Source organism: Mixophyes fleayi, chromosome 6 (assembly GCF_038048845.1).
Source record: "Mixophyes fleayi isolate aMixFle1 chromosome 6, aMixFle1.hap1, whole genome shotgun sequence".
Lineage (NCBI taxonomy): Eukaryota > Metazoa > Chordata > Amphibia > Anura > Limnodynastidae > Mixophyes > Mixophyes fleayi.
Window position 1 is genome coordinate 221,669,711 of NC_134407.1, and position 72,089 is coordinate 221,741,799.

Here is a 72,089-nt window from a genome sequence, read left to right on the forward strand (position 1 = left end):
AGCATGGCACAGGGGGTTAAAGAAAGGAGGGACAAGCAGCATGGCACGGGGTTAAAGAAAAGAGGGACAATCAGCATGGCACATGGGGTTAAAGAAAAGAGGGACAATCAGCATGGCACAGGGGGTTAAAGAAAAGAGGGACAAGCAGCATGGCACAGGGGGTTAAAGAAAGGAGGGACAAGCAGCATGGCACAGGGGGTTAAAGAAAAGAGGGACAAGCAGCATGGCACAAGGGGTTAAAGAAAAGAGGGACAAGCAGCATGGCACAAGGGGTTAAAGAAAAGAGGGACAAGCAGCATGGCACAGGGGGTTAAAGAAAGGAGGGACAAGCAGCATTGCACAGGGGGTTCAAGAAAAGAGGGACAAGCAGCATGGCACAGGGGGTTCAAGAAAAGAGGATAAAGCAGCATGGCACAGGGGGTTAAAGAAAGGAGGGACAAGCAGCATGGCACAGGGGGTTAAAGAAAAGAGGGACAAAGACAGCATGGCACAGGGGGATGAAGAAAAGAGGGACAAAGACAGCATGGCACAGGGGGATGATGAAAGGAGGGGGCAAAGGCAACATGGCACAGGGGGATAAAGAAAGGGGCAAAGGCAGCATGGAGGGCGCAGTGTGATCATAAGGGGGCATAGCATGGTGATGATAAAGGGGCACAGTAATGTGTGTGTGATGGCACAGGGAGCTTTTGGCAATGTAGTGTGTGTGAGGTAGATGGTGGCTAAATAATGGCTGCTATTTTGTTTGCGGAGTAATGGGAATACTATTTTAATGTTGGGACTGGAGGAAGGCCTAATTATTAATCATGGATGCTATTGATTTAACGGTGGGGCTGGCTGTAATTTTCTAAATGTAGCCATTTTTTTTCCAAATAGGTCCTCCAACATTCCAGGATCCAGACAAGCTGCAACTAAAGAAACCAGCAGCCACATTTGGTAAAAGTGAGAAGAACAGGTAGGACAGAGCAGCATAGTGTGTGAAAGTAGTAGGGACAATGCCAATGTTTGGTGAGTGTTTGGTGAGCCCAGTGGGCGCAGACCAAGACTGAACTCTTTCTGTACACACTGCATTCTTCCTATACTACACAAGGGTGCTAGATGTCCTGAAAGTCAGGAGTGCTTGGACAAATGTCACGCTCTGGGGAATTCAGGACCTAGTGATTTTGTTGTGCTAGCCACGCCCCAATGGTGTATTGCCATGCCCCCAATTGTGTGACCACACCCCTGAAAAATTTTGGGGCCCCATCAATTTGTTGTACCGGGGCCCTGAATTCCTCTTGGCAGCCCTGTGTGTATATATATATATATATATGTGTGCGTGTGTGTGTATGTATATATATATATATATATATATATGTGTGTGTGTGTGTATGTGTGTCTATATATATATACATATATATATCTACATATATATGTGTATGTATGTGTATATATATATATATATATATATATATATATATATATATATATATATGTGTGTATGTATGTGTGTATATATATATATATATATATATATGTGTGTGTATATATATATATATATATATATATATATATATGTGTGTGTGTGTGTATGTATGTATATATATATATATATATATATGCTTTAAAACCATAAAATTCCATCCACTTACATTTTTGGTACCGCCACTACTAAATTTCCACTTCAACCGCTATGTGTGTGTGTATAAATTTATATTTAATTATTTCTTATTTTATCAAGGTAATATCATGATAATATAAATAGTAATGGGACCAACAAATAAACATTCATGTTATGCAATACAATAGAGCCCCCAGTTCATATTATGCCACAGTAATACTCCCAATTAATTTTATTCCACACATAAATCACCACAATCCATGTTATGCCACATAGTTGTGCCCCCAATTTAAAGTATGCCACATAGTAGCAATAATCACCATTCTGCTTTCAAGATCCAGCATGTTGCCTATTGCCTGCTATGATCCTGTGACCCACAGATAAGCACTAAACTCTACATACCCCTTCATGATGCTCCCCCAGCTGGATGTGCCTGCAAGGAGCTCTAGGAACACGCTTCTAAAACCACCAAAATCCACAAATATCCTGGTTAATCTTTCTACCAACACACCACTAAACTGATGATGAACACCCAGAGCTCTGAAAGGAGTCCTTTCTCCATTCTTAACTGAGCTCCAACCTTCCTTAGGCCTTCCATCACCTCAGTACCCATCGTCTGACCTGCCTCTACTAACCAATCTACCCCGCTGCCCAAGTGGTTTACAGCCCGGCCAAAACACGTGCTTCCTACAATCCTCAGGTCTTCTGTCACCTCCACGCTTCAATCTAGTACTTGCAACCTAGCCACTCTTGAAACTGGGGCTGCTTAACTTGGCCACCCATTCCCTTCCCACTACTCTCCACCAGCGCCTCGACCCTACGGAAAGGCAGAGGCACCTCCACCTAGCGACTCCATTCAACTCTTCAGTCCAGCCTCCAAACGCCCAGAGATCTCAGGACTCGCTGCCAGCTTGTGACCGACTGCTACTGAGGAACAAAGCCCTGCTTCCATGTTTCATCGTCACTTCCACTATAACTACATAGGGGACCCCTCCATCCCCTCAAAAACCAACAGCACCTATGCAATAGATGGGAAACACAATTACTGTTGGCTCTAACTACAACCTCATAGGTCTGGACCTGAGAAGCCCCTCTAGTTCCTGCTACTGTCCTCTTCTGCAGCGCCGAACTGAGACTCGGCCGGTGGCCCTCTCTATCACTATGTACCCAAGACTGTCCATAGAGACAGTGGTGCTGTTTCTTGGTGCTCGGAAGTCCAAATACACCTCCCATTAAGGCCTTTAATTCTACCTTATCAATGGCCTAGGACACGACCTGTGGACTACTACCTCTCCTAGCCTGCTCGATGCTGGAGTCACACTCTCTACAGGGCCTGACCCCAATGCCTGTACTGGGGTCTTCAGTGCTCCTGAAGTACTGACTAAACACACAGCCTGGCCCTTGTCCAAAACACTGACACTTGGGAGATATTTCATGTTTGATTGTTCCTTGGGCAGTTAACCACATAATATATACAAATGTTATAACTTTAGCTAACTGCTCCACCACTAGGTCCCTCAGCTTTACTCACTACCCCCATCACCTGGTCCATACCCCAAACCAAACTGTCCCACTTAATCCTACTATCTCTCTCCCCCTCCCCCCTAGAATGTAAGCTCTTGTGGGCAGGGTCCCCTCTACCATAAGTCTGGTGTTGTCCATGTCATGTCCGATGCGATTTGGTATGTTAATTACATCCATGCACTGTTATTCTGGTCAATTTAACCTATGTACATGCTATGATGCATGTTGGTTCATGTATGTCAGTACTATGGAATGTATGGGGCCATACAAATAAACAATGACTATGATGAAGTGCGTATAACAGGACTGCACACTGTGTACAGAACACCAGACCGTATAATAGGCCCACAGACTGCTCTTCTGCTCAACGGGAGGTTTCTGCCCTCCCTGAGCTCACCATGTATTATAGGACCCCAGAGCGTGTGCAGGACAGGAACCTTGGGAATGTATATCCCAGTGTGTGTATATATGACAGGACCCCAGTGTGTGTATATATGACAGGACCCCAGTGTATATATGACAGGACCCCAGTGTGTATATGACAGGACCCAAGTGTGTGTATATATAACAGGACCCCAGTGTGTGTATATATGACAGGACCCCAGTGTGTGTATATATGACAGGACCCCAGTGTATATATGACAGGACCCCAGTGTGTATATGACAGGACCCAAGTGTGTGTATATATAACAGGACCCCAGTGTGTGTATATATGACAGGACCCCAGTGTGTGTATATATGACAGGACCCCAATGTGTATATATGACAGGACACCAGTGTATATATGACAGGACACCAGTGTGTGTATATATGACAGGACCCCAGTGTGTGTATATATGACAGGACCCCAGTGTATATATGACAGGACCCCAGTGTGTATATATGACAGGACTCCAGTGTGTGTATATATGACAGGACCCCAGTGTGTATATATGACAGGACCCCAGTGTGTGTATATATGACAGGACTCCAGTGTGTGTATATATGACAGGACCCCAGTGTGTGTATATATGACAGGACCCCAGTGTGTGTATATATGACAGGACCCCAGTGTGTGTATATATAACAGGACCCCAGTGTGTGCATATATAACAGGACACAGTGTATATATAACAGGACACAGTATATAACAGGACACAGTATATATATAACAGGACACAGTATAATATATATATATATATATATATATATATATATATATATATATATATATATATATATATACATATATATATATATACTGTGTCCTGTTATATATATATATATATATATGTATATATATATATATATATATATATATATATAACAGGGCACAGTATATATATATAACAGGACACAGTATATATATATATAAGGACACAGTATATATATATAACAGGACACAGTATATATATAACAGTGACACAGTATATATATATATATAAGGACACAGTATATATATATAACAGGACACAGTATATATATAACAGGACACAGTATATATATATATATATAAGGACACAGTATATATATATAACAGGACACAGTATATATATATAACAGGACACAGTATATATATATAACAGGACATTACCAGGACCCGGGGTCTAGGACAGAACGTTCTATTAGTACATAGACCATGTCACGTGATCTACTCTCAGGGGGCGGGGTCACTTACACAGCGGCTGTCACTGCTCTCATCGGACCACAACTCCCAGCAGGCCCCGCGGCCCCGGTGGACCGCAGAACCCGGAAGCGGCTTGGAACACAGAACCCGGAAGCGGCTTGGAACGCAGAACCCGGAAGTTAACTATCTGCCTCTGATGACTTCCGTTCCCGGTGTGTTCCGGAGGCAGCAGCGGCTCCAGGTCAGTGGCGGCTTCTTCATCCCCAGTGACAGCCTGGTGTCACATGAGCAGCAGGGGAGTCACATGATCTTATTACCCCCCAATCCCAGGGCCCCCTGTCCCTGTATTATGTGTGTACCAGTGTGGGGGGGCTATATACCTGTGTACCCCTGACTTCCTGTATTATGTGTGTACCAGTGTGGGGGCTATATACCTGTGTACCCCTGACTTCCTGTATTATGTGTGTACCAGTGTGGGGGGCTATATACCTGTGTACCCCTGACTTCCTGTATTATGTGTGTACCAGTGTGGGGGGCTATATACCTGTGTACCCCTGACTTCCTGTATTATGTGTGTACCAGTGTGGGGGGGCTATATACCTGTGTACCCTGACTTCCTGTATTATGTGTGTACCAGTGTGGGGGCTATATACCTGTGTACCCCTGACTTCCTGTACTATGTGTGTACCAGTGTGGGGGGCTATATACCTGTGTACCCCTGACTTCCTGTATTATGTGTGTACCAGTGTGGGGGCTATATACCTGTGTACCCCTGACTTCCTGTACTATGTGTGTACCAGTGTGGGGGCTATATACCTGTGTACCCCTGACTTCCTGTATTATGTGTGTACCAGTGTGGGGGGCTATATACCTGTGTACCCCTGACTTCCTGTATTATGTGTGTACCAGTGTGGGGGCTATATACCTGTGTACCCCTGACCTTCCTGTATTATGTGTGTACCAGTGTGGGGGGCTATGTACCTGTGTACCCCTGACTTCCTGTACTATGTGTGTACCAGTGTGGGGGGCTATATACCTGTGTACCCCTGACTTCCTGTATTATGTGTCTACCAGTGTGGGGGGCTATATACCTGTGTACCCCTGACTTCCTGTATTATGTGTGTACCAGTGTGGGGGGCTATATACCTGTGTACCCCTGACTTCCTGTATTATGTGTGTACCAGTGTGGGGGGCTATGTACCTGTGTACCCCTGACTTCCTGTACTATGTGTGTACCAGTGTGGGGGGCTATATACCTGTGTACCCCTGACTTCCTGTATTATGTGTCTACCAGTGTGGGGGGCTATATACCTGTGTACCCCTGACTTCCTGTATTATGTGTGTACCAGTGTGGGGGCTATATACCTGTGTACCCCTGACTTCCTGTATTATGTGTGTACCAGTGTGGGGGCTATATAACTGTGTACCCCTGACTTCCTGTATTATGTGTACCAGTGTGGGGGCTATATACCTGTGTACCCCTGACTTCCTGTATTATGTGTGTACCAGTGTGGGGGCTATATACCTGTGTACCCCTGACTTCCTGTATTATGTGTGTACCAGTGTGGGGGCTATATACCTGTGTACCCCTGACTTCCTGTATTATGTGTGTACCAGTGTGGGGGCTATATACCTGTGTACCCCTAACTTCCTGTATTATGTGTACCAGTGTGGGGGCTATATACCTGTGTACCCCTGACTTCCTGTATTATGTGTGTACCAGTGTGGGGGGCTATATACCTGTGTACCCCTGACTTCCTGTATTATGTGTGTACCAGTGTGGGGGCTATATACCTGTGTACCCCTGACTTCCTGTATTATGTGTGTACCAGTGTGGGGGCTATATACCTGTGTACCCCTGACTTCCTGTATTATGTGTGTACCAGTGTGGGGGGCTATATACCTGTGTACCCCTGACTTCCTGTATTATGTGTGTACCAGTGTGGGGGGCTATATACCTGTGTACCCCTGACTTCCTGTATTATGTGTGTACCAGTGTGGGGGCTATATACCTGTGTACCCCTGACTTCCTGTATTATGTGTGTACCAGTGTGGGGGCTATATACCTGTGTACCCCTGACTTCCTGTATTATGTGTGTACCAGTGTGGGGGCTATATACCTGTGTACCCCTGACTTCCTGTATTATGTGTGTACCAGTGTGGGGGCTATATACCTGTGTACCCCTGACTTCCTGTATTATGTGTCTACCAGTGTGGGGGGCTATATACCTGTGTACCCCTGACTTCCTGTATTATGTGTGTACCAGTGTGGGGGCTATATAACTGTGTACCCCTGACTTCCTGTATTATGTGTGTACCAGTGTGGGGGCTATATACCTGTGTACCCCTGACTTCCTGTATTATGTGTGTACCAGTGTGGGGGCTATATACCTGTGTACCCCTGACTTCCTGTATTATGTGTGTACCAGTGTGGGGGCTATATACCTGTGTACCCCTGACTTCCTGTATTATGTGTGTACCAGTGTGGGGGCTATATACCTGTGTACCCCTGTCTTCCTGTATTATGTGTGTACCAGTGTGGGGGCTATATACCTGTGTACCCCTGACTTCCTGTATTATGTGTGTACCAGTGTGGGGAGCTGTGAGGATACCACCCTTAGCTGGGATGGCAGTTATCCTCTGTGGGATTCAACTCACTTGGATAGACCAGAATATATCCAAAATAAGACTTTATTGCTACAGCACAACACCACAAGACATTCACAAGTTACAGGGTAAATGGCAGCATGTATCCTCCAGCAGCCTGTTGCAGTCAGTACTCCAAAGTTATAATCTCAATCTCTTTCAGAGTCTTTTGCTCCTGCAATATTACCACTATCTATTAGCTAGACAGTTACGGTGATGTCTTGCACACCAGAATCCTCCAAGCTAGAATAAATCTATTGGCATTCTGATCTCTTTATATTCTTGGGTGTATACAAAGGGAGTAGGATCAAATCCTTAATCCTCCCTCTTTCAGCAGGGGTCTATCAGTGGACACTTTAATTGTTAGACATACTGTCTCTGTTACCTTGATTATACAATGGAATGGTTTGACTGAATTAGCTATTTGGCTGGATACACTAAACAAAGGGTTACAATATAACATCAAGAAATGACACTTCATGCTTGTGCGAAACAATAAGACATTTGACACATTGTATATCCAGCATTACACAGTTTGAGTCTGTGATACATTTTGATACAATAACATTTATATTGATACATATTAATACATTTCCCAATGCTATTTCAGCCAGTATATTACTGTGAAGGCATATTGCATATCGTCTAGACGTTCTAACCTCATTACCTCTCAGATTACCAGCTAATTATCGTGGGCTGCAAGCTAGCTATGTCAAGTCACAAAGACATTGTTCTGATTACAAACCAGATCTAAGCAGCACCTCATAACAATGGACATTTGAGACAAATGGTAATTACGTTAGCTCACACAAGCAAAATGACTTCTGCTGTCCTGTTATTTGCAGACCATATAGCAATATTCTTGCTATTTCTAATACATACAATATTGCAGGTAATAGCAAGGGCAAAATGTACCTAATAACATGAAATAGTAATACACATAATACACCAATGCTCTGGTGTATATACATAGACTGGGCCAGCAATTAAAAAGTACATTAAACTGTGAGGAACGGGTGATGAATTAAAAGTCCTCAGTCCAGTAGCACCCAGTTTCCTCACATTCCTCCCCCACTTTTTAAACTTGAGCCCCAGTCTCTTCTGCTGCAGATTTTTATACTGTAGGTGATTCAGCAGTGAGTTTTTGAAAAGGTGGCAACCTAAGATAGCACCACATTGAAAGTCACTGAGTTTTTCAGTAAGACCGTTTTACTGCTAATGTGTGATTATGGAGATTGTATGGCTGTAGGCTTGAAATGAAACGTAAGGTGTGGTGAAGCCTTGCAAAAACTACAATAAAGCCTTGCCTTGTATATTATATATGTACGTATATAAAAAGAGATATAAGCCTAATGCAATGGACATTGTGAAACACAAGCTATAGAATCACAGGTGGGTTCTTAGAATGAGCGAGTCATCTATGCTCCTTATAGGAGTCTTCATGGGAAGAAAGGGTTGGTGGTAGCCAAGGACTGAGTTTAAATCTACTACCACTAAGTCCATACAGCTTCCATGAGTTATATGTTAAAAAAAAATCTTCTTCTCTATGGACTTTGGCTGTGACTTTCTCTGTTTCACAACCACAGGGGTTAAGAAGAAATTCTATGATGACGGTACAGTTAAGGATTATAGGAGCTTCCTTCAACTGGTTCACCATTAGGACCAGACACTACTTCTTTTATTTTGTCCACAGCTCATTCTACAATAACTCTATTTGCCAAATTACTTTAGAGTCTTTACAGTTACAGTCCAATTTACAAATATATCCTTCCCAGTCCCATTATTATCTGTTTCGGATGCTCCAAATCCATTCCTGAAAAAGATTTGCACCAAAGCTAAGAACTTAGGTCACTAGTAAGTTGGGTTCTCTAAGCAAAGATGCAATGAGGAGAATCTCCTTGAAGCTTCCACCGTTGCAGTCCTTCAATCCTCTTTAAAAAGTGGGAGGCACATATAGAAACCGTTATAATTCCTACACCGTTCACCTGATTTGGATGTAAATTCTGAAAAATAAAGCTGAAAGTCTGCAGTTAAAGCACATCTTGTTTATTTAATTTCAAATCCATTGTGGTGGTGTATAGAGCCCAAAATATGAGAATTGTGTCGATGTCCCAATATTTATGGACTTGACTGTATATTGATTGAGGCTTGTTATGAGATAAGCCATTACCTGCTAAGTTCAGAACTACCTCCAGCTGGAATATATTAATAGATAATAACTTTTTATTATACACTATCATGTGCCTTGAACAAGAAGAATATTTCCCCTTCCCCCTGAACTCCGGAGAAGGAATGATCTTCATGTGCTCACCAGCAATTTGTAGCCCAGTCATATTCTGTCCAGATTAATAAGCTATGGCAGACAACACCCCTGGTATGATTGACTATTCTTGGTCAGACACCCATCAAGATTGGTGCTGATTTAAAGTACTTAATTGAATTTATGGTAGAGGTAGGGCAGGCTGTAGATTTATATAAAGAGCACATGTTTCGGTGCTCTGTCACTCGCATCTGGACACTGCTGATTAGGGGACATGGCTCCTGTTGGACTGGTCTAGGATCGTGCCTGCTGCTCCGCTTGTGAAAGTCTTTGTGGATCTTGTTGCTTTGTAACCCTGAAAAGCAGGAAGACATTGGTCTTGGTCCCTGCCCAGGCGTCAGAGGAGGGAACAATGCGGCCCAGGGACCTGGACAGTGCGCCAAGGGAAACACTGGTTATAACCACCTTAGGGTCCCTTTGGGTAGGGTTGCTCAGTAGGTTCTCTGTGCAGTGGACCCCTTGGTATTTGTTACCAGCATTTATTGTTCTTGTTTATGTATATGTAATATATAATGTGCATTTGTATCTTTCCAGCTTCATACTACAATTGAATCTGGAAAAATCCTTTAATAACCCTGTAAACCCTCTATTAAACCATTGAAATCTGTTTTTCTTTACCGTCAGTAAAGTGTATGATCTGTGAGCACACACTTGACTGATACTCCCTTTATTTGAACGCAGTACAACTATTGAGTTACTTACAAAATTAGAATTATTTTTTTTATTAACCTACAATTAAAGTTGTTTTAAAATTGTACTTCTGAAATCCAAATGATGTTGTCTATCATGTCTATGGGAAGCAATAATCGTCAGTCTTCTTTTTTTTTTTTTTTTGGAAAGATGAGGTTGGAATTTGGTTCCATTAATGTGATGTAAATCATATGTACAGATGAACAAAGATTGAGGGACAAAAGGAATAGGTCTCTCTAAAGTAATGTCTTATGGGACCATTTGAGTCTTGGACAGGTAAGTTACAAAAGGTTATATGAGAGGAGGAGGTCATTGTTGTGTAAGTCACTCTTATCACATGAGTCTAAATTCCTTGTGTGACTTTGATAAGTGAATCTCACTATTTCAATGTGTAGAAGATTTCCAGGTTTTTCTAATCTTTAAAGAATCTGTAAATTAAACTGTAAGAGGGCGGGTGTTTCAATTCAGTCAGCTGAACACTTGAAGTCAAGCTGAAGATGGGACCTATCTCACTATGGGGTATCAGTGTTTCCCCAACAGGGCTTTGTATTGAAATCTTGTAGGACAGTGGGAGGAGAGGCTGGGGTAGGAAATTAATGAAAGGTGATTGGAATAAATTATCACTTTTAATTTAATGGTCCTTTAAAAATTCCTATCAGGTTAATTGATTGTAGTCATAGCAAAGTATGATAATAGATTGCAGTTGAAAAGGAGATTCTCTAAACGGCTGGATGCTGTAGACTTGTTTTATCTATTAATAGTAGGTGTTTTAGTATTTCTACCCACTGAGATGTTTCTTTTGTTTTTACATATTTACTAGTTTATCTGTTGTTTATGATGTTGCAGTTGTGAAGACAGCCGGTGAGTGTGTGACTCTGTGTCTGGAAGATTGAGCTGGATCCCCATCGCGGTGCCTCCACCTGACTCATTGATACAGGAGAGAGGCCATAACCAGAAGATTCTGGAGCTGCTCACCAACAAGATCATTCAGCTGCTGACTCATGGGTGCGATTGATGATGGAGAATCACCAGCCCCTCACATTACTGGGTAACAGGAGGTGTAATCACTGTCCTGTTTGAGTAAATAGCATGTGATCACCACATATGTAATTGTCACACATACACAACAAGATTTAGCTGTGCAGAATCGTGTGTGGTCACGCAAGTACAGAGAAATAACAATCGTTTAAATCACACAGAATGAACTTCAGTGTAACAAAGTGTGTGTGAGAATCTGCTCTATTAGTACCAGATACCTGTTGGTTGTGTAACTGAATATATACGAGAATAACTACAAAGTGGGTAGATCGGATAATATCAATAAATTGATTGTACAAGGTTACAGTTAGCGCGCTGATGAACGGGCACCCAGAAAAGCCTGAACAGCGGCAACATTAATCTGCTGGAGCAATAAAATAACACAGTGATTACAGAGAGAATTTGCTGTGCTCATAATTATTTAAGTGAACGAGGACAGAGAATGATACAAAGTGACAGCTTGTTCAGATTCTGTAGACATGTAAAATATTTTAGCTAGCCAAAGTAAATAACATATCTACATAGATATATTTGGATGGGAATATAATAAAATAGGACCGACTAATAAAGATTTTTAACAGTTTATTGCACATGATAAACATTATTTGATCACATTTTGTAACTGTTTTTAAAATATTGCACATCATATTTGAGAACAGTAGGAAGTATGAATACATTTTGATAATAAGTATAATTAATTAGTATAATTTTTTAGGATAGACTTTAGAGTGTCCCATATTCTGAATACTTTTCCTTTTTTTTGTTTGCATCTACCTTCTTAAGCCTTTCAAGGGGTGTAGACAGACAAAGTGGTAAGAGGACCCTGCCTCTAAGCTCACAGTCTATAGGGAAGTAGCAATGTATATATATTCCCCTACAGAATCCTCTTTAAGCTCCTCACTCTTACATACAAGGCCCTCGCCAACTCCACTGCACCCTACATCTCCACCCTCCTCTCTATTCATGCTCCATCCCGTCCCCTCCGATCTGCCAATGACCGTCGCCTCTCTTCCCCCCTTATCACCTCCTCCCATGCGCGTATCCAAGACTTCACCCGCGCTGCCCCCCTCCACTGGAACAAGCTCCCTCTCTCCATCAGAACTTGCCCTAATCTGTCCAGTTTAAAACGGGCTTTAAAAACTCACCTTTTTCTTAAAGCCTTTCAGTCTCCCACTTAACTTCCTACCTTTTCTTCTGCCTCTTCCCCCTCACTCCCCTTCCCTCATAGTTATCCTCCGTTCCTCCTTCACCTCCCTCCCTCCCCGTGTCTCTCTGTCTGTCTACCCCACCCCTTAGATTGTACGCTCCTTTGAGCAGGGTCATCTCTCCTCCTGTCTCCACCACTCTGCTCTCCAGCTATCAGCTCTCCTCCTCGAGGACCCTCTTTCCCCCCCCCCCCCCATCTCGCTCCCTCTGGGAGTTTCCCTGTCACCCGTGCCCTCCCTTCTGGGCTCCGTCGTATGCGGACTCTCCCCTCCCCCTACCCTAGCGTTGAGCTCATTGAGTTACTGTGATTATTGTTTACTGTACTGTGCTGTCTCACCTTGTATTGTAATTTTGTTTGTCCCTGTACGGCGCCACGGACACCTAGTGGCGCCCTATAAAAATTAATAATAATAATATATATAAGTAGTGTAACTTATACTTTCCATTTTTGAGCTCACCTCAACCTCAGACATCAGAAACCCATTTTTCAAGGCTGCAGGTGTCTCCGCTCATCCATTGACCTAGATTATCCTCGATGACCAGTTCTTTGCCCAAGTAACAATCAAGTTCTTCTGTACCTGCTACCGCTCTGTGTACTCTGGAGACCAGTTACCCTTGCCAAAGTGTATCTTATCTCTTGCATATCAGTACTGCATGCCCAGACTACATCTTATTGTTTACTCTGCTGTTATATCTGCCGTTAGTGAGATGCCTACTGGTGCTAGCTGGGTCTGTGACCTGTGAATACTGGTGGGTCTATGGGACTCTCCAATAGTGTACAACCAATATAGTCCGCGTCATACACTAACAGCAACCTGGGTTCACATTGGTTTAACTATTGCACTAATACAAAAGAAGAAATGTGGTATTGACAATAAAGTTTTACAGTAACAGTCTAACCATGTTGCATTTCTTTCCAACAGACTTACCTGAAGAAGGTACAACGTTATACTCAACTCTTCACATTAAAGAAGAATCAGTTTCATGTGACGGAGGAAACCTCACAGACATTGACATTTATACACCCACAGATCATACACAATATACATCTACTCATATTAAGGAGGAATCAGTGTCATGTGAAGAAGAAGAAGAAGATCTTACAGATACTGACAGTTGCACACCCACAGATATTACACAATTAGAATATATCTGTGTTAAAATTAAGGATGAATCTAACTCAAGTGGAGACGGAAATCTTTCAGAATCTGAGCTGTATACACATAACACATCAGCTAATACTGATCCGTTCTACACAGGGGACCCTAACACACAAACAGCAACAGACCCCACAGATATGTTGTATAACTGTACTGAGTGCCATACATGGTTTAACAGTAACTTGGATCTTATTGAACACCAGATGCTACACACTGAAAGAAGTCTAAGTTGCCATGAATGTGGAAAGCATTTCTCTTATAAATCTCAGCTGGTTTTACATGAGCGAAGTCACACAGGAGAAAAGCCATTTTCTTGTCCTGAATGTGGGAAATGTTTTGCTAGCAAGTCAAATCTTGGTGACCATCAAAAAATTCATGAAGGAGGCAGACATTTTCCTTGCACTCAATGCGGGAAGGCCTTCACTACTAGAGTCAATCTTGTCACACATGTAAGAATCCACACCGGAGAGAAACCGTTTTCTTGCACTGAATGTGGTAGATGTTTTACTAGTAAATCAAATTTTAACACTCATCAGAAATATCACACTGGAGAGAAGCCATTTTGTTGTACTGAATGTGGAAAATGTTTTGTCGTCAAGTCAAAGCTTGATAGACATCAAAGGAACCACACAGGAGAGAAACCGTATTTGTGCACTGAATGTGGTAAATGTTTCTCCAGTCTGTCAAATCTTAACACCCACCTCAAGTATCACACAGAAGATAAACCATTTTGCTGTTCTGAATGTGGCAAGTGTTTCTTTATGAAATCACGGCTTCTTAGACACCAGAAATGTCACACAGGAGAGAAGCCGTTTTCATGTGCTGAATGTGGGAAACGTTTTACTACTAATTCAGACCTTGTTAGACACCAGACAGTTCACACAGGAAAAAAGTTGCCTTGTTCTGAATGCGGAAAATGCTTTACCAACAACTCAGGCCTCGTTAGGCATCAGAGAGTCCATACAGGAGAGAAACCATTTTCATGCTCAGAATGTGACAAAACCTTTATTAGTAAGACCACCCTGGTTCAACACCAGAGAATTCACACTGGAGTGAAACCATATTCTTGTTCTGTTTGCCAAGCCAGTTTTAAAACTCCTACTAACCTGGTTCTACATCAAAGGATTCACACTGGAGAAAAGCCATTTCTGTGTTCGGAATGTGGTAAATGTTTTCTGAGTAAATCTTATTTAGTTAAACATCAGAGAATTCACACAGGAGAGAAACCATTTCCCTGCACTATCTGTGGAAGATGTTTTAGACAGAAAAGCACCTTGTATAAACATGTACAAACTCATAGGTAGAACCCTTAATTGTAATGAGGCGAAGACTTTATTTTTATCCATTCTTCCATACAGGTTACAGGTGGATGTGCAGGATATGGTGTAGCCAAACATTTGAATGTTAATGGCAACACAGTGTTTAGGGGATGTTGGCCAATGTGTAACCTATGTTAGCATCAGAATATTAACAGTAGCACAGAGAAAAACGATGTAGTTCTTCTGGTACATTGCCAACTCTCCCTGAATGTCAGGGAGACTCCCTGAAATAGGGGTGATCTCTCTCACTCCCTGAAGAGTCTGGCATTCTCCCAGATGCTGAGCCAGTACAAGACGTGGTTGGCTACGCCATCTGTGGCATGATGACACAGATCAGAAATTGTGTCCTATGTCCATGTATTGATGCCTATGGAGGGGGCCATTTTCATGGAGACCAAGATTAAATCAAAGACTGACAGGTTAGACACCATGACTTCAGTAATGGAGACAGAAATGTAAAAGACCCTTCACTCTCTAGAGATTCATTAGCTGCTTTTCTTTACCGCATAGTTGCCTACTCTCCTGGAGACCCGGGAGACTCGCGCATTTCTGGGAGACCCCCCTGGGCTCCCGGGAGTGCAGAGCAACCTCCCGGTTCTCGCCCCCGCAATAGATAAAGGGGGGGGCTTAATGACACAAATATTGTCATCTTAGCCCCGCCCCCAGCTGTAATTGCCCAAAATTGTGACAATCGTTTAGGGGCGGGGCCAAAATGTGATTCCTCAAGCCCTGCCCCCACACACCCACCTCCCCCGGGACTTCCCTGAAGCCTACGAGGAAAAGTTGGCAAGTATAGTATGTTGGTGCAAGAATACTGTGAGTCGGTGTGTTAAATGAGTTTCCTACATCCAATTTGTAGTTGAGATCCTCCAAGGACAAAGAACACCTAGAATGCTTGCTCATCCTTATATACACTAGAGCAGGGGTCAGGGAACTTTTTTACCTTTTACCCCCAAATATATTTAGATACGCTGACGTTACCCCCTTGATTTGAAAGGAAGAAAATCACATATCAATTTTTGGAATTCAAAATGTTATTGAATCTATTCAAAATTTCTTTGAAAGCTTCAACTTCAAAACTTCAGGTTTTGGAGAAATGATGTTGCTTCATTTTTGATACGAGAGCATTAATATTGGGACATTTTGATGTCAGAGCAATTTGCATACAGTCTTCAGCGTCCAATCGATTTCTCTGCTTTGTTTTTATGTTCGTTAGAGTGGAAAATCCTTGTTCGCAAAGGTAGGTTGTTATAAAAGGCAGCAACTTTTTGACTGCCTCCTCATGTACAATGAATGCCTTTGCAGCTGTTGACATCCAAAAATATGACAGATCTGCTTTGTTTTCAAATGCAATACGTGCTTCATTATTGCATCGAAGCTCAAGAAGTGCCTCTGCCAACCCTTGAGGCTCTTCTGGTACAACAGCAATGTCACATTTAAAGGGGTCTTCAATCCAACTGACAGCATGTGAATCGGCAGCATTACCCCCAGGAATTTCTTTTTCACCCCATTTGGGGTAATTTACCCCTGTTCCCTGACCACTGCACTAGAGGAAAGCACCATCCTTTTCTTAACTCATCTTAAGTGTTCTAATTCAGAGTATATAATTTCATATAACAATACTGTTTCATTCTAGTTTGCAAGCATACTCGAATACACAGATCATTCACTTGATAACCCCGGTTTCTAAGACCCAATGTGCACAGAGGGCCCAAATGACTCTATCCCGCTTTTATTTGTGGGTTTTGACAAATGGGGAGAAGAGGGCCCAAAACAGTATCTTACCTTGGGCCACAAAGGGTCTTAATCAGGCTATGCTGTGATATGCAGCACCACAACACAGGAAATAAATGTGTTAAGAAACCTCTGGTTTGTTTTGTGAATTTAATAACGCGATCAACACAATTCTCTTTTTATTGGACAGGTAACAAATATCTTGAAATAGGTGTAAATGTATTGTATATTATACCATATTTTCTGTGTAACTCTCAATGTACAATTAAATGTGCATGCACTTTACGGAAAGAACAATATGATTGTCCATATGAAAAGTGTGATTGTTAGTGTATTATTTTCACAATTGCACTTTGTATGGTGCGACTCTGGTTCCACTTAGTACCTTTTGTAGACAGCAAAAAATTAATGTTTTGTTCTTCACTGTGTGTACTCTAATCAGGGTACAATTAATCAAGGAGGGTTGTAGCTAATAGCCATCCAGTATTTATTAGAAAAGTCCACTGGTGGTAGATTTATTCTTTGGGTCAGTAACTATCTCCGCACAATACACAAGTAAAGCTAATACCCTCAATGATATTAAAGACACAAAGAGAGGCATTTATAAAAACGTGTGCAGAGGACAATGGCAACCAATCAGATGCTTTCATTTTCCAATCTGCCCAATAAAAACGATAGAATGGTATTGGTTGATATAGATAATGCTACCTTTTGTCTCTGACTGCTTCCTGTTAGTCAGGGTAGCAGAGGGAGAATATTTAATTCCCATAAAGGACATCTGTATTGCAAGAAGCTCCCGATTTATGGTTGGAACATTCATAACAAAGAACTTCCTCTGCTAAACCAGAGTCTCAGCTCAACTACTTAAAGGCTAACTCCACCCAAATTTAGTAGTGTTGTTTTGAGTGGATTAAGAGTTAATAACTGAATGAATACTGACCAGCTCTGCTCAGGCTGCTGGATCCGCTGGGGTCTTCAGTAGCTCCATGCCACACTTCACTACTAGTCTTAGCCCATTTTGACACAAGCTGAGGGATTGTTGATGTCGCCTTTGAACTTCCTATCCACCTGGGGGGATAGAAGCATCAAAGGGAGGAGCATCGACAACTGCTTGTCTAGTTTCAAACAGGCCACATCAAGTGTGGTGTGGGACCATTGGAGTCAGAGAGGACCCCAGTGGATACAGAGAACAGAACACAGTCAGTAAGCACTAAGGGCTAGATTTACTAAGCTGCGGGTTTGAAAAAGTGGGGATGTTGCCTATGGCAACCAATCAGATTCTAGCTGTCATTTTGTAGAAGGTACTAAATAAATGAAAGCTAGAATCTGATTGGTTGCTATAGGCAACATCCCCAATTTTTTAAACCCGCAGCTTAGTAAATCTAGCCCTAAGTCTTTGTACTCCACACAAATGTACATTTTTAGAAATAGGGGTTGTCACCTTTACACACTAGAAGCATCTGTTTTGTGAGCTGTACAAGTATGCACCCTAACAGTCTTCTAGGAACTGGTGATGTCACTGGGGCATTCATTGAGGAAATATTCCCAAGACCCAACTTATATTAATGTGTTACTAGTTCCTAAAAAATTGATATGTTATATTCTCATGAATATTAGTTCAGACTACAAAATTGCTGCTTCCACTGTGTAGGTGAGAAGTCCACTTTTTCACCTTAAAGCAAAACTATTGTGGAAAATTGAAAAACTAGCATTAGCTGTAATACAGCAAAAATATCCACTGTTCAGTTTGGTCATAGATTTGTGTCACGTTATGAGATCAGAGCACCATTGTGAAACCAGTAAAGTTCAGCAGTAGGTTGGGGTTGGATAGTTAAAGCTGACTAGAAGACATTACCATCCAATTACATACCAACCCGTCACATGAGCTGTGACATCACCATCCAGTCACTGCACATTAGGACATGGCACCAGATATGGCTCTATATATATTACATGGCACCAAATATGGTTCTGTATATATTACATGGCACCAGATATGGCTCTGTATATATTACATGGCACCAGATATGGCTCTGTATTTATTACATGGCAGCAAATATGGTTCTATATATATATTAGATGGCATCAGATATGGCTCTGTATTTATTACATGGCACCAGATATGGCTCTATATATTACATGGCACCAGATATGGCTCTATATATATTACATGGCACCAAATATGGTTCTGTATATATTACATGGCACCAGATATGGCTCTATATATATATTACATGGCACCAGATATCATTCTATATATATTACATGGCAGCAGATATGGTTCTGTATATTACATGGCACCAGATATGGCTCTGTATATTATTACATGGCACCAGATATGGCTCTATATATTATTACATGGCACCAGATATGGCTCTGTATAATACATGGCACCAGATATGGCCCTATATATATTACATGGCACTAGATATTGCTCTGTATATTATTGCATGGCACCAGATATGGCTCTGTATATTACATGGCACCAGATATGGCTCTGTATATTATTAAATGGCACTAGATATGGCTCTATATATTATTACATGGCACCAGATATGGCTCTGTATAATACATGGCACCAGATATGGCCCTATATATATTACATGCCACTAGATATGGCTCTGTATATTATTACATGGCACCAGATGTGGCTCTGTATTTATTACATGGCACCAGATATGGTTCTATATATATTAGATGGCATCAGATATGGCTCTGTATTTATTACATGGCACCAGATATGGTTCTATATATATATTAGATGGCATCAGATATGGCTCTGTATTTATTACATGGCACCAGATATGGCTCTATATATTACATGGCACCAGATATGGCTCTATATATATTACATGGCAGCAGATATGGTTCTGTATATTACATGGCACCAGATATGGCTCTGTATATTATTACATGGCACCAGATATGGCTCTATATATTATTACATGGCACCAGATATGGCTCTGTATAATACATGGCACCAGATATGGCCCTATATATATTACATGGCACTAGATATTGCTCTGTATATTATTGCATGGCACCAGATATGGCTCTGTATATTACATGGCACCAGATATGGCTCTGTATATTATTAAATGGCACTAGATATGGCTCTATATATTATTACATGGCACCAGATATGGCTCTGTATAATACATGGCACCAGATATGGCCCTATATATATTACATGCCACTAGATATGGCTCTGTATATTATTACATGGCACCAGATGTGGCTCTATATATATTACATGGCTCCAGATATGGCTTTATATATTACATGACACCAGATCATCTACCCTTCCTTTTACCGCAGTGGTCACTGGAATCTGATGTCTACTCTATGGAATACATGACAGCTATTGTAAATAAATCCGCAAAACCGTTCTACAGGAATTGTGAACCCCGGGGGCGATCCACAAAAATATCCACTTACCTTTGGCCCCTTTATTTCACTTTATAAATTCCTCTTCTCTTTCACCACTTGCTGGACTCATTTTTTAGTCCCTGGACTTCCCACCGCCCTCCCCCTCCCCAATTTTCCTTTTTTCCCCTATAAAAACCCTTGTTAACAATTCCATAGTTGATCTATTTTTTTCTGGAGAATTTTGGGGTTTTTCCCCTTGTGTTCACTTCTGCTATTTGCACAAGTTTATATTTGATTGATTCTGGGGATTTTTTGGTATTGTAATTGTTTTTTGATTGTTCGACCTTGAATAAAATAAACATTTCAAAATAATAGGAATAATTTCACTCTGCGCCGTCAGTTGATTTTGTTTCAGCCCACTATTTTTTTCATATGTTGCTTGGGTACATCCCATTCTTTATGGCTGCCATGAAATTGATAAATAAGTGAATTATTACCCGTTGTGAGGATACCACCCTTAGCTGGGATGGCAGTTACCCTCTGTGGATTCACCTCACTTGGGTAGACCAGAATATATCCAAAATAAGACTATTACGACAGCACAACACCACAAGACGTTCACGAGATACAGGGTAAATGGTAGCATGTATCCTCCAGCAGCCTCTTGCAATCAGCACTCCAAAGTAATAATCTCTGTCTCTTTCTGAGTCTTATCCTCCCGCAATATTACCACTACCGATTAGCAAAACAGTTATGGTGTCGCCCAGCCTGGGATACTGGCTCACACCAACCCTGTCCTGGTAGGGTTTCCTCCAGCGGCACCATGATGCCTGGCCCAGAGTCCTTTTCGCTGATGTCTTGTTCACCAGGATCCTCCAAACTACAATAGCTCCCTTGACATTCTGCTTTCCCTATATTCCTCCCTGTATACACAGGAAGTAGGGTCAAATGTCTCAAACCTCCCCCTTACAGCAGGGGCACTTTAGCTGCTAGACATACTGTCCCTGTTACCTTGATTATACAATAGAATTGCTTAACTCAATTAGCTGTTTTGGCTGGATACACTAAACATGGGGTTACAATATTACAGCAGGGAATGACACTGCACTCTTACATGAAACAATAAGACTTTTGACACATTGTATCAGCAGTGTTACGCCATCTGAATCTGTGATACATTTTGATACAGTAACATTGATATCGATACATTTCCCAAAGCTATTTCAGGCAGTATATTACTGTGAAGGCACATTGCATATCATTTAGAAGGTCTAACCTCATTACCTCTCAGATTGACGTAGCTAATTAACATGGGCTGCCAGCTTGTTAACTCAGACATTGTATTGTATAGTGCCTGTAACTACTTCTTCTTATGGATTATATTTGTACGTGTTGTTTTAGCCTAGTACAAATTACAATAATATAAGTGTGTGTAGTAGCAGAGATACTTCAACATGATTTGATCAGTGGCATGCACACAGATGGGTAGGAGCAGATACAGATCCTACATACACAGATACCAAAGCAATAGTTACAGCCTATGCAGCTCTGTCTGGTCACTGACTGCTGGTGGGATGGAGGATAAACTGACATGGACAAATTAAACTAAATATTTGAAATGATAGCACAGCATTAACAACAGAAAATGGCTCTGGTTAGTTATAAACATAAATGTAGTATATTTTGGTTTTTGGTTCAGTTCATCTTCCCGCCACGTCAGGCATTTATAGATACACAGAGGGCTCAGTATCTATAACTACATTCTTTATTTATACCCATCCATAAGGGGAAGAGTTCGGTCTGGAATATTCTGACTTACTGAGTATGGGCAGGAGTCTTATCGCTGAGAGGATATTAAATCTCACCCTGGAGATCATCTACCTGCTGACTGGGGAAGTGAGGAATTCTGGGAATGTCACAATGACATCATTTTTATGTCTACTCATAAAACAGTACTAGAGATGTGGGGGATTATTAGTATTATTATATTTTATGTATAATGCACCACAGGGCTTTCACCGCGCTGTACAAAAGGTGGTTAGAACCTAAAACAAAATGACAACGGGACATACAGATAAGAACAATGGGTAAAGATAAGCAGAATAATAAATGAATGCATGGAATTAACAGGACAAATCACATGGCACACAGAATTGATTGATCGTAAGTCAAAAGAGGGACAGAGAGGACCATGGAGAGTAAAGACATGAGTTAGAGGCCCCTGCCCGTAAGAGCTTACATTCTAAAGGGAGGGGACGAGAGACAATTGGGAAAAATAGGGGTCTGCCAGATACTGAAGCCATGATGGTACAGGGGCAAGTTGGTACAGAGTTGGGCAACGACCAGGATTCTGGGAATATCAGTCTTCTCTAGTAATAACAATACAGCCTGGTATGTTGAAGTCATTGCAGAATATCTCAGCACACATGTTGCAGTACATTGGCTACACTCATTGTCTACAAGGGAGATCGGTTGTGCATCATCCAAATTAATAGGGAAGTAGGAGGACAAAACGGGGGATGCCAATATTGATGAAAATATTTCTGGCTAGGGTGTGGAAGATGCAGTATAGCGACAAAGAGAAGGAGCCGCCTGCAAAACAAAGGCAAGCAGTTTGCAGAATATCCCAGGTACCAAGGTAGGACCAGTTAGAAAAGGCTGAGTAAAGAGACATGGAAGAACTTTAGGAGCCGCTGGGAGCAGAGTCCACCAATGAAGGAAAGCTACGCCATGAAGATTCAACTTCCAGGAATCAGTGGATTTGTCCACCATAGATCACCTTCCGCTGTGACAGATACATTATGTCCCCAGGGGCTGATGCAGAGTTGGACATATGCCAGTGCATGCCTAGAAACTGGGCACACACATATTTACCTATGCAAACTTATACAATTCTGGTACTTTCACCCAACTACGCCTAGAGAGGTGGGACGGGGGGAGGGAAGTGGCCGAGTACAGTAAAGGCTTATTGCGTAAATGCGGGTCATGCAGAAACACGTATGCTAGGAGACGTATCTTTTGCAAATACTCGGTGAGGTGCTTGCCTCTTAAGATGTGTACGGTGGAAATACACTATTTTCCCTCTATGCTCTTTATTAATGTATTCCCATTTTGCAGCCAACTCTGCAACAGCCCCTTAAACTACTGCACACAAAGGACCTGATCCATTGAGGACAGTAAGGGAAAGAAAGGAGTAAGTTTTCTCCTGGACAAACCATGTTACAATGCAAGGAGTACAAATTAGTTTATTATTTTGCACATAAGGAAAATCCTGGCTGCTTTACTTTCCTTAACCAATCAAGCCCAGAGACTTTGTTTTACCAGCCCGAAGTAGGATCACTGCCACACATGCTTCAGTGCGATGTCTCATTTGATGGAGATAGTAGAGCTTTCATACTGTAGTGGACCTTTCTCACTTATCTAGCGGAGTCTTATATCCTGGTTGTGAAAATAAAAAGCTTTGTAATGAAGGTTCACATTAAGGCAGTGGGTGGAGCAGACCTAGGTGAAAGAAAATGAATAAACCAGCCCTTCAACCCACTGTGTTAGGGCCCGCAACACCATCACCTCCCCAATACAGCCCTGCCTCCAGACACCTCCCCAATACAACCCTGCCACCCGACACCTCCCCAATACAAGCCTGGCTCCCGTCACCTCCCCAATACAACCCTGCCTCCATACACCAACCAATACAACCCTGCCACCCGACACCTCCCCAATACAAGCCTGGCTCCCGTCACCTCCCCAATACAACCCTGCCTCCATACACCAACCAATACAACCCTGCCACCCGACACCTCCCCAATACAAGCCTGGCTCCCGTCACCTCCCCAATACAACCCTGCCTCCATACACCAACCAATACAGCCCTGCCACCCGACACCTCCCCAATACAAGCCTGCCTCCAGACACCTCCCCAATACAACCCTGCCTCCATACACCAACCAATACAACCCTGCCACCCGACACCTCCCCAATACAAGCCTGGCTCCAGTCACCTCCCCCAATACAACCCTGCCTCCAGACACCTCCCCAATACAACCCTGCCTCCAGACACCTCCCCAATACAACCCTGCCTCCATACACCTCCCAATACAACCCTGCCACCCGACACCTCCCCAATATAACCTTGCCTCCCGTCACCTCCCCAATACAAGCCTGGCTCCCGTCACCTCCCCAATACAACCCTGCCTCCAGACACCTCCCCAATACAACCCTGCCTCCATACACCAACCAATACAGCCCTGCCACCCGACACCTCCCCAATAACCCCCTGCCTCCAGACCCTCCCCAATACAACCCTGCCTCCAGACACCTCCCCAATACAGCCCTGCCTCCAGACACCAACCAAAACAGCCCTGCCACCCGACACCTCCCCAATACAACCCTGCCTCCAGACACCTCCCCAATACAACCCTGCCTCCCGACACCTCCCCAATACAAGCCTGGCTCCCGTCACCTCCCCAATACAACCCTGCCTCCAGACACCTCCCCAATACAACCCTGCCTCCATACACCAACCAATACAGCCCTGCTACCCGACAAGTCCCCAATAACCCCCTGCCTCCAGACCCTCCCCAATACAACCCTGCCTCCAGACACCTCCCCAATACAGCCCTGCCTCCAGACACCAACCAATACAGCCCTGCCACCCGACACCTCCCCAATACAACCCTGCCTCCAGACACCTCCCCAATACAACCCTGCCTCCCGACACCTCCCCAATACAAGCCTGGCTCCCGTCACCTCCCCAATACAACCCTGCCTCCAGACACCTCCCCAATACAACCCTGCCTCCATACACCAACCAATACAGCCCTGCCACCCGACACCTCCCCAATAACCCCCTGCCTCCAGACCCTCCCCAATACAACCCTGCCTCCAGACACCTCCCCAATACAGCCCTGCCTCCAGACACCAACCAATACAGCCCTGCCACCCGACACCTCCCCAATACAACCCTGCCTCCAGACACCTCCCCAATGCAACCCTGCCTCCTTACACCAACCAATACAGCCCTGCCACCCGACACCCCCCAATACAGCCCTGCCTCCAGACACCTCCCCAATACAACCCTGCCTCCATACACCAACCAATACAGCCCTGCCACCCGACACCTCCCCAATACAACCCTGCCTCCTTACACCAACCAATACAGCCCTGCCACCCGACACCCCCCAATACAGCCCTGCCACCCGACACCTCCCCAATACAACCCTGCCTCCTTACACCAACCAATACAGCCCTGCCACCCGACACCCCCAATACAGCCCTGCCTCCAGACACCTCCCCAATACAGCCCTGCCACCCGACACCTCCCCAATACAACCCTGCCTCCTTACACCAACCAATACAGCCCTGCCACCCGACACCCCCCAATACAGCCCTGCCTCCAGACACCTCCCCAATACAGCCCTGCCTCCAGACACCTCCCAATACAGCCCTGCCACCCGACACCTCCCCAATACAACCCTGCCTCCAGACACCTCCCCAATGCAACCCTGCCTCCTTACACCAACCAATACAGCCCTGCTACCCGACACCCCCCAATACAGCCCTGCCTCCAGACACCTCCCCAATACAACCCTGCCTCCTTACACCAACAAATACAGCCCTGCCACCCGACACCCCCCAATACAGCCCTGCCTCCAGACACCTCCCCAATACAGCCCTGCCACCCGACACCTCCCCAATACAACCCTGCCTCCTTACACCAACCAATACAGCCCTGCCACCCGACACCCCCCAATACAGCCCTGCCTCCATACACCTCCCCAATACAACCCTGCCTCCATACACCTCCCCAATACAACCCTGCCTCCATACACCAACCAATACAGCCCTGCCTCCAGACACCTCCCCAATACAGCCCTGCCTCCAGACACCTCCCCAATACAACCCTGCCTCCATACACCAACCAATACAGTCCTGCCTCCAGACACCTCCCCAATACAGCCCTGCCTCCAGACACCTCCCCAATACAGCCCTGCCACCCGACACCTCCCCAATACAGCCCTGCCTCCAGACACCTCCCCAATACAGCCCTGCCTCCTTACACCAACCAATACAGCCCTGCCTCCAGACACCTCCCCAATACAGCCCTGCCTCCAGACTCTCCCCAATACAGCCCTGCCACCCGACACCCCCCAATACAACCCTGCCTCCAGACACCCCCCAATACAGCCCTGCCTCCAGACACCTCCCCAATACAACCCTGCCTCCAGACACCTCCCCAATACAGCCCTGCCTCCTTACACCAACCAATACAGCCCTGCCTCCAGACACCTCCCCAATACAGCCCTGCCTCCAGACTCTCCCCAATACAGCCCTGCCTCCAGACACCTCCCCAATACAGCCCTGCCTCCAGACTCTCCCCAATACAACCCTGCCTCCATACACCAACCAATACAACCCTGCCACCCGACACCTCCCCAATACAACCCTGCCTCCTTACACCAACCAATACAGCCCTGCCACCCGACACCCCCCAATACAGCCCTGCCTCCAGACACCTCCCCAATACAGCCCTGCCACCCGACACCTCCCCAATACAACCCTGCCTCCTTACACCAACCAATACAGCCCTGCCACCCGACACCCCCCAATACAGCCCTGCCTCCATACACCTCCCCAATACAACCCTGCCTCCATACACCTCCCCAATACAACCCTGCCTCCATACACCTCCCCAATACAACCCTGCCTCCATACACCAACCAATACAGCCCTGCCTCCAGACACCTCCCCAATACAGCCCTGCCTCCAGACACCTCCCCAATACAGCCCTGCCACCCGACACCTCCCCAATACAGCCCTGCCTCCTTACACCAACCAATACAGCCCTGCCACCCGACACCCCCCAACACAGCCCTGCCTCCAGACTCTCCCCAATACAGCCCTGCCTCCAGCCTCCAGACACCTCCCCAATACAGCCCTGCCTCCTTACACCAACCAATACAGCCCTGCCACCCGACACCCCCCAATACAGCCCTGCCTCCAGACACCCCCCAATACAGCCCTGCCTCCAGCCTCCTCCCCAATACAGCCCTGCCTCCTTACACCAACCAATACAGCCCTGCCACCCGACACCCCCCAATACAGCCCTGCCTCCAGCCTCCAGACACCTCCCCAATACAGCCCTGCCTCCTTACACCAACCAATACAGCCCTGCCACCCGACACCCCCCAATACAGCCCTGCCTCCTTACACCAACCAATACAGCCCTGCCACCCGACACCCCCCAATACAGCCCTGCCTCCTTACACCAACCAATACAACCCTGCCACCCGACACCCCCAATACAGCCCTGCCACCCGACACCCCCCAATACAGCCCTGCCTCCTTACACCCCCCAATACAGCCCTGCCTCCTTACACCCCCCAATACAGCCCTGCCACCCGACACCCCCCAATACAGCCCTGCCACCCGACACCCCCCAATACAGCCCTGCCTCCTTACACCAACCAATACAACCCTGCCACCCGACACCCCCCAATACAGCCCTGCCACCCGACACCCCCCAATACAGCCCTGCCTCCAGACACCTCCCCAATACAGCCCTGCCACCCGACACCTCCCCAATACAGCCCTGCCTCCTTACACCAACCAATACAGCCCTGCCACCCGACACCCCCCAACACAGCCCTGCCTCCAGACTCTCCCCAATACAGCCCTGCCTCCAGCCTCCAGACACCTCCCCAATACAGCCCTGCCTCCTTACACCAACCAATACAGCCCTGCCACCCGACACCCCCCAATACAGCCCTGCCTCCAGACACCCCCCAATACAGCCCTGCCTCCAGCCTCCTCCCCAATACAGCCCTGCCTCCTTACACCAACCAATACAGCCCTGCCACCCGACACCCCCCAATACAGCCCTGCCTCCAGCCTCCAGACACCTCCCCAATACAGCCCTGCCTCCTTACACCAACCAATACAGCCCTGCCACCCGACACCCCCCAATACAGCCCTGCCTCCTTACACCAACCAATACAGCCCTGCCACCCGACACCCCCCAATACAGCCCTGCCTCCTTACACCAACCAATACAACCCTGCCACCCGACACCCCCAATACAGCCCTGCCACCCGACACCCCCCAATACAGCCCTGCCTCCTTACACCCCCCAATACAGCCCTGCCTCCTTACACCCCCCAATACAGCCCTGCCACCCGACACCCCCCAATACAGCCCTGCCTCCAGCCTCCTCCCCAATACAGCCCTGCCTCCTTACACCAACCAATACAGCCCTGCCACCCGACACCCCCCAATACAGCCCTGCCTCCAGCCTCCAGACACCTCCCCAATACAGCCCTGCCTCCTTACACCAACCAATACAGCCCTGCCACCCGACACCCCCCAATACAGCCCTGCCTCCTTACACCAACCAATACAGCCCTGCCACCCGACACCCCCCAATACAGCCCTGCCTCCTTACACCAACCAATACAACCCTGCCACCCGACACCCCCAATACAGCCCTGCCACCCGACACCCCCCAATACAGCCCTGCCTCCTTACACCCCCCAATACAGCCCTGCCTCCTTACACCCCCCAATACAGCCCTGCCACCCGACACCCCCCAATACAGCCCTGCCACCCGACACCCCCCAATACAGCCCTGCCTCCTTACACCAACCAATACAACCCTGCCACCCGACACCCCCCAATACAGCCCTGCCACCCGACACCCCCCAATACAGCCCTGCCTCCAGCCTCCAGACACCTCCCCAATACAGCCCTGCCTCCTTACACCAACCAATACAGCCCTGCCACCCGACACCCCCCAATACAGCCCTGCCTCCAGCCTCCAGACACCTCCCCAATACAGCCCTGCCTCCTTACACCAACCAATACAGCCCTGCCACCCGACACCCCCCAATACAGCCCTGCCTCCTTACACCAACCAATACAGCCCTGCCACCCGACACCCCCCAATACAGCCCTGCCTCCTTACACCAACCAATACAACCCTGCCACCCGACACCCCCCAATACAGCCCTGCCACCCGACACCCCCCAATACAGCCCTGCCTCCTTACACCCCCCAATACAACCCTGCCTCCTTACACCAACCAATACAGCCCTGCCACCCGACACCCCCCAATACAGCCCTGCCTCCTTACACCCCCCAATACAGCCCTGCCTCCTTACACCAACCAATACAACCCTGCCACCCGACACCCCCCAATACAGCCCTGCCTCCTTACACCCCCCAATACAGCCCTGCCTCCTTACACCCCCCAATACAGCCCTGCCACCCGACACCCACCAATACAGCCCTGCCTCCTTACACCAACCAATACAACCCTGCCACCCGACACCCCCCAATACAGCCCTGCCACCCGACACCCCCCAATACAGCCCTGCCTCCTTACACCAACCAATACAGCCCTGCCACCCGACACCCCCCAATACAGCCCTGCCACCCGACACCCCCCAATACAGCCCTGCCTCCTTACACCCCCCAATACAGCCCTGCCACCCGACACCCCCCAATACAGCCCTGCCTCCTTACACCAACCAATACAACCCTGCCACCCGACACCCCCCAATACAGCCCTGCCTCCTTACACCCCCCAATACAGCCCTGCCTCCTTACACCCCCCAATACAGCTCTGCCACCCGACACCCCCCAATACAGCCCTGCCTCCTTACACCAACCAATACAACCCTGCCACCCGACACCCCCCAATACAGCCCTGCCACCCGACACCCCCCAATACAGCCCTGCCTCCTTACACCCCCCAATACAACCCTGCCTCCTTACACCAACCAATACAGCCCTGCCACCCGACACCCCCCAATACAGCCCTGCCTCCAGACCCCTCCCCAATACAGCCCTGCCTCCTTACACCCCCCAATACAGCCCTGCCTCCTTACACCCCCCAATACAGCCCTGCCTCCTTACACCTCCCCAATACAGCCCTGCCTCCTTACACCCCCCAATACAGCCCTGCCTCCTTACACCTCCCCAATACAGCCCTGCCTCCAGACACCCCCAATACAGCCCTGCCTCCAGACACCCCCAATACAGCCCTGCCTCCTTACACCCCCCAATACAGCCCTGCCTCCTTACACCCCCCAATACAGCCCTGCCACCCGACACCCCCCAATACAGCCCTGCCACCCGACACCCCCCAATACAGCCCTGCCACCCGACACCCCCCAATACAGCCCTGCCTCCTTACACCCCCCAATACAGCCCTGCCTCCCGACACCCCCCAATACAGCCCTGCCACCCGACACCTCCCCAATACAGCCCTGCCACCCGACACCCCCCAATACAGCCCTGCCACCCGACACCCCCCAATACAACCCTGCCTCCAGACACCCCCCAATACAGCCCTGCCAACAGACACCTCCCCAATACAACCCTGCCTCCAGACACCTCCCCAATACAACCCTGCCTCCTTACACCAACCAATACAGCCCTGCCTCCAGACACCTCCCCAATACAGCCCTGCCTCCAGACTCTCCCCAATACAGCCCTGCCTCCAGACACCTCCCCAATACAGCCCTGCCTCCAGACTCTCCCCAATACAACCCTGCCTCCATACACCAACCAATACAACCCTGCCACCCGACACCTCCCCAATACAACCCTGCCTCCTTACACCAAAAAATACAGCCCTGCCACCCGACACCCCCCAATACAGCCCTGCCTCCAGACACCTCCCCAATACAGCCCTGCCACCCGACACCTCCCCAATACAACCCTGCCTCCTTACACCAACCAATACAGCCCTGCCACCCGACACCCCCCAATACAGCCCTGCCTCCATACACCTCCCCAATACAACCCTGCCTCCATACACCTCCCCAATACAACCCTGCCTCCATACACCTCCCCAATACAACCCTGCCTCCATACACCAACCAATACAGCCCTGCCTCCAGACACCTCCCCAATACAGCCCTGCTTCCAGACACCTCCCCAATACAGCCCTGCCACCCGACACCTCCCCAATACAGCCCTGCCTCCTTACACCAACCAATACAGCCCTGCCACCCGACACCCCCCAATACAGCCCTGCCTCCTTACACCAACCAATACAACCCTGCCACCCGACACCCCCAATACAGCCCTGCCACCCGACACCCCCCAATACAGCCCTGCCTCCTTACACCCCCCAATACAGCCCTGCCTCCTTACACCCCCCAATACAGCCCTGCCACCCGACACCCCCCAATACAGCCCTGCCACCCGACACCCCCCAATACAGCCCTGCCTCCTTACACCAACCAATACAACCCTGCCACCCGACACCCCCCAATACAGCCCTGCCACCCGACACCCCCCAATACAGCCCTGCCTCCAGCCTCCAGACACCTCCCCAATACAGCCCTGCCTCCTTACACCAACCAATACAGCCCTGCCACCCGACACCCCCCAATACAGCCCTGCCTCCAGCCTCCAGACACCTCCCCAATACAGCCCTGCCTCCTTACACCAACCAATACAGCCCTGCCACCCGACACCCCCCAATACAGCCCTGCCTCCTTACACCAACCAATACAGCCCTGCCACCCGACACCCCCCAATACAGCCCTGCCTCCTTACACCAACCAATACAACCCTGCCACCCGACACCCCCCAATACAGCCCTGCCACCCGACACCCCCCAATACAGCCCTGCCTCCTTACACCCCCCAATACAACCCTGCCTCCTTACACCAACCAATACAGCCCTGCCACCCGACACCCCCCAATACAGCCCTGCCTCCTTACACCCCCCAATACAGCCCTGCCTCCTTACACCAACCAATACAACCCTGCCACCCGACACCCCCCAATACAGCCCTGCCTCCTTACACCCCCCAATACAGCCCTGCCTCCTTACACCCCCCAATACAGCCCTGCCACCCGACACCCACCAATACAGCCCTGCCTCCTTACACCAACCAATACAACCCTGCCACCCGACACCCCCCAATACAGCCCTGCCTCCTTACACCAACCAATACAGCCCTGCCACCCGACACCCCCCAATACAGCCCTGCCACCCGACACCCCCCAATACAGCCCTGCCTCCTTACACCCCCCAATACAGCCCTGCCACCCGACACCCCCCAATACAGCCCTGCCTCCTTACACCAACCAATACAACCCTGCCACCCGACACCCCCCAATACAGCCCTGCCTCCTTACACCCCCCAATACAGCCCTGCCTCCTTACACCCCCCAATACAGCTCTGCCACCCGACACCCCCCAATACAGCCCTGCCTCCTTACACCAACCAATACAACCCTGCCACCCGACACCCCCCAATACAGCCCTGCCACCCGACACCCCCCAATACAGCCCTGCCTCCTTACACCCCCCAATACAGCCCTGCCTCCTTACACCCCCCAATACAACCCTGCCTCCTTACACCAACCAATACAGCCCTGCCACCCGACACCCCCCAATACAGCCCTGCCTCCAGACCCCTCCCCAATACAGCCCTGCCTCCTTACACCCCCCAATACAGCCCTGCCTCCTTACACCCCCCAATACAGCCCTGCCTCCTTACACCTCCCCAATACAGCCCTGCCTCCTTACACCCCCCAATACAGCCCTGCCTCCTTACACCTCCCCAATACAGCCCTGCCTCCAGACACCCCCAATACAGCCCTGCCTCCAGACACCCCCAATACAGCCCTGCCTCCTTACACCCCCCAATACAGCCCTGCCTCCTTACACCCCCCAATACAGCCCTGCCTCCTTACACCCCCCAATACAGCCCTGCCACCCGACACCCCCCAATACAGCCCTGCCACCCGACACCCCCCAATACAGCCCTGCCACCCGACACCCCCCAATACAGCCCTGCCTCCTTACACCCCCCAATACAGCCCTGCCTCCCGACACCCCCCAATACAGCCCTGCCACCCGACACCTCCCCAATACAGCCCTGCCACCCGACACCCCCCAATACAGCCCTGCCACCCGACACCCCCCAATACAACCCTGCCTCCAGACACCCCCCAATACAGCCCTGCCAACAGACACCTCCCCAATACAACCCTGCCTCCAGACACCTCCCCAATACAACCCTGCCTCCTTACACCAACCAATACAGCCCTGCCTCCAGACACCTCCCCAATACAGCCCTGCCTCCAGACTCTCCCCAATACAGCCCTGCCTCCAGACACCTCCCCAATACAGCCCTGCCTCCAGACTCTCCCCAATACAACCCTGCCTCCATACACCAACCAATACAACCCTGCCACCCGACACCTCCCCAATACAACCCTGCCTCCTTACACCAAAAAATACAGCCCTGCCACCCGACACCCCCCAATACAGCCCTGCCTCCAGACACCTCCCCAATACAGCCCTGCCACCCGACACCTCCCCAATACAACCCTGCCTCCTTACACCAACCAATACAGCCCTGCCACCCGACACCCCCCAATACAGCCCTGCCTCCATACACCTCCCCAATACAACCCTGCCTCCATACACCTCCCCAATACAACCCTGCCTCCATACACCTCCCCAATACAACCCTGCCTCCATACACCAACCAATACAGCCCTGCCTCCAGACACCTCCCCAATACAGCCCTGCCTCCAGACACCTCCCCAATACAGCCCTGCCACCCGACACCTCCCCAATACAGCCCTGCCTCCTTACACCAACCAATACAGCCCTGCCACCCGACACCCCCCAATACAGCCCTGCCTCCAGACTCTCCCCAATACAGCCCTGCCTCCAGCCTCCAGACACCTCCCCAATACAGCCCTGCCTCCTTACACCAACCAATACAGCCCTGCCACCCGACACCCCCCAATACAGCCCTGCCTCCAGACACCCCCCAATACAGCCCTGCCTCCAGCCTCCTCCCCAATACAGCCCTGCCTCCTTACACCAACCAATACAGCCCTGCCACCCGACACCCCCCAATACAGCCCTGCCTCCAGCCTCCAGACACCTCCCCAATACAGCCCTGCCTCCTTACACCAACCAATACAGCCCTGCCACCCGACACCCCCCAATACAGCCCTGCCTCCTTACACCAACCAATACAGCCCTGCCACCCGACACCCCCCAATACAGCCCTGCCTCCTTACACCAACCAATACAACCCTGCCACCCGACACCCCCAATACAGCCCTGCCACCCGACACCCCCCAATACAGCCCTGCCTCCTTACACCCCCCAATACAGCCCTGCCTCCTTACACCCCCCAATACAGCCCTGCCACCCGACACCCCCCAATACAGCCCTGCCACCCGACACCCCCCAATACAGCCCTGCCTCCTTACACCAACCAATACAACCCTGCCACCCGACACCCCCCAATACAGCCCTGCCACCCGACACCCCCCAATACAGCCCTGCCTCCAGCCTCCAGACACCTCCCCAATACAGCCCTGCCTCCTTACACCAACCAATACAGCCCTGCCACCCGACACCCCCCAATACAGCCCTGCCTCCAGCCTCCAGACACCTCCCCAATACAGCCCTGCCTCCTTACACCAACCAATACAGCCCTGCCACCCGACACCCCCCAATACAGCCCTGTCTCCTTACACCAACCAATACAGCCCTGCCACCCGACACCCCCCAATACAGCCCTGCCTCCTTACACCAACCAATACAACCCTGCCACCCGACACCCCCCAATACAGCCCTGCCACCCGACACCCCCCAATACAGCCCTGCCACCCGACACCCCCCAATACAGCCCTGCCTCCAGCCTCCAGACACCTCCCCAATACAGCCCTGCCTCCTTACACCAACCAATACAGCCCTGCCACCCGACACCCCCCAATACAGCCCTGCCTCCAGCCTCCAGACACCTCCCCAATACAGCCCTGCCTCCTTACACCAACCAATACAGCCCTGCCACCCGACACCCCCCAATACAGCCCTGTCTCCTTACACCAACCAATACAGCCCTGCCACCCGACACCCCCCAATACAGCCCTGCCTCCTTACACCAACCAATACAACCCTGCCACCCGACACCCCCCAATACAGCCCTGCCACCCGACACCCCCAATACAGCCCTGCCACCCGACACCCCCCAATACAGCCCTGCCTCCTTACACCCCCCAATACAGCCCTGCCTCCTTACACCCCCCAATACAGCCCTGCCACCCGACACCCCCCAATACAGCCCTGCCACCCGACACCCCCCAATACAGCCCTGCCTCCTTACACCAACCAATACAACCCTGCCACCCGACACCCCCCAATACAGCCCTGCCACCCGACACCCCCCAATACAGCCCTGCCTCCAGCCTCCAGACACCTCCCCAATACAGCCCTGCCTCCTTACACCAACCAATACAGCCCTGCCACCCGACACCCCCCAATACAGCCCTGCCTCCAGCCTCCAGACACCTCCCCAATACAGCCCTGCCTCCTTACACCAACCAATACAGCCCTGCCACCCGACACCCCCCAATACAGCCCTGCCTCCTTACACCAACCAATACAGCCCTGCCACCCGACACCCCCCAATACAGCCCTGCCTCCTTACACCAACCAATACAACCCTGCCACCCGACACCCCCCAATACAGCCCTGCCACCCGACACCCCCCAATACAGCCCTGCCTCCTTACACCCCCCAATACAACCCTGCCTCCTTACACCAACCAATACAGCCCTGCCACCCGACACCCCCCAATACAGCCCTGCCTCCTTACACCCCCCAATACAGCCCTGCCTCCTTACACCAACCAATACAACCCTGCCACCCGACACCCCCCAATACAGCCCTGCCTCCTTACACCCCCCAATACAGCCCTGCCTCCTTACACCCCCCAATACAGCCCTGCCACCCGACACCCACCAATACAGCCCTGCCTCCTTACACCAACCAATACAACCCTGCCACCCGACACCCCCCAATACAGCCCTGCCTCCTTACACCAACCAATACAGCCCTGCCACCCGACACCCCCCAATACAGCCCTGCCACCCGACACCCCCCAATACAGCCCTGCCTCCTTACACCCCCCAATACAGCCCTGCCACCCGACACCCCCCAATACAGCCCTGCCTCCTTACACCAACCAATACAACCCTGCCACCCGACACCCCCCAATACAGCCCTGCCTCCTTACACCCCCCAATACAGCCCTGCCTCCTTACACCCCCCAATACAGCTCTGCCACCCGACACCCCCCAATACAGCCCTGCCTCCTTACACCAACCAATACAACCCTGCCACCCGACACCCCCCAATACAGCCCTGCCACCCGACACCCCCCAATACAGCCCTGCCTCCTTACACCCCCCAATACAGCCCTGCCTCCTTACACCCCCCAATACAACCCTGCCTCCTTACACCAACCAATACAGCCCTGCCACCCGACACCCCCCAATACAGCCCTGCCTCCAGACCCCTCCCCAATACAGCCCTGCCTCCTTACACCCCCCAATACAGCCCTGCCTCCTTACACCCCCCAATACAGCCCTGCCTCCTTACACCTCCCCAATACAGCCCTGCCTCCTTACACCCCCCAATACAGCCCTGCCTCCTTACACCTCCCCAATACAGCCCTGCCTCCAGACACCCCCAATACAGCCCTGCCTCCAGACACCCCCAATACAGCCCTGCCTCCTTACACCCCCCAATACAGCCCTGCCTCCTTACACCCCCCAATACAGCCCTGCCACCCGACACCCCCCAATACAGCCCTGCCACCCGACACCCCCCAATACAGCCCTGCCACCCGACACCCCCCCAATACAGCCCTGCCTCCTTACACCCCCCAATACAGCCCTGCCTCCCGACACCCCCCAATACAGCCCTGCCACCCGACACCTCCCCAATACAGCCCTGCCACCCGACACCCCCCAATACAGCCCTGCCACCCGACACCCCCCAATACAACCCTGCCTCCAGACACCCCCCAATACAGCCCTGCCAACAGACACCTCCCCAATACAACCCTGCCTCCAGACACCTCCCCAATACAACCCTGCCTCCTTACACCAACCAATACAGCCCTGCCTCCAGACACCTCCCCAATACAGCCCTGCCTCCAGACTCTCCCCAATACAGCCCTGCCTCCAGACACCTCCCCAATACAGCCCTGCCTCCAGACTCTCCCCAATACAACCCTGCCTCCATACACCAACCAATACAACCCTGCCACCCGACACCTCCCCAATACAACCCTGCCTCCTTACACCAAAAAATACAGCCCTGCCACCCGACACCCCCCAATACAGCCCTGCCTCCAGACACCTCCCCAATACAGCCCTGCCACCCGACACCTCCCCAATACAACCCTGCCTCCTTACACCAACCAATACAGCCCTGCCACCCGACACCCCCCAATACAGCCTTGCCTCCATACACCTCCCCAATACAACCCTGCCTCCATACACCTCCCCAATACAACCCTGCCTCCATACACCTCCCCAATACAACCCTGCCTCCATACACCAACCAATACAGCCCTGCCTCCAGACACCTCCCCAATACAGCCCTGCCTCCAGACACCTCCCCAATACAGCCCTGCCACCCGACACCTCCCCAATACAGCCCTGCCTCCTTACACCAACCAATACAGCCCTGCCACCCGACACCCCCCAATACAGCCCTGCCTCCAGACTCTCCCCAATACAGCCCTGCCTCCAGCCTCCAGACACCTCCCCAATACAGCCCTGCCTCCTTACACCAACCAATACAGCCCTGCCACCCGACACCCCCCAATACAGCCCTGCCTCCAGACACCCCCCAATACAGCCCTGCCTCCAGCCTCCTCCCCAATACAGCCCTGCCTCCTTACACCAACCAATACAGCCCTGCCACCCGACACCCCCCAATACAGCCCTGCCTCCAGCCTCCAGACACCTCCCCAATACAGCCCTGCCTCCTTACACCAACCAATACAGCCCTGCCACCCGACACCCCCCAATACAGCCCTGCCTCCTTACACCAACCAATACAGCCCTGCCACCCGACACCCCCCAATACAGCCCTGCCTCCTTACACCAACCAATACAACCCTGCCACCCGACACCCCCAATACAGCCCTGCCACCCGACACCCCCCAATACAGCCCTGCCTCCTTACACCCCCCAATACAGCCCTGCCTCCTTACACCCCCCAATACAGCCCTGCCACCCGACACCCCCCAATACAGCCCTGCCACCCGACACCCCCCAATACAGCCCTGCCTCCTTACACCAACCAATACAACCCTGCCACCCGACACCCCCCAATACAGCCCTGCCACCCGACACCCCCCAATACAGCCCTGCCTCCAGCCTCCAGACACCTCCCCAATACAGCCCTGCCTCCTTACACCAACCAATACAGCCCTGCCACCCGACACCCCCCAATACAGCCCTGCCTCCAGCCTCCAGACACCTCCCCAATACAGCCCTGCCTCCTTACACCAACCAATACAGCCCTGCCACCCGACACCCCCCAATACAGCCCTGTCTCCTTACACCAACCAATACAGCCCTGCCACCCGACACCCCCCAATACAGCCCTGCCTCCTTACACCAACCAATACAACCCTGCCACCCGACACCCCCCAATACAGCCCTGCCACCCGACACCCCCCAATACAGCCCTGCCACCCGACACCCCCCAATACAGCCCTGCCTCCAGCCTCCAGACACCTCCCCAATACAGCCCTGCCTCCTTACACCAACCAATACAGCCCTGCCACCCGACACCCCCCAATACAGCCCTGCCTCCAGCCTCCAGACACCTCCCCAATACAGCCCTGCCTCCTTACACCAACCAATACAGCCCTGCCACCCGACACCCCCCAATACAGCCCTGTCTCCTTACACCAACCAATACAGCCCTGCCACCCGACACCCCCCAATACAGCCCTGCCTCCTTACACCAACCAATACAACCCTGCCACCCGACACCCCCCAATACAGCCCTGCCACCCGACACCCCCCAATACAGCCCTGCCTCCTTACACCCCCCAATACAACCCTGCCTCCTTACACCAACCAATACAGCCCTGCCACCCGACACCCCCCAATACAGCCCTGCCTCCTTACACCCCCCAATACAGCCCTGCCTCCTTACACCAACCAATACAACCCTGCCACCCGACACCCCCCAATACAGCCCTGCCTCCTTACACCCCCCAATACAGCCCTGCCTCCTTACACCCCCCAATACAGCCCTGCCACCCGACACCCCCCAATACAGCCCTGCCTCCTTACACCAACCAATACAACCCTGCCACCCGACACCCCCCAATACAGCCCTGCCACCCGACACCCCCCAATACAGCCCTGCCTCCTTACACCAACCAATACAGCCCTGCCACCCGACACCCCCCAATACAGCCCTGCCACCCGACACCCCCCAATACAGCCCTGCCTCCTTACACCCCCCAATACAGCCCTGCCACCCGACACCCCCCAATACAGCCCTGCCTCCTTACACCAACCAATACAACCCTGCCACCCGACACCCCCCAATACAGCCCTGCCTCCTTACACCCCCCAATACAGCCCTGCCTCCTTACACCCCCCAATACAGCTCTGCCACCCGACACCCCCCAATACAGCCCTGCCTCCTTACACCAACCAATACAACCCTGCCACCCGACACCCCCCAATACAGCCCTGCCACCCGACACCCCCCAATACAGCCCTGCCTCCTTACACCCCCCAATACAACCCTGCCTCCTTACACCAACCAATACAGCCCTGCCACCCGACACCCCCCAATACAGCCCTGCCTCCAGACCCCTCCCCAATACAGCCCTGCCTCCTTACACCCCCCAATACAGCCCTGCCTCCTTACACCTCCCCAATACAGCCCTGCCTCCTTACACCCCCCAATACAGCCCTGCCTCCTTACACCTCCCCAATACAGCCCTGCCTCCAGAGACCCCCAATACAGCCCTGCCTTCAGACACCCCCAATACAGCCCTGCCTCCTTACACCCCCCAATACAGCCCTGCCTCCTTACACCCCCCAATACAGCCCTGCCTCCTTACACCCCCCAATACAGCCCTGCCACCCGACACCCCCCAATACAGCCCTGCCACCCGACACCCCCCAATACAGCCCTGCCTCCTTACACCCCCCAATACAGCCCTGCCTCCTTACACCCCCAATACAGCCCTGCCACCCGACACCCCCCAATACAGCCCTGCCACCCGACACCTCCCCAATACAGCCCTGCCACCCGACACCCCCCAATACAGCCCTGCCACCCGACACCCCCCAATACAGCCCTGCCACCCGACACCCCCAATACAGCCCTGCCTCCTTACACCCCCCAATACAACCCTGCCTCCTTACACCAACCAATACAGCCCTGCCACCCGACACCCCCCAATACAGCCCTGCCTCCAGACCCCTCCCCAATACAGCCCTGCCTCCTTACACCCCCCAATACAGCCCTGCCTCCTTACACCCCCCAATACAGCCCTGCCTCCTTACACCCCCCAATACAGCCCTGCCTCCTTACACCTCCCCAATACAGCCCTGCCTCCAGACACCCCCAATACAGCCCTGCCTCCAGACACCCCCAATACAGCCCTGCCACCCGACACCCCCCAATACAGCCCTGCCTCCTTACACCCCCCAATACAGCCCTGCCTCCTTACACCCCCCAATACAGCCCTGCCTCCTTACACCAACCAATACAACCCTGCCACCCGACACCCCCCAATACAGCCCTGCCTCCAGACACCTCCCAATACAGCCCTGCCATCCGACACCTCCCCAATACAACCCTGCCTCCAGCCTCCAGACACCCGACACCCCCCAATACAGCCCTGCCTCCAGACACCCCCCAATACAGCCCTGCCACCCGACACCTCCCCAATACAACCCTGCCTCCAGCCTCCAGACACCCGACACCCCCAATACAGCCCTGCCTCCTTACACCCCCCAATACAGCCTTGCCTCCTTACACCCCCCAATACAGCCCTGCCTCCTTACACCAACCAATACAACCCTGCCACCCGACACCCCCCAATACAGCCCTGCCACCCGACACCCCCCAATACAGCCCTGCCTCCTTACACCAACCAATACAGCCCTGCCACCCGACACCCCCCAATACAGCCCTGCCACCCGACACCCCCCAATACAGCCCTGCCTCCTTACACCCCCCAATACAGCCCTGCCACCCGACACCCCCCAATACAGCCCTGCCTCCTTACACCAACCAATACAACCCTGCCACCCGACACCCCCCAATACAGCCCTGCCTCCTTACACCCCCCAATACAGCCCTGCCTCCTTACACCCCCCAATACAGCTCTGCCACCCGACACCCCCCAATACAGCCCTGCCTCCTTACACCAACCAATACAACCCTGCCACCCGACACCCCCCAATACAGCCCTGCCACCCGACACCCCCCAATACAGCCCTGCCTCCTTACACCCCCCAATACAACCCTGCCTCCTTACACCAACCAATACAGCCCTGCCACCCGACACCCTCCAATACAGCCCTGCCACCCGACACCTCCCCAATACAGCCCTGCCTCCAGACACCCCCAATACAGCCCTGCCACCCGACACCCCCCAATACAGCCCTGCCTCCTTACACCCCCCAATACAGCCCTGCCTCCTTACACCCCCCAATACAGCCCTGCCTCCTTACACCAACCAATACAACCCTGCCACCCGACACCCCCCAATACAGCCCTGCCTCCAGACACCTCCCAATACAGCCCTGCCATCCGACACCTCCCCAATACAACCCTGCCTCCAGCCTCCAGACACCCGACACCCCCCAATACAGCCCTGCCTCCAGACACCCCCCAATACAGCCCTGCCACCCGACACCTCCCCAATACAACCCTGCCTCCAGCCTCCAGACACCCGACACCCCCAATACAGCCCTGCCTCCTTACACCCCCCAATACAGCCTTGCCTCCTTACACCCCCCAATACAGCCCTGCCTCCTTACACCAACCAATACAACCCTGCCACCCGACACCCCCCAATACAGCCCTGCCACCCGACACCCCCCAATACAGCCCTGCCTCCTTACACCAACCAATACAGCCCTGCCACCCGACACCCCCCAATACAGCCCTGCCACCCGACACCCCCCAATACAGCCCTGCCTCCTTACACCCCCCAATACAGCCCTGCCACCCGACACCCCCCAATACAGCCCTGCCTCCTTACACCAACCAATACAACCCTGCCACCCGACACCCCCCAATACAGCCCTGCCTCCTTACACCCCCCAATACAGCCCTGCCTCCTTACACCCCCCAATACAGCTCTGCCACCCGACACCCCCCAATACAGCCCTGCCTCCTTACACCAACCAATACAACCCTGCCACCCGACACCCCCCAATACAGCCCTGCCACCCGACACCCCCCAATACAGCCCTGCCTCCTTACACCCCCCAATACAACCCTGCCTCCTTACACCAACCAATACAGCCCTGCCACCCGACACCCTCCAATACAGCCCTGCCACCCGACACCTCCCCAATACAGCCCTGCCACCCGACACCCCCCAATACAGCCCTGCCACCCGACACCCCCCAATACAGCCCTGCCACCCGACACCCCCCAATACAGCCCTGCCACCCGACACCCCCCAATACAGCCCTGCCTCCTTACACCCCCCAATACAACCCTGCCTCCTTACACCAACCAATACAGCCCTGCCACCCGACACCCCCCAATACAGCCCTGCCTCCAGACCCCTCCCCAATACAGCCCTGCCTCCTTACACCCCCCAATACAGCCCTGCCTCCTTACACCCCCCAATACAGCCCTGCCTCCTTACACCTCCCCAATACAGCCCTGCCTCCAGACACCCCCAATACAGCCCTGCCTCCAGACACCCCCCAATACAGCCCTGCCTCCTTACACCCCCCAATACAGCCCTGCCACCCGACACCCCCCAATACAGCCCTGCCTCCTTACACCCCCCAATACAGCCCTGCCTCCTTACACCCCCCAATACAGCCCTGCCACCCGACACCTCCCCAATACAGCCCTGCCACCCGACACCCCCCAATACAGCCCTGCCACCCAACACCCCCCAATACAGCCCTGCCACCCGACACCCCCAATACAGCCCTGCCTCCTTACACCCCCCAATACAACCCTGCCTCCTTACACCAACCAATACAGCCCTGCCACCCGACACCCCCCAATACAGCCCTGCCTCCAGACCCCTCCCCAATACAGCCCTGCCTCCTTACACCCCCCAATACAGCCCTGCCTCCTTACACCCCCCAATACAGCCCTGCCTCCTTACACCTCCCCAATACAGCCCTGCCTCCAGACACCCCCAATACAGCCCTGCCTCCAGACACCCCCAATACAGCCCTGCCTCCTTACACCCCCCAATACAGCCCTGCCTCCTTACACCAACCAATACAGCCCTGCCACCCGACACCCCCCAATACAGCCCTGCCACCCCCCAATACAGCCCTGCCTCCTTACACCCCCCAATACAGCTCTGCCTCCTTACACCCCCCAATACAGCCCTGCCTCCTTACACCAACCAATACAACCCTGCCACCCGACACCCCCCAATACAGCCCTGCCTCCAGACACCCCCCAATACAGCCCTGCCATCCGACACCTCCCCAATACAACCCTGCCTCCAGCCTCCAGACACCCCCCAATACAGCCCTGCCTCCAGACACCCCCCAATACAGCCCTGCCACCCGACACCTCCCCAATACAACCCTGCCTCCAGACACCCGACACCCCCAATACAGCCCTGCCTCCTTACACCCCCCAATACAGCTCTGCCACCCGACACCCCCCAATACAGCCCTGCCTCCTTACACCCCCCAATACAGCCCTGCCTCCAGACACCCCCCAATACAGCCCTGCCTCCAGACACCCCCCAATACAGCCCTGCCTCCTTACACCCCCCAATACAGCCCTGCCTCCAGACACCCCCCAATACAGCCCTGCCTCCAGACACCCCCCAATACAGCCCTGCCTCCTTACACCCCCCAATACAGCCCTGCCTCCAGACACCCCCCAATACAGCCCTGCCACCCGACACCCCCCAATACAGCCCTGCCTCCTTACACCCCCCAATACAGCCCTGCCTCCAGACACCCCCCAATACAGCCCTGCCTCCAGACACCCCCCAATACAGCCCTGCCTCCAGACACCCCCCAATACAGCCCTGCCTCCATACACCTCCCCAATACAGCCCTGCCTCCTTACACCCCCCAATACAGCCCTGCCTCCTTACACCCCCCAATACAGCCCTGCCTCCTTACACCCCCCAATACAGCCCTGCCTCCAGACACCCCCCAATACAGCCCTGCCTCCTTACACCCCCCAATACAGCCCTGCCTCCTTACACCCCCCAATACAGCCCTGCCACCCGACACCCCCCAATACAGCCCTGCCTCCAGACACCCCCAATACAGCCCTGCCTCCAGACACCAGACACCCGACACCCCCCAATACAGCCCTGCATTAATTTACTCCGCAATACACCCGGCATCGCACACCCGCTTAGTCTCCGCCTACATTCACGTGACATGTGACCGGCACGCGCTCACCCGGAAGTCAAACATTGAAACCTAGAAACAGGGTTTGGAACGCACATCCCGGAAGTGATCCTGATGTCGGGACAATAACTTCCGGGTGTGGAGAGAAGGCAGGCGGGGATCTGCTCAGTGATCCCAGTAGATCTTGATCACTCAGGTGAGATCCTGTATTACCCAATAGGAAGAGCTGGGCTGTCTGCCACATTATATCTGCTGTTATTACATATTATATAATATTACATATTACTACATTCAGTATTACATAGTATTACATTCAGTATTATATAATATTAGATACATTATTACATTCAGTATTACATAGTATTATATAATATTATATACAGTATTACATAGTATTACATTCAGTATTATATAATATTACATACAGTATTACATAGTATTACATTCAGTATTATATAATATTACATACAGTATTACATAGTATTTCATAGTATTACATAATATTACATACATTATTACATATTATTACATAATATTAGATACATTATTACATTCAGTATTACATAATATTATATACAGTATTACATACAGTATTATATAGTATTTCATAATATTACATACTATTACATACAGTATTAAATAGTACTACATAACATTACATACAGTATTAAATAGTATTACATAATATTACATACAGTATTATATATTATTACATAACATTACATACAATATTACATAATATTACATACAGTATTAAATAATATTACATATTACTACATTCAGTATTAAATACAGTATTACATAGTATTACATAATATTGCATACAGTATTACATATTATTATATAATATTACATACATATTACATACAGTATTACATATTATTACATAATATTACATACAGTATTACATATTACATATAGTATTGCAGAATATTACATACAGTATCAAATAGTATTACATAATATTACATACAGTATTACATATTATTACATAATATTACATACAGTACTAAATAGTATTACATAATGTTACATACAGTATTACATAGTATTACATAATGTTACAAACATTATTATATAATATTACATACAGTATTATATAATATTACATACATTATTACATAATATTACATACTGCCATCACTATACATAGCAGCATCAGTTCCAGTGCAGCCATGTCCCAAATAAAGCAATGAATCGTATATCCTTCATGTCATATTTTAGCCTTTAAATGGTCCACTCAGTGGATGCTGCCATGTTGGATGAAGAACCAGTATTGACTGCTTCCTAGTGATTGGCTAGGCTCTATCACTCATGAATATTGGCCATGCCCACAACATGGCTGTCTACAGTGTGTGGACTCACCGATGCACCATCGCACCCCGGCCCTGCTCCATCTCACCTTTGGCTTGTACCCTCTCCTGGGCAGTCTGTCGCCTGACCTATTATAGCTGTAAAAGAGGTGCTTGGACGTCTCCAGGATTTAGGGAACCCATACCTTCCACCTATTACCCTTGGGACACGGCATTCAGTTCCCAGACCTCCTTCTTATTTCCCACTTGTATTATCCTGACCTGAAATAACTAAATGGATTTTTAAGGCGAATTTTCAACATCCATTTCCACTTCATTCAGCTCAGAATAATACAGATGGAGGATTAGTGAGAAACAAACGGGCTGTGTTAGGAAGTGTGTGAACCAGATCCCAGTTTAATATCACTGCCTGACTCTGCTATCTCCTCATTTCATAGTGCACCACCGGGACACTGGACCTCCTCTGTGATGTAAGGGTAAGAATACAGGTTAAAAAATATGGGGAGGGCGGGTTCTCTCTCCATCCAGGGATGACTTATTTTTCTTTAAACTGTCTTTTTGTCATATCCAAAAAATCATTGCAAAAACTCATAACCCCACTTGGGCACTAAGAAACCTGGGGGGGGACGACGGACATTAGACTAGCTCAAGGCAAGTGATAAAAAAATCACAGTTGATCTACACTAAGGACTGTCATTAAAATGTTAACCGCAGCACTTAGTATTTTAGGATTCAAGCGTGTTGACCTTGTTCAAGGCAGTGACTTGTCCATTCTTATGATTGTGTAAGTGATGAGAGGGCTGCATGTGATATGGTATAGACAGCATTGTAAATAGCAGGACAAAGGTATGTAACATCTGGTAAACCAGGTACAGAAACATAATCCATAGCAGTTAGTTTCAAAGCAAGGGGCAAAATATAAAGAAATCCAAACCTGATAGTCGTACCCAAAGATAGCAGTAAGCCCCTATACTGGTCAACGCTAGGACATCATGTCCACTGTTTTATAGACCAAAAAATCACATGCATCTTGAGTGATACGCCAACTTACAAAAGTGACATTGTTACACTTACATCAAATCTTTTCACTCTTGATGCTGGGGTAATGTAATTTGGCAGGGAGAGAATCATCTAAACATTGGAGTATGCATGTAAAGAAGCCAGGGCAGACCAGTACCCAGTGAAGTTCATACAAAATTAAATCCAAATTTAATATGTCATCAGGAGATTGAGGTTCGTCTAGCATTAGCCTTTTAGAAAACAACAACTCGACTTCTTCCTTATTCTGAACAGTACATTCCCATTTCAAAATTGAGAGGTGTAGATGGTGCTCACAGTCTTTGATGGTGTCCTCCCATTATACGTAGAGTCTTCAGCATTGATGACCTGTTCTTGTTGGACATACTTGGTACATCAACATTATTGCAACTACTTGACTATAATCCATCATTGCCTGATTAGAGAGCTGAGACTTGCTGGACAAGTAGCATCATGGTAAACACAAGCGGTGAGATTTAACTTGTTGTGCAGGTCAACTCCAACTGACGCCTATTGGAGATGACCATTAGGTCTCTTAATTCAAGGGTTCCAGCTGTCCTAAACTTGACATATCGCCTATTTTACTATCTGTTTTTATCATCATCAATTTTATTGTGCTCATTATTGGTTCTCTTTCATTAGGGGCCATTGGAATTTCATACAGATCAAACATCTTTCTCGAGGATGGATTTAGACAAAGATCCAGTGGCTCAGACAATCTTAAATCTCACTGTGGATATTATCTTCTTACTGACCGGAGAGGTGAGGGATCATGGGAAATGTCAGTGACGTCACTCTTTTCTCTATTAATAAAACAGAAATATGCAGAGTATCAACATAGAATATACTGAGGATACATGTGGCATTAAATTGGGACATACGCAATGTTTTGGTTTATAGAGAACCTCAGGGACATTTTACATTAGTGAAAGGGAAGGATCTAGTGAGTAGATGTACTTCTGTAAAGGAAGAGACATGTTTGTATAGTGGGTGTCTGTTTCTGATATTTTTTCATGTCTTTCGATACATAGGATTACACAGTTGTGAAGAAGTATGGTGAGCGTCTGAAACCCAGAGGCCGTCCCTGTGTTTTAACAGGACTGAGCAGGACCCAGAGCCCCATGACAGTGCCTCCACCTCACTCACTGATACAAGAGAGAGACAATGACCAGAGGATTCTAGAACTCACCAACAAGATCATTCAGCTGCTGACTGGAGAGGTGACTGCTGGGAATGGGACATTATACAGTAACACCAGGGGATGTGTCCGGGTGATGACTGTATCATTGTGTGTCAGTCAGGTTCCTATAAGGTGTGAGGATGTCACTGTCTATTTCTCCATTTAGGTGTGGAAGTATTTAGGACACAAGGATCTGTACAAAGAGCTGATGACGGAGGATCACTGGCTCATCAAATTTCCAGGTAAAGGGAAATTTCTGTTTAAATTCTTAGTTGAATAATTTTTGTGTAAATATATCCATATATTCATTATTGAATTTAACAACCTTTACTACCTACTAATTATGGGTCCGTTCACCTTCAACATCTTATCCTATTGGGTCATGTATGGCTAGCTGACAAGGGGTGTGGGAACAGAGCTCCACAGACCAGCCTGTAGGCAGCAGTATTCCCAGGCCCTCTACAGACTAACCCGTAGGGAGTAGTATTCCCAGGCACTCCACAGACCAGCCTGTAGGAAGCAGTATTCCCAGGCTCTCTACAGACCAGCCCGTAGGAAGCAGTATTCCTAGGCACTCCACAGACCAGCCTGTAGGAAGCAGTATTCCCAGGCTCTCTACAGACCAGCCCGTAGGAAGCAGTATTCCTAGGCACTCCACAGACCAGCCTGTAGGCAGCAGTATTCCTAGGCACTCCACAGACCAGCCTGTAGGAAGCAGTATTCCCAGGCCATCTACAGACTAGCCCGTAGGAAGCAGTATTCCTAGGCACTCCACAGACCAACCCGTAGGAAGCAGTATTCCCAGGCACTCCACAGACCAGCCCGTAGGAAGCAGTATTCCTAGGCACTCCACAGACCAACCCGTAGGCTGCAGTATTCCCAGGCCCTCCACAGACCAGCCTGTAGAGAGCAATATTCCTTGGCCCTACACATACCAACCGATAGGCAGCAGTAGTCCCAGGCTCTCTACAGACCAGCCCGTAAGAAGCAGTATTCCCAGGCTCTCTACAGACCAGTAGGGAGCAGTATTCCCAGGCCCTCCACAGACCAGCCTGTAGGAAGCAGTATTCCCAGGCCCTCCACAGACCAGCCTGTAGGCAGCAGTATTCCCAGGCCCTCCACAGACCAGCCTGTAGGCAGCAGTAGTCCCAAGCCCTCCACAGACCAGCCTGTAGAGAGCAATATTCCCTGGCCCTACACAGACCAACCTGTAGGCAGCAGTATTCCCAGACCCTCCACAGACCAACCCATAGGCAGCAGTATTCCCAGGCCCTCTACAGACCAACCCGTAGGCAGCAGAATTCCCAGGCCCTCCACAGACCAACCAATAGGAATCAGTAGTCCCAGGCCCTCTACAGACCAACCCGTAGGCAGCAGTATTCCCAGGCCCTCCACAGACCAACCCATAGGAATCAGTAGTCCCAGGCCCTCTACAGACCAACCCGTAGGCAGCAGTATTCCCAGGCCCTCCACAGACCAGCCTGTAGGCAGCAGTATTCCCAGGCCCTCCACAGAACAGCCCTTAGGCAGCAGTCGTCCCAGGCCTTACACAGACCAGCCTGTAGGACGCAGGTAGCAGCGATCGAGTCATGTGTCAAACTTCTCTTGATTTATACCTTCACCACAAAGACTGAAGAGGTTTGGACTAACATTACTATACTGCACTATGAGCTGTCTAAAGTCCAGAACCGTTTGGTCTGCATCTTGGAGGGCCACATTCAAACATTGGAGCCTGGAGTCTCTGCAACTAAGAAATAACTCACTGTTAAGGCCCGAGCCAAAGAATCTGAAAACCGTCTACGTTAGAACAATGGCTGATTTCTGGGCCTTTGCAAAAAAAGAGTTCCCATCGATTCTCAACTTAACCTCTCTGCCAGCACCGCTGGTGATAGAAAGGGTGCACAACATTCCAAACCATGCACTCCTCCAGATGCTTCAACTAGACTATTCCTGGCCGGGTTTTACATTTTAATGTTCTCCAATAGAAAAGACACACAATTAATTCAATAAATGCCCTTTGCGTGCTAACATAAAATAATATCATGATACCTTTCTCGGCTCCAGGTCCAATAACTTGCCAGAGGCTGGATGGCAGTATCTTCCAGAGAAGTTCATACACTGATCATGGACTATTGGATTGAGATAATCATGTACCTGCTGGAGCTTTCGGTGCCTTTATAATTTAGCCGGCATCAACATTTGGCAGACATGAACTGTGGGAGGTTGGGCCATCACATTAAAGTATTTGATGAGCCCACTGGGTCACACATTCAGAGGCTGTATTGGTTTCTCACTGACCCTGTGACTTTATCTGTATATATATATATATATATATATATATATATATATATATATATATATATATATATATATATATATATATATATATTAAGATATCCAAACTCACCAAGTTGGGGGTGGTGGTCAACGTAGTCTACTCAAGGTTATTTTTACCCTTCTATTTGTTTAGGAAGCTGTCCATTCCCTCTCGCTTTTATATTTACAGGATACAAGCTGATTCTATCAATATTACTTGCACGTCTGTGCTACTTTCCAACACCGTTCTGATAATCTCTTGGAATGTGAGAGGGATAATGGATAAATATAACAAATACATGGGTCTAGATTTACTATAAAACGACGTGTGCAGCGTTTTTAATACGGTTAATGGCGGTTTTATCCAGCGGGTTGGAGGTTCAAATTCAATCTGCCAGTGATGTTCATCGGTTCAAGATCATCTAAGTCTAATGCTTAAGGATAAGAGGCTGCTCCTCTTGGGATGTCAATTTTTAAATTGGCCCTTTTGTATGCTGATTTTTCAGCGGTTTGGCCTTTAGTAAATCTGGAGAGAACTTCAAACAACTGTGAGTTTATTTGCATATGTTGAAAACATCCAGAGTCACCGATGATCATAAACAAAAACTGACAAAATACTGACAAAACAGCCAGTATTTAACTTATGTGCAAAATAATAAACTAATTTGCACCCCTTGCATTGCAACATGGTTTTGTCCATAAAACTTAAGTAAGAAAACTTACTCAAATTCTTGCCTAAGTTCCTTAATGAATCAGGACCCACAAGTTTAAATGTACCCCACATTTTCTTAAGTGGGAGAAAATGCTGTACCAAAACCTCTCAGCCAGGATCCAAACGGGGGGGAGTGTTGTCAACCCCTTTTTCGGGAACCCAACCTACAGGACTGCACTTTTTCACAGACTCTGTGCCACGGTTTCACAGCCTCTGGCTTTTGCCCCTGGAACTCACAAGTCTCTGGGCTAGATTTACTAAGCTGCGGGTTTGAAAAAGTGGGGATGTTGCCTATAGCAACCAATCAGATTCTAGCTGTCATTTTGTAGAAGGTACTAAATAAATGAAAGCTAGAATCTGATTGGTTGCTATAGGCAACATCCCCACTTTTTCAAACCCGCAGCTTTGTAAATCTAGCCCTAAGAGTGCATCACTTTGGCACCGTACATAAAAAAATTAATCTATAAACAGATGATTCTGTGCTGTTCCTGGATTACCCACAAGTCTCTCTTATGGCAGCTCTTCTAGTTATAGATCATCTTGGTCACTTCTCTGGATTAAAAGTGAGTTGAGGAAAGTAACTGATCTTTCCCATAGATGCTCAACCTGAGATTGTTATGCCCTCTCAGTACCCACTTATGATAAATAATACTCCATTATGGTATAATCAGACCCTTTCTGAGCTAACTAGATATGAGGGAGCAGATGGTTGGTTGAGTCAGGGTACTAGAACATAAAATAGGATGTATTTGACCAGTGGTGATCTCTTATACTTTTAACAGGTTCAGACACAACTCAGTATTCCTAGAGATTGATTATTCAGATGTTTGCAGTTGAATCATGTTATCTTGGCCCCCAGAGGGGGGATAGAATCAGGGAGGCTCAACTAGAGGCCGTGTCTTAAGGGCTCACGGCCTAAATTCATTTGTAAGGTGTATTCTGCGATGGTGCCACCTAATTCTCATAGACTTATTGCTCTTAGACAAATGCGGCACACATCTGGCCTACCACACTCTGGAGTCAATTTTGGCTTGAAGGTGGAAGCTAGACCCAGAAGTAGGTCTCCTGGAAGTACTTCGGGAGATTTAATCTTTGACCCTTTATAGTGATTGGATTGTATGTATACCTTTCCGGGCGGAGAAGCTTCTAAATGGTGTTTAGTACCAACATTTGCTGTAGCCAGTTTGTCTACATAACCTACTATCCCTTTAAAAGATGTCGACCTAGTAAGTGATCCTGTGGACAGACAAATGGAATGTTGCTTTAAGAAGCTCCACGTTTCCTCGGGTACAATATTAAAGTCTGGAGTAACTATGGCTTCCGTCTCCAGAGCACTTAAAGAGTTTTGTTGGATAGACTCTTCATTAGGATCCGCAAGAGAAAATAAGTAGACAGTATTTAATCAAAAGCATTGAAAGCATGCAAAAAGGAATTGGCTTCCTTTGTGAAGGCTTACTGAATACAATTCATTTCTCCTCTAGAAGTGTGGCTCTACAGTAATCACCCCGACAAGACTCACTGCGTCTTCTTCAGTGCGAATCGTCAGCAGCCCGACATATTCTTACTCACAAGTGTTTACCAGACTGACTTGGCGTGAATGCGATGAATGAACAGCCCGGCAGCGCAGAATGACGTAGATGTGCACGCCAGCACTGATCTTTCTACACTTAAGGGGGCAGTTATAGAATAGTTTAAGGCTACATTATGTAAGCCTTACTAAAAACACATTGTAGAGGCGGTGTCTCTTTCAGCCCTTAAGTGTGAAAGATTACTGTCGGAGTACACATCCACGTCACTCTGTGCCGCTTTTCGGCTATTTTTCCGGCGGTTTCAAAACCGTCGGATTTAATAAAGCCCAAACCGCCGTCAAAATGGCCACAAATTACATTTTTCAAAACCACCACTTTACAAACCGCCATCCTGATTGTATGTTCATCATTGTTAAAAACAGCTGAATTTACTAAGCTGGGTTTTCAAAACCGCCGCAAAACAACCATCCAAACGGCCAAAATAAAAGCGGTGGTTGTGAGTGGCTCAAACTGCTGCTGTTTAATATATTTTGCCATTCAGAACATAAGAGAAAGCACCATTGATATTTAAAATATTTGGAAAATCGTTATTTATTGATAAAGGGACAAAATTAATTTAATATTAACTTATGGGGGAATTTATTTTTTTTTAAATTTTTTTTAAAGGCACACTATTATAGCATTATATTATGTGGGAAATTTGAATATATAATATTATAACCTGATTGTTAATGGTGGATATAATTATTTATATTGCACAATTTGTCATTACATTTTGTCCGAATAATATAATAATTCAATTATTTTATCCCCTTAATATAATGATTTATTTTTCCCCTTATAAGTTATTTAATTAATTTTTGCCCCTTACTCAATAAATAATGATTGCCAACCTAATTTAAATGTCAGTCGTGCTTCTCTTATGTTCTGAATGGCAAAATAGTTCAGCCAGCATGTTTAAGCTATCTAGCCATTCTGGTAGGTATTAAAAGCATAGGGGTTTAGTACCCAACTCGGGATATAACAGGAAACCTTTATTTACTGATGTAAAAATGTAGTTTTACATAATGACGGTAATGTGTATATAAACGCCTATGATCCTTAAATCAACCATTTATGTTGTTTTTATTTTTTTAAATATGCTGCATCACTAGGCTATCTAATTGTAATCAAATCAGTGGCTGCATTATCTCTTTTCTCCAACAGAAATTAAACAGTGGAAATAAATTATAATGCCTGTAAAACATTTTTTTGCGATTTTTCGGCAGAGACAGGGGTTTGACTGTAAGACATAAATGCATTATGTCATTACTGAATGCATGATGCAGATAAATTAGGTTCTTTTTGGATATAATGTACATTTATATTTTACTGATCATTCGTAGAAAAAATATGTGTAAAACAAGAATACTCAAGTGCATATGTTATAAATTTGCACTATGCATTGTTTAAAAAAAAGCTGTAAAAAAGTTAAAAAAAAATGCGCTAGAAAAGTTTTGTCACATCCTTTTGTTGTCCCCATGTGTTGGCTTAAAGAGAGAAAAAAATATATATTTTCCCTTGTACTTAATAAATATATATTATATTTTTTAATAGATTTGTCCAAGACAAGAGTAACAACAGGAGGATTTCATGATTATGCAACAGAACATCAAAATGTTATGGAACAGATCAAGCATCCAAAAGTTTCTAAATCATGTACCACAAACACCTATAACAGTGTAAAATATTTGTCTGAGGACTCTGGTGAAGAAAGAAATCTCACAAACTACAACATTTGTACACCTATAGGTCATACACAATATACATCTACTCATATTAAGGAGGAATCAGTCTCATGTGATGGAGGAAACATCACAGACACTGACATTTATACACCCACAGATCATACACAATATACATCTACTGATATTAAGAGGGAATCAGTCTTATGTGAAGGAGGAAACCTCTCAAACACTGATGTAAATACACCCACAGATCAGACAGCATATATAACTACTCTTATTAAGGAGGAATCAGTCTCATGTGATGGAGGAAATCTCACAGACACTGAAACATATACAGCCACTGACCATACGGAGACCAGTTCTACAATTGAGGATAATTCCGTAAGTATTCAGTACAATTGTTATACTAATAAAGCCACTCCAATATCTCACCACATAACACAATGTACAGACACAACGTATAACTGCCCTGAATGGTTTACTAATAACTCAGCCTTTGATATACACCAGAGGTTTCCCAATATAAATAGATCACAGCCAACTCACCCGATTATTGACAAAGGCATTTATTTGTTTGCATGTTCTGAATGTGGGAAGTGTTTTCCGTGCTCCTCGAAACTTACCAGACACCAGAGGATACACACAGGGGAGAGACCATATTCATGTTTTGTTTGTGGAAAAAAATTCACAAGTAGTACAAATCTTACTACACATCAGAGGATTCACACTGGAGAGAAACCATATTCTTGTTCAGAATGTGGGAAATGTTTTACAGGGAGCTCAGATCTCGTAAAACATCGGAGAACTCACACGGGAGAGAAACCATTTGCTTGTTCTTATTGTGATAAATGTTTTGCAACTGCGTCCAGTCTCAGTATTCATCAAAGAGTTCACACTGGAGAGAAAATATTTTCTTGCTTTGAATGTGGGAAACGGTTTAGCTGTAGCTCATCACTGATCAAACATAGGAGAATTCACACTGGAGAGAAGCCATATTGCTGTCCTGAATGTGGGAAATGTTTTACAAGTGGCACAAATCTTATTACACATCGGAGAATTCACACCGGAGAGAAACCATATTCTTGTTCCACATGCGGAAAATGTTTTGCTGGTAGGTCAGATCTCGTCAAACATCAGAGGATTCACACAGGGGAGAAACCATATTCTTGTATGGAATGCGGGAAATGTTTTGCCCAAAAGAACTGTCTTATTAAACACCAGAGAGTACACACAGGAGAGAAGCCATTTTCTTGCTCGGAGTGTGGGAAATGTTTTTCCAGGGGTTCGAATCTTGTGACACATCAAAATGTCCATACAGGAGAGAAGCCCTACCCGTGCTCTGAATGTGGCAAATGTTTTGGACACAAGAGTAACTTGAATGCACATTTGAAAATTCATTCACAAGAAAAACAATTTATAGTTTAATAGCGTGAGACCAACTTGCACCTAAATTAATCCTCAATATAAAGGTAAATAAAATCAATTTTAGAGAATAGTATTCTGTTATTTATTTATGTTTGTTCATGTCTAAAAGGTTTTAATTTATACGTTTAAACAAGTAAAATTTAAAACAACAAATATAACTACACCAAAATGAAACAAGCATAGTAGCAAAAAAGAAAATATAATTACAATGGATACAATAAAATAAAAATGACATAAATATAACTTTCATAGTATGTTATAATAAAGCAGTAAATAAAAAAGAAAGTAAACTGTTCAGGTTCGAGAGAGAATACTGTGGCCTTTTAGCCACTAATCCAGTAAATTTCCACTGTTAACCGTAATTACTTATACTCACTTTCCCCCGATGGACTGATTTAAAATCCGATGTTGCGCAGATTGAGGCTTTAATGGACTTTGTACAAGCCAAGTTAGAGGAGTTCATTCAATTCCAACAGATTGAAGAAATTAAATCCTATAATATTATTCAACAACTTAAACTATTATGTTATTAATGGGACAAACAGTATGATATTACCCAGCGCTGTTTAATCTCTCATAAAAAATTGTGATTATAAAACCAATAATGTGCGCGTGACACAGTCAAAATAATATTGATACTTATATTCAATTGTGACTTTTCCTCCAACGTTGTAAATAGAATTTTCACTCACAGAAATGAAACAAAAAAAGTATACATAGCATGATACTGTGATACAATCAATTTAAATGTGTAATAAAGATTCTTGAACTATTAATTCCTTAAAAAAAAATCTTCAAATTTTACAATGTAAATATGTTCTTTACAAATAAATTCGAAATGTGTATTAATATTGGAGCATCTTCAGCATGAAAATAAATCGCTTTCTAATGGAGGAGATCCCTTAGGTGTTCCACTTACAGGATATAGTCTTGAATAAAAGCCTCCAAAGGTATCTTTAGAAATATTCTGTTGTTTATATATAAATATATATTAAAGTTAAAAAATCTAAGAGTCCCCTTAGGTATCTCACTTACAAGACATATTCTTGAATAGGAGCCTCAAAAAGTGTCTTTAGAAGAATTAAAATATGACCATCATCACCATGTATTTATATAGCGCCACTAATTCTGCAGCGCTGTACAGAGAACTCACATCAGTCCCTGCCCCATTGGGGCTTACAGTCTAAATTCCCCTAACATACACACACAGATAGACAGAGACTAGGGTCAATTTGTTTGCAGCCAATTAACCTACCAGTATGTTTTTGGAGTGTGGGAGGAAACCGGAGCACCCGGAGGAAACCCACACAAACACGGGGAGAACATACAAATTCCTCACAGATAAGGCCATGGTCGGGAATTGAACTCATGGCCCCAGTGCTGTGAGGCAGAAGTGCTAACCACTATGCCACCGTGCTGTGAGGATACCAGGTTTAACGTGACCTTCTGCGCCGCACAGCTCGCTTACCTGGTACCTATCCAAGGTTCAGAATCACCCAGGCAAATATCTGAAATAAAACAAATAAGATTATTTAACAAAATGGTAGCACAAAACAGCAATACACATATTTTTAAAAAAAACTTGCAACAAATAACCCTACAGTCTGGCACAGACAACATACAGGGTATAACGAAAACCACTCACTAGTATCCTTGTCACTTTCAGGCACTGCTGTCTATCAATCCAGGCTTTTCCCCTCTCCTTTAAGACTACCAGCAAAGGTAGCGGCCTTGAGTCACTGTCATTCCGCTGTCGGCGGACACACATCTCCCAAAGACCTGGAGAGGTAGATCAGGGGACAGGCTGTACTCCAGGGATCGATTGTCCCTTTCCTGTCAGGGGCAGAGATCTATATCTCAATGCCAGCCTGACCTCAGCTATCACTTGGTAGTGAATGCCAATTTGCTGTCCTCTGTAGCTCTCTTTTAAGCCCAAAAATGACCTCAGCAATTTCAGGACCTGCCTGATTGATCCTTTTCTGTGTTTACCTTTCACAGGTAAACATACAGACAAAGGGATAGCAGATGAGTCACTCCTGATTTAATTAGGAACAGATATTGTTCTGTGGCTATACAGCAGAGTTTGTTTAAACAGGAGAGATCACAAAATTAGTTCCTCCACTTTTTAGAAAAATAATATTTATCTCAAGCCAATGCCAAGCAGTAAAAATAAAATTATTCAATCATCCCTTAAAATACAATTTCATAAAATGACAGATTCCAAAATACTCCTACCAGACTTAAGCACAAGTGATCGAAGACAAAAGATCTTTAGATGGTCCAGACAAGCTGTCATCATTCAGCCCAGGTCAGCAAACTGATAGCAGAAAGCTATAACCAGTAGTGAGGCTGCAGACCTCACTGCCTTAAGTACAAAAGGCCACCAATCAGAGCCTAGCTCTGAATCATGCACAGCTTCCTGTAGTGATTACTTAAATCAGCCCACAGGCTGACCTGTCACACATGCGCCCGGCTACTCAGCCTGCCGGAGCGCCTACAGTCTATTTTCGGCGTTGCCGAAATACTGGAAGTGACGTCCCGGACGTCATAGCGACGGCCGGGACATCGGAAGGAGGTAATGTGTGTCGCGGCGGTTTAACATCAATGTCACAACTTAATACACCTCCATCCAGCCGACGCATTTCGACCCAAAGGTCTTTCTCAAGGTAAGTCATCCACACAACCATATTTCCCCAATATAGCACTATGTAATTTGGTAATATCCCATTTCCTGGCCGTCAAGCATCACGCTAATCAACTGTATGGGCTATGCTCTCTGCCCTCCCCAATCATGCGCCCATTTGAACCCTGGCTTGCTGGTGGCATAAAATATGAATAATATTGTGTGTTAATGTCTTTTTGCCAATATTTTTTCCATAACTTATAAATCATACACTTCCCAGCAAAGTTAAATACTCATCCACAGACCCCTTACTACTGTTGAATTGCTTTGCCTTTGACGGGCATCCACAAAAGGGCTGTTCTCCATCATATATATAGGAATGATGGCCCCAGGCCCTATCCTCGGGGATGCTTAAGAATTAGCTTGGGAGACACTAGAGGAATAGAACTAGGCAGAGATCAGGGAGAACGCCGCTTTCAGCTCAATATGTAAGGATCAAGGAAAATTTGTATAAGCTTTTGTATAGATGGTACTATTATTATTATCATTTATTTGTTAGGCGCCACAAGGTTTCCGCAGCGCCGTACACAGTACAAACAGTAGATCATACAGGATGAAACAGTACAGAACAATAAACACAAAGTACCAATACTTTAGAAACTCCAGGCAGACATATGGAGTAAAAACGGAGCAGAAGAACAGGTATGGAGACAGGAGGGAAGAGGGGCCCTGCTCAAACGAGCTTACATCCTAAGGGAGGGTGGACAAAACAGGCACAAAAGGAGCCAGTGAAGCAAAGGGGAGAGAAAAGAGGGACCAGGGGAGAGAGGGGAGAACGAGCAGAGTAGATGAGCGGTTAAATGGATGGTTGGTAGGCTTTGAGGAACAGGTGAGTTTTAAGTGCCTGTTTGAAGGAGCACAGGTTGGGAGAGAGACGGATGGAGCGAGGTCATTCCAGTGCAGGGGACAGCTCGGGAGAAGTCTTGGATTCTGGAGTGGGAGTCTTGGATCCTTGAAGTCTTTGATGCTAGAGTACTATGTACTGAGACTTCCAAAATACACTCAGTCGCTTCAGAGATATGTTGGAGAGGCTGCTCAACAGAGGTCACACTTTCACACATATGGTGGGGATGCCCAAAAGTCCCTAGTCGCTGGCTTACCTAATATGTTCAATCATGCAAATAAACATCCCTCTGGATCCCAAGTACGTTCTTTGTACTTGTTATGGATTTGAAGCAGACCAATGCCCCCTCAATCCAAATAATTATTAATAGGGTATAGCACACCTTCCATATGGAGTACATAACCAGCATATTGAAAAGGTCTGTCAAATCCTTTAACAAGATTTAGGAACCATGGTTGTCCTTCCTTACCTCTAACTCTCCTAAATCTCCATTCATGGCTCTAAGAAGAACACTTGTGATGCAATTCTTCCAAAAAGTACCCTTTCTCCTAGTTCTCATCCCCGTTTCGGCACATCCTCCCATTCCCAGTCTGCCACACCGTCTTTACATCAACACTCCTCTCCTCTCCCCCCTAAGACCTCAATTCTGACATTATTACCATGTTATGTATAACTGGTCTGATTTCATATTTTCCTTTCTATATAGTATGTACCTAATAAATCTTTTGTTACTTGAACGTTAAATGATGATCTTCAATAAAAAAGCTTTATAGAAATGTTTTTACTAAAAGTTGGACGAAGACCTCCAATGCAATTTTAGCTCAAAAGTGTGGTCCATTAAACAACTCGACAAGTTCAGATTCCACACACTAAGAGTGGTACGCAAGTTTTAGCGTAACTTGCTGTTGAAAAAGATGCACGCAAGTGTTTACATACGTACGGCATATTCAGAGTTGAAAATGTGTGCAGGTCTGAATGAGTTTCCGACACGTGGGTCCGCTTGTCGACAGACGCACCCTTCAGACACCTACAACCAACTTGCAAACAGGCACACAAACTATGTTATGAAATCACTATGAAGCATCCTTTAAACTTCAATAACATAGATGATACAGCAGGAACAACTACAAGACATGCTCACAAAAATTATAAAGTTTTATTTGTTTCAACGTGGCAAATCCTAATCTATGGCCGATCAACTACAAAAGTCGCAACTGTCTGCGCATCATTGGGAAACCTCTCATAACAAGCTGCTCATTGTCACACGCCGGGTGATCGGGCAGCGCACCCGACCCCCGGCAGACTTACCTCCCTCCGGCGGTCCGCTCTGTCCCGGGCACCGCCATCTTGGATTCGGGTCTGCGCATGTGCAGACCCACCTTATTTATAAAACCTTGGCTGCTCTCCCATTAGCCAGACTATTTGGCAGCAAGTTTAAAAGACACTTCCCCTGGACATCCGGTGCATGTTCTTTGAGTCACCCCCAGGTGCTAGACGTGGCTTCCCACTAGTGTCTTGCTTGCCTGCAGAGCTGACCCTCTACAGTTGTCGCAGAGCTGATTCTTTCCACTCCATTCCTGTGTGGTAACCGGCTTGACTACAGAGCTCACGCTCCATCTTCTGTTTGAGTGTGATTATCTGTCTGCAGAGCTGACCATCCGCTCTACCCTTCTGTGCCTACCATCTCAACTGACCCTCCCAAAGGGTTTTGCTCAGTGCTCTTAGTGGGGGCCGCGACCTGCGAGACAGAAGCAGCTAAGGCCATACTGCCTTGCGGCGGTCCCTGGTGAATACCATCTCCTCATTAGACTCCGCGCCCTGCTGGAGTAGTGCTAAACTGTACAAACCCTCGCATTCGCATTGTAAAGCCTAGACACCTTGTGTGGTACCGTGACATTCACTAGTTATGGTGTTTGTCCAGAGCATCGGCTACTTACAACCGCCTCTGACCATCCCCAAATTAAAACTGCTTTTTCTGCAATATCTGTGACTACGTCCCAGTCTGAATCCATAGGCAATTGTTTGAACACACCCTTACTGTACTTTGCCTACGTTAGAACACGCCTTCCCTCCATTGTCACGCCTCTTCAGGCGAATGGAGTGCTGAGTGCAAAAAATTTGCAGGTCTGAATTTCCAGAATTGCGTATGTTCATTACCTGAGTATGCGCATAGATACACTATACAAACAGGAGTACATTTCACTCTGAATGAGGCCCTTTCAATTGTCCGCGGGTTCGAGCGCGGAAAAACTATTACCGTTAATACGGTAATCTCTCGCTGGATTTCAGCTCGCAGCTCCCGGAGCTGCGAGCTGAAATCCAGCGAGTAAGTTATTACGGTAATCCTGCGCGGACCGCAGGATTTTCAGCAATCCCGCGGACAATTGAATATGCCCTGTAGAGTCTAACTAAATGGATGGATGGCAGTTTTCCAAAAGTTCTGGGTGAGCAACTACTGTTACATATTTTTATAACATTTAATAAGAGTTTAGTTGTTACGTTTATTATCATTTATATTCTTACACATATCATAACAACTGTTCAGTTAACATACTGAATTTAAGAGAACGATGAACCTCATCTAAACTAGACTGACCCTTCAATAATTGAAATATAGCTTGTTGCAATAACAAGACTGTTGCTTCTTCATTGATTACTGTTACGTTTCATATTATTATACTGCGTAAAGCCGTATTATAATATTTTGGGGAAAAATTAAATAAAAGTCTTCAGACACCGGATGCCCTGTGGAATAGAGAAAGTTTCTTCTGTTTTTGTCTTTAAAGCACTCCTGGTTACCCGTACTTTGTTGTGTTTGTAGTTTATAACACAAGTTCAATCAAGCTTTGTTTAAAACAAAAAACTAATTTCTGCTTTTATTCGGTGCCGTGATGTCATCAGTAATAAACAATAATTTTAAAAATCTCTCTGTCTTGATCTGCTGCTGCCTAAAATATCTCATAATACTCCACATTGCAGAGTCGCGTTTACGTTTCATCGTACGGTTGTATGTACTATCTCTCTAGGCCGCATCATGAAGTTTTTTAGAGGTTTGGCACCAAATCACTTTAAGTCCAGGCATGGCTTGTAAATTATAGTCATGTATTTGTTCAGCTATTGAATCTTTGTGTACAATTCTTCCACTTGTTTTGACTCCCAACCTTCTTATTCACACGTTACTTAATGATTTATTACTCAAAGTTTAATAGTTTGAGAGTATATTTTGTATATGCTTCTCTTATTAAACTGCATTTTATTCAGCCCAAATTTTGCTATTTTCTTCCTTAGTATCAGCATGACTGGCTGATGACATTTGTCTCCTCTTTGCATTCCTACGTTTTAAACTCTTTCGGTCATGCACAGTCATGTGTCTATAGAGGGTCTTTGTGTAAATTCTAGAACATTATTTTAGATTTCATACAATGATCCTGAGTAAGGGGTGGAGATTAGGTATTTTTTAACACACAGATCATAATGCTCCATAAGCAGGAGATGTTCTTGAAACCCTGTACAGCAGCATACATATATTAAAGTTATCTAATCGTTTTCCAATAACCATTGTCTATGCGATTTGTGTGGTTCCAAAGCACAAGCAATTTATTTAGCAAAAGCAAAAAGAATAAGTTCAATAAATAAGTCACAGCCGATACATATGCCGCACGGTGCTGCGCTCTGCTGGATCCAGCTAGACAGTCCTTCAGTCCTGAAGACTGTGGTCAGAGTGACTGACTAGCTGATTCCAGGGAGTAATATATATACATTTGGTGTTACAGTAAATACAATACAGATGACTTAGCATGTTTCCATAGGTTCAGGCTTCAGGAAGGTCCAGTGTAATTGTCACTCACCGGACTGTGAGGGCTTCTTCCCGGACATTTAGGAACCGTGGCCGTCCTCCATCCTGAGGGACTGCGCATGCGCAGCTCTTTCTATACCTCCAGTGTATGTTCCTTTAACTTAATTGGCAGATCAGGCAACCTCCCTATATTAAGCACCTGTGGTCATCACCACATTGCCTGATCTTGGAGTCTCATTCCCCATGAGTCTCTGAAGGTGTTCCTGTGTTTCCTTGTTCATTCAGCCCTGCTGATTCCTGTGGTTTCCAAACCACTTCTACCTCTGTGGTTTCCAAACCACTTCTGCTACTGTGGTTCCCATACCACTTCTACCATCTACTATATCATCGTGACTGTGAGCTGATTCCTATCCGCTGCCTCCGTGCACTACAGTCTTCTAATCACTTCAACTCTACCATGTATCATTGGGACTGTTAGCTGATGCCTATCCGCTGCCTCCGTGCATTACAGGCTTCAACCACATCCACTCACCTGTTCATGATTGTGACTGCCAGCTGATTCCTATCCGCTGCCTCCGTGCACTACAGGCTTCAACCTGCAACTCGTCTGTGTTTCATCATCGTGACTGCTAGCTGATTCCTATCCGCTGCCTCCGTGCACTACAGGCTTCAACCTGCAACTCGTCTGTGTTTCATCATCGTGACTGCTAGCTGATTCCTATCCGCTGCCTCCGTGCACTACAGTCTTCAACCTGCAACCCGTCTGTGTTTCATCGTGACTGTTTAGCTGATTCCTATCCGCTGCCTCTGTGCGCTTCAGTCTTCAGTCCTTGTCTACTCTACCGTGTTTCCTTGAGTCTGCTGCCACTATTGCTACCCGCTACTCTCCGTGATCATTTGTTCCAGTTCAACTCTGCTCCGGTGTCCCATCGTTACTGCACCTGCTGGTTGCTATTGGTTACCTCCGTGTTCCCGCAGAGACCCGCTGCTGTTACTTCTCAGCGCTACTCATCCATCTACTGCTGATCCGCTCTCCACGCCTTCCTGTGTTCCCTGCTGGTCTACCTACCTGTGCGCTGCACCTGCTAGACCCCTGCTTCACCCATCCAGGGACTTGTATCCTGCTGGCCTCCTGCCCTTCAGGTATCTCTGCACTCCTGTCTGACTGCCTTCTCCTGAACCACGGTATGCATACTTCCCATTGACTGTGCTGTGTATTGCATACCTTGCTGGACTGTGTTGGTTCTCCTCTGGAGTGTACTATCTGCTGACTCTACTGCCATCATTGACTGTGTTATCTTATGCCGGATTACTTCAAGAGACTTTCTATATTGGCAGTGTTGTTCAGTCATTTATACATTTATATTGTGCATATTACTGTGGATCAAAGTCAAGGTGCCCGTGTATATATTGTGTTGCAGTCTCTCCCCGTGCACCTCCTCACATATATATTCAGTAGTACAACTTGCTAGTGGCAGACCACTGACTCCTGTTTACAGTTTCACCTGTTCCAGTATCCTCTCACATAGCAGTGGTACATCTTGCTAACGCAGACCACTGACTCCCCGGATACCTCCACTTGGATTCCATTCCTTCACTCTGACAGCGGTACAACTTGCTATCCGCAGACCGCTGACTCTCATCACCTCCTCGTTTCTGTTGGACATTCCTCCTCACTATAGCAGTGGTACAACTTGCTACCGCAGACCACTGACTACCTTCACGTGTCCTTTGTCCATACAGTTCCTCGTGTATTACTACCTCCATATTGCCAGTGCTGCTAGTCATAGACTTTCCTGAGCATCTCATCATCTGCTATTTCCTGTTCCGTGATCACCCTGCTACCAGAGTACCATATTACCACCTATTCTGCTCTGGTAAGCCTATCACCTGGTGATCCCTGGGTAAAGACTCCTAGTGCCCGTGACAGTAAGATCAGGCCATGACAGACCCAGATACGGAACCTACTGCTAAAGAGATGCTGCAGCATCTGGTCAGCCGTGTGGAGCAACAGGATGCTCGCCAACAGCTGTTACTTCAATGTTACCAATCGTTAACCTCCCAAGGAACATCTGGACAGACTGTTACAGCTAGTATTGAAGCTCCTGTGCTTTCCTCCGTTTCCCCAGTGCCATCCCAGGTGTCTACAGCTCCTACGCTTCACCTGCCTACTCCGTCAAAATATGACGGGGACCCCAAAACTTGTAGAGGTTTCCTTAACCAATGTTCAGTCCATTTTGAACTCCAACCTCAAAATTTTTCTACCCATCGTTCCAGAGTGGCCTATCTTATCTCATTGTTTTCTGGACAAGCCCTGGCTTGGGCCTCCCCTCTGTGGGAAAGAAACGATCCAATTCTACAAGATAGTGCCAAATTCATTTCCACGTTCCGAAGTGTGTTCGATGAACCAGGTCGTGTGACCTCCGCTGCTTCCAGCATTCTTCGTTTGCGACAAGGCTCCCATACAGTAGGACAGTATGTCATTCAATTTAGGATCTTAGCCTCTGAACTTCAGTGGAACACTGAAGCATTAGTTGCCGCCTTCTGGCAGGGGCTCTCCGATAAAATTAAAGATGCACTGACTACCCAAGAGCTTCCTTCGTCACTAGAAGATTTGATCTCTCTTTGCCATCGTGTAGACATGAGATTTCGTGAAAGAGAATCTGAGAAAACAACTTCTGCTAAAGCACCTCTTCGTTTAAACCCTCAATTTCGTCCAGTTTCACCTTCTGTGATTCCCATGGAGATAGGACGTTCCAAATTATCTTTAGAAGAGAGGAAACGAAGAGTAAAGAATAGACTCTGTATCTATTGTGCTGATTCCACACATATGCTCAGTTCTTGCCCTAAGAAATCGGGAAATGCCAGGCCCTAACTAGTTCTGGAGAGGTGAAGTTAGGGTCCCTGGAGTCCTCTCCATTGTCTATGAAATCTAAAGTCTGCGCTTTCGATGTTACGATTTCCTTTGCTACCAAATCCTTTGAGTCACAGGCATTGATTGATTCCGGAGCAGCAGGAAATTTCATTTCTAAATCACTAGTGAATCAATGGTCCCTACCAGTGATCACTTTAAAAACACCCATTACTGTGACGGCTATAGATGGATCACGTCTCATCAATGGTCTCATCACCCAGAGTACGTCTCCAGTAACCCTTCAGATTGGTGTACTACACCATGAAGAAATTTCGTTTTTAATTCTTCCTGTTACGACAAGTCCGATTGTCTTAGGCCTTCCATGGCTTCAATGTCACTCTCCCCAGATTGACTGGCGCACCCCTCAAGTTACGTCTTGGGGGCCTGAATGTCACCATCGTTGTCTCTCTCAAGTTATTCCTCTTAAAGTACAGCAATCTTCCATCTCATCTTCCTCCCCGGGACTCCCTCCTCAGTATGCTTCATTTGCCGATGTGTTTGATAAAGCTCAGTCTGAACGTCTTCCTCCTCATCGTTCTTGGGATTGTCCGATCGACCTTCTACCTGGCAAGACTCCTCCCAGGGGTCGGGTCTATCCTCTCTCGTTACCTGAAACTCAAGCCACATCTGAGTACATACAGGAGAATCTCCAGCGTGGGTTCATTCGACCTTCCACCTCTCCCGCTGGAGCTGGGTTCTTCTTCGTCAAAAAGAAGGATGGATCATTACGCCCTTGTATAGATTTTCGTGGACTCAACGCCATTACTATCAAGAATCGGTATCCCATTCCGCTGATCACTGAGCTATTTGATCGAATCAAGGGAGCTCGGATATTTACTAAGTTGGATCTTCGTGGTGCCTACAATTTAATTAGAATCCGTTCCGGTGACGAATGGAAGACCGCGTTTAACACCAGAGATGGGCATTACGAATATTTAGTAATGCCCTTCGGGCTGTGTAATGCCCCCGCGGTTTTCCAGGGTTTCATCAATGAGATCTTTCGGGACTTATTATATGTATGTGTCGTTGTCTACCTGGACGACATATTGATCTTCTCACAGGACCTGCCTTCTCATCACCAACATGTGGCAGAGGTCCTCTCCAGACTACGGAAAAACTCGTTGTTCTGTAAATTGGAAAAATGTTCATTCGAGTTACCCCAGATTCCATTCTTGGGGTATATAGTTTCCGGAGTTGGCCTGAAGATGGATCCAGACAAAGTAAATGCTGTACTACATTGGCCTCAGCCAACTACTCTTCGTGCCATCCAGCGTTTTTTAGGTTTTGCCAATTACTATAGACGCTTCATTCAAGACTTCTCATCCATTGCATCTCCCATTGTGGCCTTAACTCGGAAAGGGGCTAATACTAAGCAATGGTCATCTGAGGCTCTCCAAGCCTTTCAAATCCTCAAAGAGTCCTTCTCGTCTGCTCCCATTCTGCGACAACCTGATGTGACACTCCCCTTCTTCCTAGAAGTAGATGCCTCTAATGTGGGCTTAGGAGCTATTCTCTCCCAACGCTCGGAGCAACAAAAATTACATCCTTGTGCCTTCTACTCTCGGGGTCTTCTGCCCGCAGAGAAAAACTATACTATCGGGGACAAGGAGTTGCTGGCCATCAAAGCTGCATTAGAGGAATGGAGATACTTGTTGGAAGGAGCTCGCCATCCGGTGACGATCTTCACGGATCATAAGAACTTGTCATATTTGCAATCTGCTCAATGCTTGAACCCTCGTCAAGCAAGATGGTCTCTTTTCTTTTCCCGTTTTGAATTAATTATAACCTTCAAACCAGCTGCTAAGAACAAGAAAGCTGACGCTCTATCTCGAGCTTTTGTGACGTCCTCTGATGTAGAAGAGGTTCCCAACCATGCTATTCTAGACCCCAAATGTATTTCTCTGGCTGCTTCATCCACCAAAATGCTACCATTTGGGAAGACCCTCGTGCCTCCTACTCTGAGGAGGAAAATCCTTTCGTGGTTCCATGCCTCTCGTTTTTCTGGACACGCCGGTGAACATAAGACCTTTGAGATTCTCTCTCGTAGTTACTGGTGGCCTTCAATGAGGAGAGACGTCAAAGAGTTTATTGCTTCCTGTGATTTATGTTCTCAGTTCAAATCCTCCCGCAGAACTCCAGCAGGGTTGCTGCGACCACTACCCATTCCGTCCAAGCCTTGGACCCATATTAGTATGGATTTCGTTACTGATTTGCCACCAAGTAAGAATCACAATACTATTTGGGTAGTGGTAGACAGATTTTCGAAGATGGCTCATTTCATCCCTCTGTCCGGTTTACCTTCCTCGTCTACTCTGGCTGAACATTTCATTAAAGAAATCTTCCGCATCCATGGATGTCCGTCTGAGATTGTGTCAGATAGAGGAGTACAATTCGTTTCCAGATTCTGGCGGGCCCTTTGTAAAACCTTGGGCATACGATTAGCACTCTCATCGTCTTACCATCCGCAATCTAACGGACAAACGGAACGAGTCAATCAAGATCTTGAGACTTTTATTAGGATGTTCTCTTCAGCCAACCAAGACAACTGGGTAGAATTGCTCCCTTGGGCTGAATTCGCCCATAACAACATGTACCATGAGTCATCATCCAAAACTCCATTCTTTGTGGTCTACGGTCACCATCCGTCTTTTCCGGAATTTCCTGCCCTCCCGCCCACCCAAGTTCCTGCTGTGGAGACTGCTTGTCAAACCTTCAAAAATATCTGGTCTCAGGTCAAAACCTGTTTAAAGAAGACATCTAATAAATATAAGTCTTTCGCAGATAAGAAGAGGCGGGCTATTCCACCACTAAAAATTGGAGATCGTGTCTGGTTATCTACCAAAAATATTCGTTTGAAGGTTCCATCTATGAAATTCGCCCCTCGTTTTATTGGTCCATATAGGATCATTCAAGTTATCAATCCAGTATGTGTTAAACTTCTTCTTCCTAAGAATCTTCGGATTTCCAATGCCTTCCATGTGTCCTTGCTCAAACCTCTCATCATCAACCGTTTCTCGACTCCTCCCTCAGCACCACAGCCAGTTCAAGTTCATCAGGAGGAGGATTTCGAGATTACTGAGGTATTGGATGCAAAAATTTCGCGAGGAGTCCTCCGTTTCCTCGTTCATTGGAAGGGCTTTGGTCCTGAAGAGCGTTCATGGATCAAAGCTGAAGATCTTAATGCTCCTGCCCTTCTGAAGAAGTTTTATTCCAAAAATCCGGACAAGCCCGGTTCCAGGCGTTCTGTGCCCACCTTTAAAAGGGGGGGTACTGTCACTCACCGGACTGTGAGGGCTTCTTCCCGGACATTTAGGAACCGTGGCCGTCCTCCATCCTGAGGGACTGCGCATGCGCAGCTCTTTCTATACCTCCAGTGTATGTTCCTTTAACTTAATTGGCAGATCAGGCAACCTCCCTATATTAAGCACCTGTGGTCATCACCACATTGCCTGATCTTGGAGTCTCATTCCCCATGAGTCTCTGAAGGTGTTCCTGTGTTTCCTTGTTCATTCAGCCCTGCTGATTCCTGTGGTTTCCAAACCACTTCTACCTCTGTGGTTTCCAAACCACTTCTGCTACTGTGGTTCCCATACCACTTCTACCATCTACTATATCATCGTGACTGTGAGCTGATTCCTATCCGCTGCCTCCGTGCACTACAGTCTTCTAATCACTTCAACTCTACCATGTATCATTGGGACTGTTAGCTGATGCCTATCCGCTGCCTCCGTGCATTACAGGCTTCAACCACATCCACTCACCTGTTCATGATTGTGACTGCCAGCTGATTCCTATCCGCTGCCTCCGTGCACTACAGGCTTCAACCTGCAACTCGTCTGTGTTTCATCATCGTGACTGCTAGCTGATTCCTATCCGCTGCCTCCGTGCACTACAGGCTTCAACCTGCAACTCGTCTGTGTTTCATCATCGTGACTGCTAGCTGATTCCTATCCGCTGCCTCCGTGCACTACAGTCTTCAACCTGCAACCCGTCTGTGTTTCATCGTGACTGTTTAGCTGATTCCTATCCGCTGCCTCTGTGCGCTTCAGTCTTCAGTCCTTGTCTACTCTACCGTGTTTCCTTGAGTCTGCTGCCACTATTGCTACCCGCTACTCTCCGTGATCATTTGTTCCAGTTCAACTCTGCTCCGGTGTCCCATCGTTACTGCACCTGCTGGTTGCTATTGGTTACCTCCGTGTTCCCGCAGAGACCCGCTGCTGTTACTTCTCAGCGCTACTCATCCATCTACTGCTGATCCGCTCTCCACGCCTTCCTGTGTTCCCTGCTGGTCTACCTACCTGTGCGCTGCACCTGCTAGACCCCTGCTTCACCCATCCAGGGACTTGTATCCTGCTGGCCTCCTGCCCTTCAGGTATCTCTGCACTCCTGTCTGACTGCCTTCTCCTGAACCACGGTATGCATACTTCCCATTGACTGTGCTGTGTATTGCATACCTTGCTGGACTGTGTTGGTTCTCCTCTGGAGTGTACTATCTGCTGACTCTACTGCCATCATTGACTGTGTTATCTTATGCCGGATTACTTCAAGAGACTTTCTATATTGGCAGTGTTGTTCAGTCATTTATACATTTATATTGTGCATATTACTGTGGATCAAAGTCAAGGTGCCCGTGTATATATTGTGTTGCAGTCTCTCCCCGTGCACCTCCTCACATATATATTCAGTAGTACAACTTGCTAGTGGCAGACCACTGACTCCTGTTTACAGTTTCACCTGTTCCAGTATCCTCTCACATAGCAGTGGTACATCTTGCTAACGCAGACCACTGACTCCCCGGATACCTCCACTTGGATTCCATTCCTTCACTCTGACAGCGGTACAACTTGCTATCCGCAGACCGCTGACTCTCATCACCTCCTCGTTTCTGTTGGACATTCCTCCTCACTATAGCAGTGGTACAACTTGCTACCGCAGACCACTGACTACCTTCACGTGTCCTTTGTCCATACAGTTCCTCGTGTATTACTACCTCCATATTGCCAGTGCTGCTAGTCATAGACTTTCCTGAGCATCTCATCATCTGCTATTTCCTGTTCCGTGATCACCCTGCTACCAGAGTACCATATTACCACCTATTCTGCTCTGGTAAGCCTATCACCTGGTGATCCCTGGGTAAAGACTCCTAGTGCCCGTGACAGTAATGCAGTCCATAGGTCAGTTCAAACAACACCCTCCAAAGGTGGGGGTCAACTTTCCAAGGGTGGGGGTCAGCTCTCCAGAAGATAAATACTAATGTTCCCACCAAGAACTAGTTTAAACTGGTCTCTTAGCACTACACAGACAATATCATTCTAATCATTTATTCCCTATCATCCATAACTAGCATACACAAGGAGCGATCCTTTCGGCGAATGAACCGGACGTCTGCAAATAAATAGGGGATTAGAATGATACCAGACATGACATGTTTCCTGTGACCTGAAGCTTAGATCTCACTAATGTGTACATATAACATTATAATATTTAACTATAAACCAAATAACATCTGTTCATAAACAACTGTGGATTGGAACGATTATGAATATGAACTATATACAAGTGAATGCGTATGTGTCGTGCGATTGCACCATGACACGTGGTGTACTGATCGCAATCACACGGTAAAACAATATTAATCAGTATACTTTCTTTCATCCAATTATTCGACTTTGACATATGCATATGATGTTTGGGTGTAATTGAATGCACAGTCCACAGGTTACAGAAGATACAACATTCTGATGCTGTAGATAGAAACAGCTAGTCCACACTAAGACTTTAGGCGTTAGGTGGCAGATTTGTGTCCAGAGAATAAATAGCTGCCAGGGTCCAAAGGCTCACGGATCCTGAAGGTGAGCTGTGAGGGGGCAGTGATCCTGGAAAGAACAATGAGGAGCAAACTACTCCAAAATAGAGAATAGTCCAAGAGGAAACTATTGTACCTTAATGTAATTCATAGAGGGAGGTCACTGTTGAGCCATGAACTGAT

The 72,089-nt window shown here is 47.6% G+C and overlaps 1 protein-coding gene across 1 annotated transcript; it reads left to right on the forward strand.

The window, feature by feature from the left end:
• The first annotated feature begins 4,898 nt into the window (after positions 1 to 4,898).
• Positions 4,899 to 55,933, forward strand: LOC142095501 (uncharacterized). Its single transcript, XM_075178446.1, has 9 exons — positions 4,899 to 4,968; positions 11,230 to 11,431; positions 13,551 to 15,087; positions 15,146 to 15,170; positions 46,374 to 46,424; positions 47,617 to 47,736; positions 48,006 to 48,194; positions 48,321 to 48,396; positions 54,308 to 55,933. Exons 2-9 carry the CDS (start codon positions 11,398 to 11,400, stop codon positions 55,861 to 55,863), a joined length of 3,588 nt encoding a protein of 1,195 aa, XP_075034547.1. The 5' UTR covers positions 4,899 to 4,968; positions 11,230 to 11,397; the 3' UTR covers positions 55,864 to 55,933.
• Positions 55,934 to 72,089: the final 16,156 nt, after the last annotated feature.

What these genes read in the sequence shown, in the direction of transcription:
- LOC142095501 (XM_075178446.1), top strand. Translation starts at nt 11,398, where the DNA reads ATGATGGAGAATCACCAGCCCCTCACATTACTGG. An exon ending in AAACATGTACAAACTCATAG is followed by an intron (nt 15,088 to 15,145) that starts GTAGAACCCTTA and finishes TCTTCCATACAG; the next exon opens with GTTACAGGTGGATGTGCAGG. An exon ending in CTGGCTCATCAAATTTCCAG is followed by an intron (nt 48,397 to 54,307) that starts GTAAAGGGAAAT and finishes ATTTTTTAATAG; the next exon opens with ATTTGTCCAAGACAAGAGTA.